At 40.3% G+C, this 67300-nt stretch overlaps 2 long non-coding RNA genes across 2 annotated transcripts in view; both read left to right on the top strand.

Annotated features, from left to right (window-relative positions):
- Positions 1-15575: 15575 nt before the first annotated feature.
- On the top strand, positions 15576-52773 carry LOC116507868. Its single transcript, XR_004255244.1, has 2 exons — positions 15576-15852; positions 50449-52773. It is a non-coding gene; the product is annotated as an uncharacterized LOC116507868 (long non-coding RNA).
- A 14349-nt stretch (positions 52774-67122) lies between these two features.
- Positions 67123-67300, top strand: part of LOC116507869 — a 3127-nt gene continuing 2949 nt past the window's right edge. Inside the window, exon 1 of the long non-coding RNA XR_004255245.1 lies at positions 67123-67300. This exon is cut by the window's right edge and continues 346 nt beyond it. This is a non-coding gene — a long non-coding RNA (uncharacterized LOC116507869).

The raw sequence follows: 67300 nt of genomic DNA, 5'->3' as shown, positions 1-67300 counted from the left end.
CCTATCTGGGGTTGAAAAGCTCAATGAATTGTGTGCCAGAGGGTGTCACACATTGACGGTTGTGACACATATTTTGAACGACACGGAGCCACAGCAGAGAGATGAAATAGCCACATGCGGCTCCAGAGGGGTTGCTGTCCCCTTCTATACTGTAAGAAAAGTATGAAAAGACAATGTACTTATTTTTGGAAGGAGACCCTTTGGGAGTTTGTTTTTGCATAGGATCTTATTTTAACTTATCTGAACCTTCTTTTTTCTTTGAAAACACAAAGCCTGAAGTTAATAAAATAAATGCTTTTCACCAACAAAAAATCATTGTCATTTTTTTTGTTTTTAAATTATAGTCCATGGCTTGTTTGCCTTTGCTGCATCTATCTGTGATAATGTATGATTCAACTTCTCTTTAAATATCTTTAAGTCTGCTACCGGCAGAAACTTTCTGAATCATTTGGCTAGGCTGAAAGACAATAACTATTTGCCAGCTGAGAGAAGTCTTGTGAGGTCGATGCCAATGGCAGTAACCCCTGGAAAAATCCATAAAGGACCTGTCAGTACTCAGCAATCTCTCTTGAAAAATGGCTCCAATGTTTCAAACTTGAAGCATACGACAATCAGAATTCAGATTTTATTATATGCCCAGGATAGCAAATGAGAAAATTTAAAGCTGCAGCTGGTAATTCTTTCTAGCATGCATTCAAAAAGCAAGCTGTTTCGTAATTCTCTTAGATTTGCTTAGATAACAACAGGAAATGAGCTCATACCCCAAAATATTGAAATGGGGATAGTCCAGGATTGCTATCTTGCATCTTAAATTTTTGTTTGTGTTATCTTTATAAAATATAGTATCTCTATGTTATCAGATAAATAACTAATCAAATTTCTAAAAGTATTTTCATTTTAGATGTCTATAATATCAGTGATTAACAAATCATATTCTGAAGTTACAGAATTAAGTACCTGTATGGCAAGAAAGCATATCTAGAAGGCATATCCTGTAATAGGAATTCTTCAAGGCTGGGCAATTTTTTGCCTCCCAAGATTAGCCAATAGATAGCTCTGTGACTTGCTGGCTAAATGATGACTTGAACCAGGAATACTGGTAGTCCTCAACGTATGACCACAATCGAGCCCAAAATTTCTGTTGTTAAGTGAGACAATTGTTAAGTGAGTTTTGCCCCATTTTATGGCACAGTTGTTAAATTATTCTTGGCCCAGTTGTTAAATTATTCACTGCAGTTGTTAAGTTAGTAACAAGGGGTTGTTAAGTGACTCTGGCTTCCCCATTGACTTTGCTTATCAGAAGATCACAGAAGGTGACCCCGGGACACTGCAACTGTCATAAATATGAACCAGTAGCCAATCACATAACTATGGGGATGATGCAACGGTCATAAGTGTGAAAAATGATTGTATCACTTTTTTCAGTGCCATTGTAACTTTGAATGATCACTGAGCTGTTGTAAATTGAAGACTTGCCTGTACATATAGCTCTTTCACATGGGAGTTGTGTGCCACATGATGCTCCACATGATGTCATGTATGTTATGTCATCCCATAAAGTTATCTATCTCAGTATCTCAGAGGATTTATTTCTTTTTTTTCCTGCTGTTTGGCAGGTTACACCCTGAATTTAGCTTTCTAGTAGAAGTGATGGAACTTCCTAGCTCCTAAATTCTCTGTCTATTCCCTAGGGGGCAAACCTGCAGTTGTGGACAGAGAAGGCTGTGGGAGGCTAGAGGTTCCTAATCTCCAATCAATCAGAATAGAGCTGGAAGGGATCTTGGAGGTCTTCTAGTCCAACCCCCTGCTCAAGCAGGAGATCAATTTCAGACAAGTCTTGTCCTGAAAACCTCCAGTGATGAAACACCCACAATTTCTGAAGGCAAGGTAGTTAGTTGTTCTCACAGTTAGGAAGTTTCTCCTTAATTCCAGATTGCTTCTCTCCCAAAAACTTTCTAGTGCAGCTATACCCTAGCTTGGTTTCTTACTTTCGAATAATGACTTGGTAGTTCCTGTTGCTGCCACCTATCTTCTCTCCTGATGTCCATCCACTAATTTTGGGGTGTGAAAGAGATGGGGCTCTTGTACCCTGTGATTAGATTGAAATACAAAAAGTGAACACAATTCTGTAATGCAGGTACACTGGATCTATAGTCTAAAACATGATGTCAACTTCATTTGTAGGAGGAAATATTGTTCCTTGTTGCTCAACTTGTTGCTCAAAAGGGCAGAACCAGAATGAATGGGCTGAAACTAGAAGGAAGTAGATTGGGGGCTAGACATTATGAAGTATTTCCTGATGCCAAGAGCTGTTGACCAGTGGAAAAAGTTGCCTTATGAAGAGGCACATTCTTCTTCACTGGAGATTTTCAAACTGTGCATGACCTCTGAAATACCTTCTGACTATGAGTTTATGAAACAGACCATGGGGGAGGGGAAGGCACTGGTTAAATGCTCTTTGTTCCTTTGTGTCTTCCTTTTGTTCAGCTGGAGAATATAGTGATGGTCTCATGTCATGTTTTCTGTATTTAAAGGTTGGCTCCACTAAAGACAATCATGGTCTGGTTTGAATATTTCTGCATTTTAGAAGTGGACAGGACCACATTTACTGTTTAATTAATTCCTCTTTAATTTAATCAATGGAGTAAGTTTATGGGTTGTTATGCAGTGACCAGCCCAAGTATTCTTTTTATTACTGGCAGTGTTAAAAAAAATCTGACTATGCTGCCTCTTCTAGAATAAAATGACATTGAGCCAAGGTAGCAAGGCAATGTCAACAGAAATACAAAGCACAATTTCACATCAGCTGAGAGCCAGCATGTCTGAGTTTCTCTCCAATAATATCTACCATGCTGTAGTGTAATTGCATATCAAATGCTTCCTTTTGAAGTCTGCGGAAAGACCAGATGTAGAGATTATTACGGTATCATAGGCATAACTCTTGATATGTGGATGCATGAAGAATAAGAAAAGTTAGGCCTTTAGTTACATTAGAGGAAATATCTGAGATGGTAAATATTATTTGAAGATGTAGATGTTAAAACAACTGTAATCAAACGACATGCTGCATGTGATGATGGTTTTTTTTTCTTCCCCTTTTTGGACTTTTTTTTGTCCTTTTTGGTCTCCCCCCCTCCCCCCACCCTTTTTTTTCCTTGTTCTATTTTGTTTTTTTTTTTTTTTTGTTTTTTAAACCCTAGCTTATTGTGGTGCTTATTAAATATACAACAGAGAGATATGGGATGTATAAACTTAGTAGGGATGCACCTGTGATCAAACGACATATTGTATGTGAAGATGGGTTTCCCCTACCCCCCCTTTTTTTTCTTTTTTTTCCCACCTCCTCCCTTTCCCATTGTTGTTTGTGTAATGAAAAATTAAAAAAAAAGAATAAGAAAAGTTGTCAGAAAGTAGAATCATAATTCTATTTAATATTAATATATGCTACAATTTATCTTCACGATTACTGGGACAACAAGTCAACCTCCCATTGAGAGGCTGTTGTTGTGGGATATGGTACACAACATGTTTTCCCCCCTAAAGTTTTTATATTTGTATGTGGATATTCAGCACTTGCACGAAATCCAAATAAATGTTCTAATGTTGGTAGCTATTTTGGTTTCATTGGATTTTGTTTTGTTTCTTTCATTGGATTTTGTATTGCAACTCAGATCCACTTTTATGTCAAAAGCAAAAGGTTTGAGATTGTCCTTTACCATTTTGTTTGATCATTAAAGTTTAAAGTTGAAACAACTGCCCGCTTGTCTCTAAGGAGCTTCAAAACAAAAACAAGAACCAAACAAAGCAGAACAATTATATGAAAAAAAGGGGATGGAGAGCAAAAGAAGAAAAACACGGCAATTGGGATTTTTTTTTTAAAGGGATAACATCTTTATATTAATGGGTCAGCATCAGAAGTCAGATACGTTGTTCTGCTAACACAGATATGTATTTGCTGGGACTAGTCTAAGATTGAAGGGAAAGTGGTCTGGGCCAAATCTTCCATTTTATTCTTCGTTACTCTAGTACAGTGGTTCCCAAACTTGGCAATTTTAAGACTTGTGGACTTCAACTCCCAGAATTCTCGGAGTTGAAGTCCACAAGTCTTAAAGTTGCCAAGTTTGGGAACCACTGCTCTAGTATAGTGTTGAGCTTTCAGTTTACAAGGCGAGATTTCCACTCCAGTTCTTTTGCTTGGCATAAACTTCAGACACAGTGGCTACAATGAAGCATTCCTGCTGTAGATTATAGCCAAACAAGGTTTGGAGTATTTATAAAATCCTTTGTTGCAGATATCTGGCTTGTTTCAGTCCCCCCCCTTCCACTTTCTTTTTCTGAGTTGTAAACTCAGGAGTTTCAGAGTCCTCCTTTCCCATGTCAACAAAAAGTTCTTCTCCTTTCTAAGTAACTGTTGGCCAACAATTGTCTGCAAAAGAGAAAGTTTCCAGTATTCTGACCTCCCTCCCCTAGAGGTGGCAACTTCCACCCTGTCTCCCATTAACACATTGACGACAGTCTCTTGCCTTTTCCTCTCACTGCACTGGGTTTGCTCCCTTTATATTTTTTTAAGCAGCACGCTTCTTTGTATTCAAGGAAATCCTAAGTTACTAGGGAAAACAAAAGATATTTTTGCTGCAAACCAGACAAATAGTTCTTAGGCACGTAATTCAGGACTCGCAGATGTGTTACAGGCCATAATTAGAATGGGATGTGGTATGTGGGTTGGGTGGTGGGTGGAAGGAGGGGAGTGCCATTTGAACATACTTGAAAACTTTTGGCCTCTGGGTTTTTTATATGCAACACATGCCCACACTTCCTGCTGTTGTGAGGGGCGGGAGGGGGCATGCACAGAATTCAAGTCACTAACCAGAGAGGTTCCCCCTCCTTTCCTTTCTTCTTCTTAAAAAAAAAACCTGTTGATCAGACGTAGCCAGGATCAAAGCTTACTCTGTTTCAGATGTTATTTTGCTTTTCTCCCCAGTGTTAGCTACACATTGCTTATAATAGTGGAATGCTTAATCCAACTGTTTGCTTTTAGGATGGAAAGTGAAGGACAAATTAATTCATCTTCTCAAAGTAAAAACAAAACAGCCTCTTTCCCAAGTACAAGTGGCATGATTGAATTTCCAAAGCTTTGTTTCTGAAACGTTTAATTATACTTTAACTGAAGCCAAACTGTCAAAACATAGTAGCCAACCATTTCTTTTGAAAATGCATTACCTTTCTTATATGGAAGTCTGTAATTGAGATTGGAAATGAAACTACAGCTTTGAACAAAGGGAACCAAGATGGATTTTGCAGCTGAAAAGGCAAACAAAACAAAGCTTTATGTTCACATTTTTGAACTGAAGCTGCTTAACAGAAAATAAAATGGGCACGAGAGAATGATTGCATTGCTAAAATTTATTAGTAATTGAAGAGATCAAAGTCTGGAGGAGTGCAGTGCGGTTGTCATTCTATCGTTGTCCACACAGCAGTAGTTAGAAAAGCTGTTTATTATGGAAAATTCCTGTGTGTGATACATAAGGTCCCTTACTCAGTCTGCTTCCTCTAAAATATAACTCAGATGGTGGTACGGTAACAGGGAATGTCTGCTTGAGAACTTAGAGCAGTGGTTCTCAGCCTGTAGATGGGACCCCTTTGGGGGTCGAACAACCCTTTCACAGGAGTCACCTAAGACCATCAGAAAACACATATTTTCGATGGTCTTAGGAACTGAGACACCAATTTTATGGTTGGGGGTCACCACAACATGCGGAACTGTATTAAAGGGTCGCGGCATTAGGAAGGTTGAGAACCACTGATTTAGAGCAGTTAGGGCCATTCCAAGCATTATGGGGAGGTCAATCCAGAGTTGTTGCTAGCAGGAACAGTGTCATACAGGTGTTCCCAATTATAATGGATAGATGATCATAGTGTGTTCCGGTACAGTATCAAGAGCCATAGAACCAAGAGAACGCACCCACCTACAAATAGCAGTTTTGTAAGATAAACCCTATCCAAGTGTTGGGCAATGGAAAAACTTGTTACAAAAATGATGACAATTAACACGTCAACACCCCCTTCCCCATTTATAACAGGAACCTTCATGAATAGGGTTTGGACTTGACAGGAAGCCATGAACTGTTTAGTAATACATGTTCAATTGTACGTGTGAAGGTCATTGCATCAGTCAATGGCATGTGTGCACTGCCTTGGAAGGCCTTTTTTATCACTCTTTGCATAGTGGGTTTAAGTTTATTTTTAAAGTATAGCATCTAGTTGGCCTTAGCTGGCCTCAGAAAGTAAGCAGGGTCAATCCTCACTTCTACTTAGTAAATGAGAGACCCCTAGAAAAATGGTCCTGTAGATTTGGCTGGGAAAGTGAAAAACTGTCGTAGAAGAAAACGGTGTCAGAGAAAAGCAAGAATGGCAATGGTATTTGTGTATGGTTGCCCACAATTACAAAGAAAAAGAAGAGGAAAAGGAAGAAGAGGAGGAGGAGGAAGAAGATGCTCCTGGATACAATACAATACAATACAATAGCAGAGTTGGAAGGCACCTTGGAGGTCTTCTAGTCCAACCCCTTGCCTACGCAGGAAACCCTATACCGTTCCAGGCAAATGGCTATCCATCATCTTCTTAAAGACTTCAGTGTTGGGGCATTCACAACTTCTGGAGGCAAGCTGTTCCACTGATTAGTTCTAAGTTGCTTCTCTCCTTGATTAGTTTCCACCCATTGCTTCTTGCTCTACCATCAGGTGCCTTGGAGAATAGTTTGACTCCCTCTTCTTTGTGGCAATCCCTGAGATATTGGAACACTGCTATCATGTCTCCCCTAGTCCTTCTTTTCATTAAACTAGACATACCCAGTTCCTGCAACCGTTCCTCATATGTTTTAGTCTCCAGTCCCCAATCATCTTTGTTGCTCTTCTCTGCACTCTTTCTAGAGTCTCCACATCTTTTCTACATTGTGGTGACCAAAACTGAATGCAGTATTTCAAGTGTGGCCTTACCAAGGGATTATAAAGTGGTATTAACACTTCACGTGATCTTGATTCAATCCCTCTGTTTATGTAGCCTAGAACTGTGTTGGCTTTTTTGGCAGCTGCTGCACACTGCTGGCTCATATTTAAATGCTTGTCCACTAGAACTGCAAGATCCCTCTCACAGTTACTATTATTGAGGAAGGTACCACCTATACTGTACCTGTGCATTTTGTTTTTCTTGCCTAAATGTAGAACTTACTCTTTTCACCATTGAATGTCATTTTATTAGATAGTGCCCATGTTCAAGTTTGTCAAGATCCCTCTTAAATCTGTCTTCTGGAATGTTGGCTATTCCTGCCAGCTTGGTGTCATCTGCAAATTTGATGAGTTCCCCATTTATTCCCTCATCCAAATCATTGATGAAGATGTTGAAGAGTACTGGGCCTAAAACAGAGCCTTGGGGTACCCCACTGCATACTTCCCTCTATGTAGATGCAGTTCTGTTGAGGACTACACGTTAAGTGCTGTTGGTCAGCCAGTTATGAATCCATCTGGTGGTGATGCTGTCCAACCCACATTCTTCTACTTTATCTAGTAGTAGGTTATGGTCTACCTTATCAAATGCCTTACTGAAGTCCAAGTAAACTATATTGACGGCATTTCTCTGGTCCACTAATTTTGTCACTTTGTCAAAGAATGCAATATGATTAGTCTGGTATGATCTGTTTTTGACAAACCCATGTTGGCTTTTGGCTATTACTTTGTTTACTTCTAGGTGTTCAGTAATTTGTTGCTTGATTATCTTTTCCGGAATCTTTCCTGGTATTGAGGTCAGACTGATAGGTCTATAGTTTCCTGAATCTGTTTTTTCCCCTTTTTTGAAGATGGGAACCACATCAGTTCTTTTCCAGTCCTCTGGCAGTTCCCTGGTGCTCCAGGATCTCTGAAAGATATAGTTCAGTGGTTCTGAGATCTCATCAGCCATTTCCTTCAGAACCATGGGGTGTAATCCATCTGGTCCTGGTGATTTGAACTTATCTAGGGTAGACAGGTGCTCACTTACCATTTTCTTCCCTATTTCAATTTGTGTTCCTAATCTGATTTTTGTGGTGCTGTTTTTGATAGGTTGGACTGTTTTATCCCTTTGTGTAAAGACAGATGCAAAAAAATGAGTTAAATAGTTCTGCTTTCTCCCTGTTGTTTGTCACCTTCTTGCCACTTTCTCCCAGCAATGGACCAATTGTTTCCTTAACCGTTTTTAACATGTTGGAAGAAGCTTTTTTTGTTATTTTTTAATTTTTGTGGCAAGCCTTTCTTCATTGTGAGTCTTAGCTTTCCTTACTTCATCTTTACAGGCTCGGGCTATTTGCTGATATTCTGCCTTAGTTATGTCCCCCTCTTTCCACTTTTTATACTTAACTTTTGGTGTCAGGGTAGTTAAAATACCCCACTACTATTGTGGTGTGCTTCCTACATATCTTAGTTAGCTAACTAGCAAAAAGTTCATCTACTTCCTCTGCTTGGTTGAGTAGTATAGACCTATAGCAATGTCGTTTCTCCCCCAACCTTTAATATTGACCCAAATGCATTCAAGATAGTTCTCATCATTGTTGTGCTCTATTTCTGTAGAGATGTAGTTATTTCTTATATATAGTGCAACTCCACCTCCACCTCCTCTTTTATTTGGTCTATTTCTTTTAAATAATTTAAATCCTTCTATCTGTATGTTCCATTTGTGGGTTTCATCCCACCAAGTTTCTGTAATGGCAACAATATCATAGCTGCCCTCATTTACTTGAATTTCTAATTCACCCTGTTTATTCCTCATACTCTGTGCATTGGTGTATAGACATCTGAGTCCATTTTGATTGACCCTGTGTTTACTGTCTACATAACCTGTGTTATGCCTGACTGCCCCTATTTTCTTGCCACTTGCATGATTCATGCACATGGTATGCCACTCACTATTAAATGCTTGGTTTTGCTTGACAGCAGGAGTGATCATCTTACCCGCACAAACATTATTTTACATGCACGATAACCCTATGAGTTTTAGATTGCTGGGGACAGAAATGTTCTTTATCAATTAATTGCCTGTCCCCGCTGTTCAGTTTAAATGTTTATCCAGAAAATCTGTGAATTTAATGCCAAGTAATTCAGTCCCTTTCTTGGATGGGTGCAAATGATCTCTTTTGTACAGTTTTTCATTGGACCAGCTGCAGGCATCATGATTAATAAAACCGAAGCCTTCCCTTTTACACCACTCCTTTAGCCACACATTAAACTCTGCTACATGCTGGCCCTTCCCTTTTTGTTTTTTATATACTGGTAAACCTCTGAAAAGATAAGCCTACAACCTACACTACTAAGTTCATACCTCAAGCTCTGGAAATCATTCTTCACAGAAAGTACATCTAATGTATCTGTGAGTTGAGCCTCAGCCCAATGGAGCGTTTGTTTTTTAACATCTGACTAGATGATAGATTCTGTACTTTTTTTTGTAAAAGTATGGTTAAATAACATACATTCATTATAAATATACAGTTGTGTCCACACATTACATATTAAATAGTATTTATAGAGAATGATCTGTTCTTTGATGAAGTCATCTATCTGAAGAGCTAGATTAACATATCAAGTTGATAAACAATTGATTTATAGCCCACAGATCACTGATGCACGTTGTTTTTTCCAGGATGGATAAGATGTCATGCATTCATTTAAATTACAAGAATGATTTCTAAGTGTTTGTGTGTGTGGTCACATGCACATGTTATACAAATCTGGGTCATCTCTCTCTCTCTTTTCTAATAGTACTCCAATAACCACTCTAGTTATAAAGAATAGAGAATACCAAAGTTGGAAGGGACCTTGGAGGTCTTCTAGTCCAACCCCCTGCCCAAGCAGGAAACCTTACCATTTCAGACAAATGGTTGTCCATTCTCTTCTTAAAACTTCCAGTATTAGAGCAGTCACAAGTTCTGGATGCAGGTTGTTTCATTGACTAATTGTTCTAACTGCCAGGAAATTTATCCTCAGTTCTAAGTTGCTTCTCTCCTTGATTAGTTTCCACCCATTGCTTCTTGCTCTACCATCAGGTGCCTTGGAGAATAGTTTGACTCCCTCTTCTTTGTGGCAACCCCTGAGATATTAGAACACTGCTATCATGTCTCCCCTAGTCCTTCTTTTCATTAAACTAGGCATACGCAGTTCCTGCAACCGTTCCTCATATGTTTTAGTCTCTAGTCCCCTAATCATCTTTGTTGCTCTTCTCTACACTCTTTCTAGAGTCTTTCTTAGGGGAGTTTGGGAAGATTCTCCAGTAAATGTAATATGTGAAAAAGTTTTGGAGGAAATATAGGTTGGACTTAGCAGTAAACTAAATTGGTATATATATGTCAATGATCATGACATATATATATGGTTTTTGATCTGTAGAAAGTTAAAAACCCACTCGTCTTCTAGAAAAATGAAATGTCCTGGGGAATATTGAAAAGGCAGAATATTATATTTCCTTGGATCAGAAGCGGAGAAATATGTTTTAGGCAGGAAGCAGACTCACTCTTTGTCAATGGGCCATTAAAAAGCCTGGGCTAGTCTATTCTACATAACAAAGATCTCCCCCTTCAACTCCAGGGTGATAGGATTAAGGCATGAAAGTATTAGCCCTTAACCCATCTCACCGCAGGGCATCTGGGAAGAAGCAATGCTCAACCAAACGTGGACTCACAGCCTACAGAGTTGCCCCTGCATGGCCCCATGGGAGTCCGACAACCAATCAGACTACAAGATCAAGATCAAAGCCCAGAGAGGGCATAACACCAGGGACTTTCAGCATCTCAGGCTCTTTCTTCTTCATCCAACATCTGGAAGCATGTGATCCCCCTTTTCTGTTCAGGAACTCAGCCATGTGATCCTGTCCACCATTAAATCATCTTTCCAAGCAGCCTCCATGTTTCCAGTGGCTTTTTCCCCACCTGGAACTGAACCCAGGACATTTCTTCCAACAGATCCTCATGTGATCATGTTGAACAGAACCAAAAAATACATTTAAAATTTATTTTATAGAGGCAGGAGCAGCCTATCTTGGTTATAAAGGTCTGACTCTCCAAAGGTCTGACTCTGTTGCATAACTTCATTTCCTATTATTTTTAATTTTGCCTACTCATTAATGTGATGAAGAAATTGTGAAGTTTCAAATGAAATCAGATTAAATCTGTGTTAAGGTCATAGACCAGTGAAGTTTATTTTAGTAAACTAAATCCAGAACTCAACACATATAAAACAATCCCAATTACTACAATTAACAAAAATCCAAATAATGACATTTTTGCCTTTCTACCTCAAATTACGCCACTTAGCATGAATGATTTGGCAATTTCTGACGATGAAGTTTGGAAATTATGTTCATTAGATATAACAGTCATCAAAAATATCCTTTCAAATGTTACGGTACTTGTAGGCCATCTGGAAAGCTGAATTTCAGTACGTACATTGTCAAAACATACTTGAAATTATAAAATGTTTGAAAAAGTGGGATGTTTTCTTACTTAGCACTCAGAGCCTGTGCTGTATTAACCATTAAGCAGACTAAGCACGTGCTTAGGGAACCAGGCCCAAAAGGACACCACAAAGTTGAGAAAGTAAAGAAAAAACCAATGACGATTTGCACAATATGTACAAAGGAGGGGCTCCAAGATTTGTCAGTGCTTAGGATACCAGTGAGCCATAATCCGCCACTGCTCAGAACTTGGGACATGTCATAGAATCATCACAGAGACTTCCATTCCAGTGCAAAGCAAGGCAAACATCAGATAAGACAGAATGTGGGGCTGTGGAAGTTCCCTTGTCTTCACATTTTCAGACTTGATGACTGGAGAGAAAGGGGATTTCTAGAATCAAAAGACTGCAATATCCGCATATAGGCAAGCACTGACTGGCTATTTTAAGCCAGTCCTTTGTGCATGCTTATTCATCTTTTTTAAAAAAAAAAAAAAATAATGAAAGCTACATGTTATAACCACAACTGGACTATTTGCAAACACCTAGCTATCTCCAGGGACAAGAAATATCTACCGTGTTTCCACGAAAATACAACAGGGTCTTATTTTCTTTTTACCTACAAAATATGGCTTGGGCTTTATTATGGGGGAGGGTTTATTGTTTTGGGGTTGCTGGGCAGCTGCTCTCTTATGAGTGGGCTCCCAAAGAGCCAGGCACAGCCTCATAGGCGAATGGCTGTGTTGCGCTGTCGCAGCCACCCGGCAAACCCCCTTTGCAGCCGGGTACAGCGCCATTCACTGACCTAGGGGTATCACCAAGCCGCGTGAGCGCCTGTTCACTGCCGCCCGGCTCCCGCGGCTTGGCACCTTCCAAATGCCAGTGAATGGCGCTCTGCATGGCTGGAGAGGGGGATTGCACGAGCAGCTGTTCTGCTATTGCTCACCTGCCTTCCAGCCTCACGATGCATGGCCCAGCTCTCATTATGGAGCCAGGGCACCTCCGCCGCCACTGCCATCTCAGCGTACAACCATAAAGCGTGCACCCAGAGCGGCCACTGCCGAAAGACTCTGATTGGAATCCGCGGAAAAAGCCAGGCTGGGATAGCAGAGAGCAGCTGCCCGGCAACCCCCCTCTTCATCTGGGCACAGCACTCCTCACCAACCTAGCAGTATCCCAAAGGTGCCAAGCAATGTGATCACCTTTGCCTCCCCCCAGGTTCCCGCAGCTTGGCACCTTCAGGATACTGCTAGGTTGGTGAGCGGCGCTCTACCTGGCTGGAGGTGGGGGGTTGTCCAGGGGGCTTATATGTGGGGGGCTTATATTTTTGCTCACCAGAAAAATGTGACATGGCTGTATTATGAGGACATGTCGTATTTTCGGGGAAACACGATTTCCAATTTTTTTTATAATGTAAGGAATAACAAAGCATCATGGTAAATCATATAAATGTATAAGTTATTACATCTTAGAAAAAGAAGATACTTTAGTACTATTTAATCTCACTAAACTATTTCTATTTTCCATAATCATGTTAGTTATGTCAAGATAACTGGAGATATCTGGAAACCCCGAGATTGCCTCTTTCTCTTGAAAGGCATCAGAAAAAGCAATGATGAAAACATTTTTATGTTATTGACATGAAAACTACATGGATACAGCCTTGAAATCACCAAAAGTTGAGCTTACATCAAAAAAAGACTTACTTCTATAGAACCCAATTCCAATTATTATCTGCATTACAAACTATTAACCACGATAATGAGAAATAGAATATTTGAATGAGACCTAGTTCAGCCTATTTAAACCAACACTCTAATCCCCAAATGTTGTCATACTTTTCCAAAATAACAAAGATCAAAACATTAAGTGAGAAAAATGTAGCAGAGTTACCTCATAGCAGTGCTTAATTGAGAAATCACTCTGAAATAAACTTATCATGAGTAAGCCTCAGTAAGCCTAGAGTAACATGAACATGATACAGATTGCACTTTAATTAGCAGACTGGCATATGAGAAAGAAAGTAAAACACAATTAATGAAATAAACAGCGAATTATTGCTTCCATATAATGCAGAGGGTAAATCTCTCATTTATTTGGGGAGTTTTGAGGTCATCTGACTCCCAGTAACTCTGGACAGCTTACAGTTTAGAAAAATGGCAAAAACAAACAGACAAACAAACATCTTGCCTGTTTACGACTTCTTCAGCTTCAACCTCAATAATACAAGGGCAAACAATCGATACAAACTCAAGGTAAACCATTCCAAACTCGATTGCAGAAAATATGATTTCAGCAACAGAATGGTCAACGCGTGGAATGCTCTACCTGACTCCGTTGTCACATTCTCAAACCATCACAGCTTCAACCTTAAACTGTTTTCCGTGGACCTCAACCCATTCCTAAGAGGTCCATAAAGGGGGCATGCATAAACGCACCAGCCTGCCTAGCATCTCTGTCTTATTGTCCCCATTTATTTTTATTCATTTCTTTTGTTCATGTCCATTTTCATATATACATATATATATATATACCTGCACTCTTGTACATGTTTGACAAATTAATAAATGCAAATACAAACAAACAAAGAAAGAAATAGTTCACAAGCAGCTTAAACACTGATATCTAAGCAAAATGTCCATCCAACAGAGATGCAAGCATCACCCTGCCCAAAATCTGGGAAACTTGCCAAATCTTTAATAACTCCCTGAACATCAGCAAGATGGGAGACATCTGGAATTTTTGCAGGGGGGGGGAGGATAATATCTATGATATTGATATTGATTACTATGGAGTTACAAGAAGATGGTAGAAAAGTGTGGTGCAGAATCCAGTTGATTTATACTGAAATACACAACATTAAGAGTCTCCAGAACTGAATTAAGACTGGCAGATTTTTCTGATGATCCAAAATAGAGTTTAATGCAATCAGAGAAGATAGAACAATAAACTGGGTTGTGTTCATATTTAAAACCATAGTCTAAAACATTTTAAAAGGTATCCGAAAATAAAAAAATGTTTTTAGCAAAACACACAAATACACAAACCCGGACTCCCACAAGGTGTATATCTTGGTCATCAGAGAATGTTACACAGACAATGTTACACCACAGAGCCTTGGTGACAAGGTGTTTAGAATGCAGTATTGCAGGCTAACTCTGCTGACTGCCAGCAGTTCGATCCTAACCAACTCCAGGTTGATTCAGCCTGCTGCCATTCCAAGGTCGGTAAAATGAGGGCCCAGATTGTTGGGGGCAATACACTGACTCTGTAAACAGCTTAGAGAGTGCTATAAAGCACTATGAAGTGGCATATATCTAAGTCCTATTGCTATTGCAATTAATATGCCCTGCATAAACACAGGTACAATGTGAGCACCTTTTATAAGTACATCAAGCTTTGAGTCATTGATTGGAAAGAACAGTGATCTATGTGAACCAATAATCTGGATTTCATGTGCAAATAACTTCTGTTGAGGCAGGTCATTTTTATAATATCCATTCCATTGTGAACAGATTTCCAAATCTGTGAGCAGTGAGCAGCTTAATATATTATTTACCTAGGAAAGAGTGGGATTACTTGATTACTTTGTTTCTGATTTATAATTTTTTAGAACCAGTTTAGTGTAGTGGTTAAGGCACCAAGCTAGAAGCCAGGAGCCTGTCAGTTCTAGTCCTACCTTAGTCATGAAAGCTGGCTGAGTGACTTTGGGCCAGTCACTCTAATTCCAGCACCACCTCATTCGGTTCTTGTCTTGGGGTAAATAGGAGGATGAAGGAATATTAGGTATATTCACTGCCTTGAGCTATTTATAAAAAGGTAGGATAGAAATTATTTATTTATTTATTTATTTATTTTAATTTAATTTATAGGCCGCCCAATCCCGGAGGACTCCAGGCGGCTTACAAAGAAAGAAGAAAAAGAAAAGCAAAATAAAAGAATAGTTTAAAATTCACAACAGAATTATGCAAATGCACTCTTTTGCTGTGGGAGCAAGAGATTTCACTCCATGAAAAAGGTATTGTTTCTTTGATTCTTCTGCCTAAGACCAAAGGGTATATTTACAAAGCAGTATTTTGTGATTGTTTAAACACAGTGGCTTTTCTTTCAAAATCCCCTAACAGAGGTTTCTCTGCCTGTTACCAAAACATCCATCTTTTGCGGGAGAGAAAATGACATTTCAGGTTTGCCTGCTCCTCTCTGGCAGATTGATTGTTAATTACCAGCTTCCCTACATGTCCTTCTAGGGGGATACTTTTCCTGCTGTGAGTTTTCTGAAAATGACTGCTGGGAAAGCTGTTGGAGAAGCTGGCAGGAAATTACAGAAGAGAAGGAAATGGCATTTTGCCATGAGAAGACCTTCCCTCCAGAGTCATCTACAGGGGTAGGTAAAAAAAAATACAATGATGGGTGTGACTGTATGTAAAAGAGTTCATATGCTTGTGACTTCCATCTAAACTCTATGGTTGTCCCTGTTCTCGTCCCAGGCATGGTTGGCATTAGACTGGGATTTTCAGCACACAGATTACATTGGGATTTTTCATGTATGATTGCATTGGCTTTTCTATGTTTTTGTTACATAGATACTCCTTGAGTTTGAACCACATCTGGGCCCAGAACTTCTATTACTAAGCAATGTGGTAATTAAATGAGGTGCAATGGATATTGTTCTGCGCATGCGCAGAAGCAAAAATCAAGATGGCGTCGCCGAGAATAGAACCGGTTTGGGTGCCTGGGCGTCCAAGTTACTACCTACTCGGCCGAACTGGTCTGAACCGGTAGGAACCCACCTCTGAGTTGTGCCCAATTTTATGACTTTTTTTTGCTGTGATTGTTAAGTAAATCACATACTTGTTAAGCGAATCACACAGTGAATAAGCAAATCATGCAGTCCTTAAGTCAATCAGGCTTCCTCCCTTGACTTTGCTTTTTGGAAGCTGAGTGAGAAGGTCACAAATGGTGATCCCATGAACCAGGGTTGCTGCAACTGTCATAAATACATGCCAGTTGCCAAGCACCCAAATTTTGATCACATGACTGCAAAGACATTGTGATGGTCATAAGTGGAGGACAGATTGCAAGTCACTTTTTTTCAGCAGTTGTATCTTCGAACATTTGCTAAACAAATGGTTGTAAGTTGATAGCAATAGCAATAGCAGTAGACTTATATACCGCTTCATAGGGCTTTCAGCCCTCTCTAAGCGGTTTACAGAGAGTCAGCATATTGCCCCCAACAATCCGGGTCCTCATTTTACCCACCTCGGAAGGATGGAAGGCTGAGTCAACCCTGAGCCGGTGAGATTTGAACCGCTGAACTGCTGATCTAGCAGTAGCCTGCAGTGCTGCATTTAACCACTGCGCCACCTCGGCTCTTGATGGCTACCAATATACTTTAAAGGTGATGATCAAGATTCTTAGTTGCGTTTGTTACTTATTGTTTACTGTTTCAAATGAGTCCTTCTGATTTTTGATTGGTATAGACTAACACAGCTGTTTCTCACAGTGTTTTCAATGCTGGAATGTTGTAATCTGCTCAGACTTTGTGGATTAGAAATCAACAGTAACCCAACACATCAACACATCAACACTTCAAGCTGTAATAGAGGCATGGCTTATGGACTTATCCATCAAAGTTTACATTATACTGGATTTGACATCCTGTTAGTGCCTAGTGAAATCTTTCATTCTTTCCAGAATTCTTCATTTTTATTTCTTTTCTGTGTAAGACTGTTTGTATGCTAGGCTGCTGATTATAATAGTTTTATAAAACTAATGTTTCAGTGATATTGTTCATTAATATTTTGATTTTTGGTGCCCTTCTGCCAGTTTGGCCAGCAATATTGGCCAAATCCTCCTCCTTGGAGCTCTTAGTATAGTACCAAGAATTTCCAGAAAGTGATGCTTTGTCGTTTGAGGTGGAGTGATTCGTGGAAACCCATACAGGAGCTTCTGCAAGTATAACATAGTTATCTTAGGGTGTGGTAGGACTACAACAACAACAACAAAATGTGCAGCATACAGGATATGGCTCTGTTTTTCCCACAGCATTAAGAGAGAAGGCTGCAAGCTGGGATTGATTCTGAAACAGACTGGGAACCATGGAAGCAGAGGAAGAGAGGTTGCAGAAGGTCAATTCCTTCCTTATCTTACCAGTAAAAATGCTCCACTGGGTCAGAAAAGACAGAAAGACCAGCTATAGGTTCATGAATGTCATACTCTGAACTACCCCAGTGTATTTTTATATGTATTGGCATATCAGTTTATCTAATTTTTATATAGGGCTGGTCTTATGAACAATAAACATGTTAACAGATTTTTAATAGTTTAAACTTGTGTAATTTAGGACTTTGGCTCCACGAAGTCACATTACCCACCTCATCTCAGCGCTTCTTCAAGTTTTCAGACAGGAATATTTTGTAGCCTATCTGGAAATGCCAAGGATTAATCTCAGAGCCTTTTGTGTACAAAGCATACACTCAACTACTAAACTATGATCTCTGAAGATCAGTGGTGGGATTCAATTTTTTTTATTACTGGTTCTGTGGGCGTGGCTTGGTGGGTGTGGCAGGGGAAGGATACTGTAAAATCTCCATTCCCTCCCACTCCAGGGGAAGGATACTGCAAAATCCCCATTTCCTCCCGATCAGCTGGGACTTGGGAGGCAGAGAATAGATGGGAGTGAGGCCAATCAGAGGTGATATTTACCAGTTGTCTGAACTACTCAAAATTTCTGCTACCGGTTCTCCAGAACTGGTCAGAATCTGCTGAATACCACCTCTGCTGCAGATGTTTTTCCAGTTGTGGCTCAGGACATGGATTGGGAAGCTCTTCATGGGAAGAAAGAGAGTTTGACACTGGTTATTGCTTCTTTGACACTGTTATTGCCTGAAAAAGAATGGGAAAGAATGGGAAAGAATCTATTGGAGTCTGGCTGAAGTGAGAGTTGAACAACCCCCCCTCCACCACTTTCTGCAACCTTTCATCTCCTTCTTTAGCCACAGAGTGGGGAAAATAAAAATAATCAGAGAGACCTCCCTGGGGAAGCCATTTCTGCAAGATCAGTCTTAACATACATTTCTATGCCAGCAGTGGAAGAGAAGCACAGAATGTTCTGTGTTGGGATATTCTTATCAGTGAATCATCTTGGGCTGCTTGAGGTTAAAAGTACTGTAATCTTTTCAAACTCGTTTGTGACTAGGACCGTGATGGTGAACCTATGGCACGCGTGCTTGAAGTGGCACATGGAGTCACTGGCTGGCAAGCTGATTGGCGTGTGCGCATGCATGGCAGTAACTGGAAGACTTGCTGGCCAGTCTTGGAAGGACACTTTCTAGTGCACGCATGCCCCCTGAAAAGCTCTTCTTTCTAGTCACGGCCCAGACGAGTACACACCCAAAGTGCTCCCTTTTTGGTACTCAGTGCCAGGTGCATGCACACACTCCCTTTTCGGCACTCAGTGCCGAAAAGGTTCGCCATCACTGGACTAGGGTATTTGCGTGAAACACTACTTACCCCCTTAATCCACTTTTGCATGTTATGTGAATATGGGCCGTACGTAAAATGTGTTATTTCAACACAGTGGATACACACAAGCTTCTGTTTTAGGAGGTATAGAATTAGCCTAAAAGGGAAAAAATGGAAGAAGAATTCACCAGATTATGGAATTCAAGTGTTCTCCTTTTCTGAAAGAATGACATATTTTACCAACATAAAATTAACCCAGCATTCCTGCAAAAGATCAAACCTCAACAAAGATTTTCAAGCTGTATTGCTCAAGCTACAGCTCAGCTAAGCAAAGACTTGGCTAAAATCTTGACAGCCCACCCACACAGAAGTTTTTATGCCCTAGGGGTGGCTCATCCTGACCCACACTGTAAGACTCATGTGCTTACAAAAAAAATTTCCATAAACAAAAGTAAAATGACTGTTTTGCAATACTTATGATTCACTTTGGAGAAGCACTGTTTACAAAAAGTAGGCCTTAATCACACCTAAGGCCAGCCCAAACATGTACAAAGAAAGTGTTGCTAGTTTGGAAGTAATCTATCAGGCATTCCAAGCTAGCTTTCATTACAAAATTATTATATCTCCCATAAGATTATAAAGTATGGCTTCTATGCTTTTGCTTTTCTTTTTTTATTAGCTTTCATTTTTTCATACTTATCTTGGCACAAGGACCTTTGAACTTATTTTGACTACTTCTGAATAGGATTGCAGTGTTAATAACTAACTTCAAAATATAAATTTGTTTTGTTTACATACATACACAAACACAAACACACACACACTTTTCAGGATGTAATATATTCTCTTTAACCCTTTTCCACTGAAGCATCACAACTGAATTGTGTGATCATTGATAAATATGTCTGCTCCAATGTTCGTATTACCAAGTAAATACTTTCCTTTATTAGTATTTAGCATTCATATTAGCTAAAAGCCTCACGAGATCAGATCCCTGTATTAGACTATACTTCCTGGACAACCTACCAGTATGAGAATATTTAAACCTGCTATTCATTCATTACATTCATCATGTAATGAATAGCTTTTGCTAAGTGGGGGAAATGGGTGGTGGTGGAATCCAACTGAAGAAAAATAATAATTCCAGGTGGCCAGACCTGAAGCCAAAACCACTACAAAGCGGTTTTTTTTACTTCCACCTTTCTTCCTCATTCTTCTGTTTTGTCTGTCATCAGCTGAAGCGGAAACGACAAAAGAAAATTGAAATCATAATGACCAACACATTTTACAAACTAAGGATGATACAGGAAGCTGGACAGTCACTCTTATATAATTAGGATTGCCAGCCTTTCTTTTCCTCTGCTTTTGACTTTCTGAATCAGAATATGAGGTCATATCAATTGAGAGGAACCACTCTCATTGTCTTTGTACACAATCTGCTTTCAGAAGAGACACTACTATTGGATTTGATTAAATGACTTGAAGCAAGAGTTGGGGGGAGAGTAGGGGAGTGTGTGTGTGTGTGTGTGTGTGTGTTTGTGTTTGTGTGTGCATGGATGCTAGAGTCCATAAACATCCTTGTAGAATTGGAAATATCTAAATCTGAGGGGGGGGGTGTTTGTTCCATAAGGCAGGTGTTGTGATGAAGAAGCCAAGCTTCCTAGGTCCCACTATGGAGATCTGGAGCATAACCATTCTGCCAGATCTGGTGGGATTGACATGCCATTTACAACAACAACCAGCACCTGGAATTGTATCTGAAAGTGGGGAATCCTTTGCAGCTGGTGCAATGCAGTAGTGCAGCTGGTGTCCAACTGGGAACCAGTGCAGTTGGTACAGGTAGTTCTCGACTTACGGCCACAATTGAGTCTAACATTTTTGTTGCTAAGCAAGGCAGTTGTTAAATGAGTTTTGCCCCATTTTAGAACCTTTCTTGCCACAATTGTTCTGTGGATCATTGCAGTTGTTAAGTTAGTAAGATGTTTGTTAAGCGAAACTGGCTTCTCCTTTGATTTTGCTTGTCAGAAGGTCACAAAAGGTGATCATGTGACCACAGGACACTGCAACCATCATAAAAATGAGTCAGCCAAGCATCTGAATTTTGACCATGAGGAGGCTACAACAATCATGTACAAATGGTCATGAGTCACTTTTTTCAGTGCTGTTGTAACTTTGAATGGTGACTAAATGAACTGCTATAAGTTGAGGATTACCTGTACAACAGTGTTTCATGGTCATACTTTGAACCCTCCCAGATGCAGATGGGGTGAGAGAATAAATAGTAAAATCCATATGTTCAATGAATGTCCAACATCCCTGCCCCGTTCTTTCCCTGAACGATATCTGCTAATGTTTTGGAGGAACTTTCTGAGTTACATAGCTCCTACAGATAGGGGATGTTCTGCTCAATCAGGATTCCTTATGAAATGTTGCAAATCTCCACAAATACATATGTAGATGTGAAGAATGGCTTCTAAGGATGGCCACTGACATCCATCAGAGAAATGGCTGGATGCTATCTCGTTCTAGTGGTGGAGAAACAGTTCTGCAGAACAATTTTAAAAAATGTGTGGAGAAATCTAATGCATGATGGCATTAACTACGGCACAGATGGCTCCAGATTAGCAGCTTGCCTTTAGTAATACTGCCATTATGACATCATTATTCTCATCCTTACAGTCCAGAAAGCACTGAAGTGTAAAAAAATTGGCTCAAGTGATTCACTAGAAATTAGGGGGGTGGGGACAGTTTCCACTTGTTCGCCTTATTTTTCGGGCATCATAGCACTTACATCAATCACTTTTTGAACTCATTTGCCACACGAAATTGACACAAGCTTTAAAAAAAAAAAGACCTTGCTTTTCAATTTTTTTTAAAAAATATTTTTAAAAAGGCAGCCCCCAAATTTGACCCAAGAGGCTCTAAAAAATTAAAATGAAACAAAATGTTGGTCGCAGTGAAGCAGTTTTGAGTTAGATTAAATAGGTTGTCAGCAATTGGGTGCTCATTTACCTGGAGTAAGTCTTTACTGAGCTCCTTGGCACTTATTTCTGAATAGCTATGCCAAGGTCTGCATTGGGGTGGAAAAAGTTTTCTCAAGAGCAAAAACAGACTCTTACTAGCCTTTAACCACTGAAGGTTAAAGTGCCATAATAGATTTGTAGGATTATATTTTTTTAACCAAAGTAACTTCTAAGAGATATGTATTGTTTTCACAAGCTCCTTTTCCAAATTTACAGGTTGTAAGATAACCTGGCATTTGTCAGGGAGCCAGGAAGCTCCACAAAATGTTGATCCATCTTTCTCTCTGCAGCAGACAGGCACCTCCTGAGGATTCCCGCTGCTCGGCAGTGTCACAGAGCATGTGTGGCATACCAGATGAGGCTAACCTTGTGAACATTTCACATCCAGAGGGAGAAAGAGACAGAGAGAGAGAGGGAGGGAGGGAGAGAAACAGAGAGAGAAGCTCAGTCTCGGCCCATCTCATTTGCACTTTAGAAAGCCAGCTTCTTGCCTTTGAAATTTTTAACGCTCCCGGCCCACAATGGGCTTAACCACAGGAAAGCAAACATGCTTCAGCAAAGCAAGGGACAAAGGGCACCTCCTTATTTTTGTTGAGGAGCAACGAGGATTGCACAATGCTCTCTCTCACCTGCTTCTGGGATTAGCCAGATCTGTTACATCCTTGTGTACTCTTGCTTCCAATAATCAAAAGGAGTCACAGAACCACGAGGGTTTATAGCTGCCTTGATCAAACGGTGATGAAAGGCAGAGAGCCGAAAGCTGCCTTTGTTCTGCCCACTACCAGTCTCTGGGTAGGCCATAGTCATAAATATCAGCACTTGATGTGCTCCCTGATTGTGACCCAGGAAATGAATGGCAGCTCCGGGCTGGCGGGGGGGGGGGGGGATGGCTGCTCATGCAGTTAGGAGGGCAACCAGTGGATCTTTTTACCACAATACCATTTTTGTGGGGCATACAGTCATGAAAAACACGTGGAAGGAAAGCCGAATAATAAATATTTTTAATATATTTGTTAACAGTAATGATTTTAGATATTTATTGTTTTGCTGTAGGCCACCCAAATGGTATGGGCAGCTCTATAATTGAGATAAATAACTGAAAATAGAAAAAATAAACCGCACATTATCGTTAACAAATACCGGTATATCAAAAATATTTATTTGTCTGTCTGTCTGTCTGTTTGTTTGTTTATAATAGAGCAGCCCATCTCACAAAGAAGTTTGCTTCCAAGTTGAACTATGGACACTGGCCTTTCTTGCTTCACAGGAGGAAAGTACAAGATTGTAGCCTTGAAATGATCTGTTTTTTGTCTTCTGTTTCTATCATCAAAGAACACAGTTTGTCCATAGATTGAACATGCCCTGCCTTGGAAGCGGTTATTTTACGACATCTTCTCAGTTTATTACCTCCAGCTCACAAGAGTCACTTTTAGCTGTTGCAGTTTCAAGTTAGTTTTTCCCTTCTTCTCCAGACTCTTTTTTCTTTTTTTCTTTTTTTCTTTTGCCACAGGCATGGTCCTGGGACCTTCAACAATATGGTTGATGAGGTACTCAGAGTCTAGGATCAGCCTACCTCCCAGTGTCTAATTTAATTTAATTTAATTTAATTTAAGGCTGCTGTGGGGCAGGCTCCATTCACTCAGCAGTGCCTTCCAGTGCAGGATAGGGGTGGGTTCCGGCAGGCAGTACTGCGGGTTCGCTCGTGGAAAACTGATTTAGGGGTGTGGCAGGCCTGGATTGCTGCCGGTTCCAGCGACCCAGGCCACCAAACTACTACCGGTTCGGTTAAACCAGTCCGAACCAGTAGGAAACCACCACTGGTGCAGGAGAAGAAAGCATTGTGGCATCTACTAATACAATGCCCAATTAGTGGTTTGTTTTCTCCTTATACATGCAGTTTAATGCTGTTTTGATATAGCATTAGACCTGTGCTAAAGAACAGAAACTTCAGAGAACTTCATCTCTTCAGCTAGTTCTACTGACTGTTGGTTGATAATGGCAACACCAGTAAATACAAAATAATAGAGTTGGAAGGCACCTTGGAGGTCTTCTAGTCCAACCACCTGCTCAAGTAGGAAACCCTACACCATTTCAGACAAATGGATGTCCAATCTCTTCTTAAAATCCTCCACCTTTTGGGGGCAAATTGTTCCACTGATTGATTGTTCTCACTGTCAGGAATTTTTTCCTTAGTTGGTTGGTTAGTTTTCTCCTTCATTAGTTTCCATCCATGGCTTCTTGTCTTGCCTTCAGGTGCTTTGGGGAATAAGTTGACGTCCTTTTCTTTGTGACAGCCCCTTAGGTATTGGAACACTGCTATTGTGTCATACATTGCAGGTTTTCCTCTGCTGCTGCTAATAGCCATACTTTTTAGTAACTTCTTGTGGACATACTTTATTATTATTATTATTACTATTACAAAGGGAAAGGGGTATATGTCATCTTACTTACTTCTATGCCATTTTGTCTTCTCTACAGGGCCCATCTATTCTCTTGCAAGAGCACAAGTCCACAATAAAGCTGGCTCACTATTGATTGCTCCTTCCCACTTCACCCCTTGCTCCTATTGCTCTCATATATCACAGCTTGGAGGACAGATGTAGGGTGAGGTGGGAGGCAACACCCTTGATGCTCCTCATTTTCCTCTTTGTTGTTTCTTGTTTAATTAGGGCAACCAAACAGGTGATTCAAATTTCCATTCAAATACCACCCACACTTCTATGGTTCCAGCCTATCACATTTGTTTATTTATTATTTGCAACATTTGTAAACCACTGCAGTCAGTCAGACTGAACAACAACAATATATGATTGAATTTAAAAGAAAGCACAGCAATGAACAAATAAGGCATAATTATGATGAGCTCCCACAATCAATTTTGTCCTCCAGTATGATAATTTAGACTGTTTTTTCTGCCTTAGAAAATGAAATGTGGTAAATATAACTTGGGTATAACATGGGATGCCATACAGAAAAGGTCGTCACATAGCTTCCATCCATGTCCCTAACTCAGGTTAGGGTCACCTGGGAGGCTGTCAGATTAAGATCTTCGGACTTGAATGGGCAGATTGAGTTTAAGTTGGAACCTCTTATTAAAGAGAGTCATTGGTGGAATCTACCTGTTATCTTCTTTATCATGCCCCATATCTAACTTTATATTTTATAAACCATTTTCTTTTGGTTTTTACTGAAACACATACCATATTTTTCTGACTATAAGATGCACCGGAATATAAGATGCACCACAATTTTGAAGAGCTAAATTTAAAAAGAAAAGTTTTGCACTCTGCAGGTCTCCCAAAATCTCTGCATGGCTCATTTTTTTTTCCTGAAAAACAGGGCATGCAGTGAGTTTGAGAGGCCTGCAAAGTGCTCCTGGGGTTGGGGCAAAAACAAGCAAAAAAATGGCCCATTTTTCATGAAAAAGAGCATGCATAGGCTTTTGGAGACTTGTAAAGTGCTCCTGGGATGGGGGGAGCAAAAACAGGCCCACTTTTTGCAAAATATAGGGCATGCATAGGCTTTGGGATGCTTGTAGAGTGCTCCTGGGGACTAGGGGGCAAAAACGAGCAAAACACAGCCCATTTTCTGCTTGTTTCTGCCCTCCCCAGCACCCAGGAGCATTTTTCAGGCCTCCCAAATCCTCTGCACCAGTGGTGGATTGCAGATGCTATGCCCCAGTACAGGCGTACCAGAGCCTGCCCGGAGCACCGTGTACCGTTCTGGTACGGTGCTCCGGAGGGCCAACCCACCTGCCCGCACTTCTTACCATGTTTTAAATCTGTTGGCACTTCCGCACATGCGCATGGTGCGTACAGCGCCTGCATAACGCTCCACTGAGCAGCTGGAACATTTTTGTGAAAAACAGGATGTGCGGGGGGCGAGGTTTCGGGAGGCCCAAATTGCTTATTCAGTGTATAAGACGCACCAGATTTTCACCCTCTTTTTTTGGGGGGGGGGGAAAGGTGTGTCTTATACTCCGAAAAATACGGTACATTGAAATTCAACTCTCAAAGGCACTACCAAAACCTGAATGTTTACATTGTTTCATTTTCATTTTATGTTCTCTGTTTTTTTCCCAATACTCATTAGCTTTGTTAATCCCTATTCCTTCCCTTTCCAACTTCCATTAAGTATGGGACTCCCTAATAATGGCTCTTACATTGATGAGGAAGCTCACTTCAGGCTCTGAACAGGACTTCCAGCAGGAGGTTGAGAATTTTTTCTGAATTAAGAAAAGTAAACAGAATAACTTTCTTGTTTTTCCATTCAGATTTTTAAATTTGTTGGTAGTTCTCCTGTTCAGAAACATTGGCATGCTGTTAATCACAGTAAATGCAGTTTTTACCTTGTGCACTGAGAAGCATAAATTACTGCTGCTTAATTAGTTGTTTCATGGTTTCCGGACATGCAGCTATGTATCTTCCCATCACCGTGTCTTCTCTGCCTCAAGGCCTCTAGGCAAGGAAACTCAAAGGGAGGGGGAAATTAATTCTTGGATTCTATTTCAGACTAAGATGGTGGCCAAAGTTGCACATGGCTGTAAACCTTTCACTAAATGTCTTTCATGTGTAAAAAGCTAGCAATTTAGGAAAGGGGATATATTACAGAGAGCATTCTAGGATATCCATGAAGGTGACACATATAAGAAAGAGGCATGGTTTTAATCATGTGGCTGCTACTGCCATCTTGACTTCTTTGATCCTCCAGCTGTTAGATCGGGTAAAGGAGGCACAAAAGGCTTCAGTAAACAACAGCTCTTTATTGCGAGTCAAGTAAACATCTGGCTGGAGAATGGTCGGGCAGCATCCCCTTTTAAAGGGATCTGTCAGACCTCTTGACCAATGGGATTCAATCTCTGTTCCTGCTGGAACAGAGGACCTTGGTGGAAACCTCTTGCAGCCTGTGGGGGGGGGAGAGGGATATCTAACACCAGCAGCCACCCCACCATGCTCTGATAGCCTCACTGAAGCCCAGAAATAATTTTATTCTCTACAGCAGTGGTAGTCAACCTTTTTCTACCTACCGCCCACTAATGGATCTTTCTTGATGGAAAAATTTCCTTACCGCCCACCAGTTTTTGCGCAAGTGCGGAACATGAGCATATTTCTTTTTTTCAGACATGGGTTCTAAATTTGTTTCACAATTTAACAACTGCTTTTACTCTTACGTTTTGATTTGCACTCCACACAGTGCTTTTTTCCCTCCTCTTTTCCCTTTTATTACAAACATCAAAAACAATGCTGTATTAGGTGCCAATTTTTATTAAGTGTCACCATCAAAACAAAATTCCTTTTCCTGCCTTCTTCTTCTTTACCTTTCTTATAGTATTTCACTATATCAAGGATCTCTTTTTCCTTTTTTATTTTCTCCTTCTTCTTCCTTTACTTCTTTCTTTTATTTTATAAGATAACAAAACTTAATTTATGAGCCAGACTAAACACTGCTTACTCTCCTCTTTTAATTTAATCCCCTTTTCTCTATTTTTCTTCCCTTTTTGTTAATTTTTTTAATCTTTTCCTTTTTATCTCCTTTTTTTTTAACCTTCCTTAGGGCAATGTACAAAAGTAAGGCTGAGCTAGTTAGCCCACTTATTATTAGCCAACAACAATTCTCTCCTGCCTATAACTTTTCTTTCTCCTATTTTGCAACTGCTCTGCTCCACTTTATTTTATAAGATAATAAAACTTATCTGCCTGTCCCTGCTATCAGTTTCCACTCCTCCCCTTCCTCTTCCCACGTGTTTGCTTGTTTGCGTGCACGCGCACGTTGGTTTATTGATGTGTATTTGGTTTAGTGGTTAAGTTACCCGGCTAGAAAGCAGGGGACCGTTAGGCATGAAGGCCAGATGGGTGACCTTGGGCCAATCATTCTCTTTCAGTCCAACCTCCTCACAGGGCTGTTGTGGGGAAAATAGGAGGAGGAAAGTCTATTGGATATGTTCGCCACTGTGGGTTATTTGTAAAAACAACAAAGCTGGGATATATAAACACAAATATAAATACAATATATTGAAAAACATAAAAGCAGGGGTGGGCTGCTATGGGTTCGCCCGTGTTTGGGAGAACCTGTAGCTAACGTTATGGACGGTTCGGAGAACCTCCAAATCCCACCCCTGGCTGGCCTTCCTCACCCCAGCCCACCAGGGGTGGGTTCTGGACGCCATTACTATTGGTTCGGTAGTAAAAAAAAAAAGCGCTCTATGCGCATTTTTGTTTAAAACAATCTGCACATGCGCACAACATTTAAAAATGAATAAAAATTACATTTTAAAAATGAAGATTGTCCTGCGCATGTGAGAACAGAAAATCAAGATGGCGCTGTCAATCATAGAACCAGTAGGGTCACGTGTCCACTGGAGTAACTACCTATTCGGCCTCACCGGACTGAATAAGTAGAAACCCACCTCTGCACCATGCCCCTCCAAGGAATCTCCACACAGCCTGTTTGGATGCGAGGTAAGTGTAGGGCCCATGCGGAGGCTTGGTGAGAGGGAAAATGGGCCTCCTGGAAGTTCCAGAGGGCCTCCAGAACCCAGAGGAGGCAGTTTTCACTTTCCCAGAGGTGGAGACTTGAGGAAAGCCTCCAGAGCCTGGGAAAGTGAAAGCACCCCCCTCTGCCCGCTGTGGTGCATGAGGCTGACTAGGCCACGCCCACCATGGCTACACCCACCCAGCAACTTGGCAGAGAACCCATTGCTGAAATTTTTGAAGCCCACCCCTGATTAAAAGTGGATTAAATATGATTCTTTTTTAAAAAATAAAAAAGTTTTTTTTATTTTATAGGATAAAAATTCCATATTTAGTTAAACGGTGTGATTCCTATGATGACTTCCTATCTAATTCATTTTCTCCTTCCATCATGTTCAACAACTACCATTCAGTGACAAATTTTGGAAAGGTTCTGAGGGCTATAAAAGGCGTTAGGGCAGTTTTTCTCAACCTTGGCTATTTTAAGATATGTGGATTTCTACTCCCAGAATTCCCTAATCAGTTTTGCTGGCTGGGGAATTCTGGGAGTTGAAGTCCACACATCTTAAAGTTGCCAAGATTGAGAAACACTACTATAGGAAGGGAGTTGTTTCTCTGGGTCTCAGTCTGCTTAGCTCTGGGGTTTCAGGAAGTTCTAATATCTGAGGATGTATGGAAGAAGAATGATTCTGGAAAATCACCATAAACATTGTGATAAGAGATAAGAAATCTGGATTCCACCAGGGAGTTGAAGGAGTTAATATCTTTTTAACAGTATGAAAAGAGGGTGTTTTAAAAATAGGAAATTGACCTTTGAGCGATGGGAACCACTGGAGAAAAACAGCTGGGCTGCCTTAGTAACCCTCCTCCTCCACTCTCATTTGAGAAAAACTTATGTAAACAGACCTCTTAATGCTGGTTAGCTCAAAAATGCCTCTTGTCTGGACAGGCTTTCAAGGCATCATACAATAACTCAATTATTTACTGCAGAGAGGCAGAGTAAAACAGTTACTCAGCTTTCAAAAACATAGCATTATATGCATATCAACTCTTGTTTTCTAATAAGAAAGCAGAGAAAATCTAATCAGAATAATTACTTGGTGCAGCGTGCAAAACAGGGGAAGTTGTATCATAGAATGATGGATGCCATGAGGTTTTGTGACCTTCAATTGAATCATGACAGACAGACTAAATAGGCTGCCATGCCACCTTTTCTGACCCCATTCTTCATCAATCAGAGTCCACTTTTCAAAGCTTTTCACATACACAGTGTTGTACTCTAAATGTTTCTGGTGTGTGCATTCCACCTTTGACCTCTCTCTCTGGTTATCATATTTTACAGTATGCTCTAGCGAATTTCCATCCAGTTTCATTTGAGCAGCTAAACATGTGTTCTCCACCTCCCCTAGGGCTACTTTAAATTGAAATGAAACTTTTCTAACTCCTCTTAGATTTCTCCATTTTCATTTTAGAAGCTGCTTTGCCACCTTGTTGCTTTTAAGGACCAACAACTCGGTTACAATTTAGTTCTAATGATCTGCTGTGAATCATAGCTCAGTGTATTCCAAATAGAACGAACTATGTAAATGCAGTTATGCTGGATTGTAATCACAATATTGAAAAAATCCCGTGGAACACAAGGCAAGATAATATACCGTAACCTTTGGAATCCGGGGAGTGGGGGTGGGGGGTGGGACATGTTGTGGATGCTTTTACAAAATGGCAACCATGAGGGAAGCTTGTTTATTTACAAAAACTCTATCCAAAGCATTTATTTTCCAAAAGTCAATGGTGAGGTTATTACACATCACGCCCTCTAACCTCCGAAAATGCTTTGGTCCCAGATCAACTTATGCTAACACTGCAACAATTGAAATTTTGAGAGGGTACAATAAATGGGCTTCAACATGGCTGCTGTGAGAGAGTCTTACTTCTTCATAAAGTAATGCTGTGATGGCTACGACCCGTCACACATCAACCACTTACCAATAGGCAAATTAGCAGTCCCACCAGCTTTCAAAAAAGGCCCTTTGCCATCCATCAACTCTTGTCTTTTTGACGGGTAAATGGATGCACTCAAAACATCATATGAGGCTATTCATTACACATTTCAATTTTCTAATAATGCGTATAGGATTAGGTAGGCCCCATAAAGACAAAAACCCCAAAGTCTGAGTATTGATTCCAGAATGCCTTCAAAGTTGTTTCTGAAATGTAGTTTATGACTGACCAAATTGGAAAGCTATAAAGATTATGTTAGAAAGGTAGGCAGTTTGAATGGCACACATATTGTTATTTTAAAAACTATTCTGTTTTTCCATACCCTAGTTCAAAAAGGGCCTGAACAAGATAATCCTAAAGTTTCTGGACATTTTCCCAGAGCATTCAGAATGCGTATAATTTGAGGATACAGCATAGTGATGGGATTCAGTTTTTTTTACTACCGGTTCTGTGGGTGTGACGTGACTTGGTGGGTATGGCTTAGTGGGGGTAGCAGAGGAAGGATACTGTAAAATCTCTATTCCCACCCCACTCCAGGGGAAGGTTACTGCAAAATCCCCATTCTTTCCTGATCAGCTGGGAGGCAGAGAATAGATGGGGGTGGGGCCAGTCAGAGGTGGTATTTACCGATCAGTGGTGGGTTTCAAAATTTTTTAGAACCTCTTCTGTAGGTGTGGCCTGCTTTGTGGGAGTGGCTTGCTGGCCATGTGACCAGGTGGGAGTGGCTTGCCGGCCATGTGACCGGATGGGCATGGCCAACTTGTAAAAAGTGGTGAAACTCACTTAACAACACTCTTGCTTAGCAACCAAAATGTTGGCTCAGAAACTCTGGCATTTGAAGCACGCAAGCCTTAAAGCTGTCAAATTACAAGACCCTTGCTCCCTTAACCCTTTAGGAAAAAAAACCCAGGGTGTTCAAAGTTGACAGCTTTAAGACTTGTGGACTTCAACTCCCAGAATTCCTCCTCCAGTCATGATGGCTCAGGAACTCTGGAATTGAAGTGTGCAAGTCTTAAAGCTGTCAAGTTACAAGACCCTTGCACCCCTAACCCTTTAGAAAAAAAACCCCAGGGGTGTTCAAACTTGACAGCTTTAAGACTTGTGGACTTCAACTCCCAGAATTCGTCCTCTCACTCTTCATCTTGATGATGTCCTGATGGGCGGGGGGAGGGAGCTGGAACTGGTTCTAAACGGCATGGTAGATTTGTGGAACCTCTTCTATAGAAGATGTTAGAACTGGCAGGAACCCACCCCTGTTATGGATTCTCTGAACTACTCAAATTTTCTGCTCCAGTTCTCCAGAAATGGTTAGAACCTGCTGAATATCACCTCAGATACAGCATCTCTATAGGTACCGCACTCATGCAACAGGGAGTGAGGCGAAGGGCACATGATACATGTGACTTAGCTTCAACAAAATGTGGTCATCACCCTGATTTATTTATTGCCTTGGTGCTTAAAATTGTACTTCTGCCTCTTATCTCCATCTGTGGTTTTCTTTGCAGGATTTCCAGTTCTTTTTTAAAATTAAAATCTTAAAATCAAAACAAAACACAGTCAAATCAGGTGGGACAGAGAATCTAGTGGCACTGAAGAAGAATGCCTGGTCAATTTCAAAAGGAATTATCTCAAGGGCACATAAGGATTAAAATGCAAGTAAAGGAGATTCTCCCTACAGTCTTGGAAGTTAAGATAAGCTTATGCTTCCCTTCTGCAGAGCTGCTTTCTTCTCTACATAGGATTTATCATCCTTCTATTCAGGAACAGAATATATTCTCATGAATGAAGGCAAATATACGTGTCCCAGGATAATGTTACAGATCTAATCTGAGTCAGTCATTGGGACCAGAGGTTTTGTCTTCCAAGCTTTTGCACTTGTGCTGGAGCTCATCTTCAGGGAACTTCTCTCTAGCTTCTGGCTCCAGCACAAGTCTGAGAATTTGGAAGACAAGGCCTCTGCTCCTAGTGACCAACCCTGATTAGAATATATTCTATTGGGTACAAATGTTAGAATAAAAATGTTTTTTCAACCATTTGAAATTCTTACAGGTACTTATCTACTTGAAACCATTCACTTACTGATCATTCAAAGTTACAACAGCACTGAAAAAAAGTGGCATGACCATTTTTCACACTTACAACTGTTTGCAGCATCTCCACGGTCACATGATCAGAATTGGGACCCTTGACAACTGGCTCATATCTGTGATGGTTACAGTGTCCAGCAGGCTATATGATCACCCGTTGGTGACCTTCTGAGAAACAAAGTCAATGGAGAGGCCTGATTCACTTAACAACCCATGTTGCTATCTTAAGAACAGCAGTGATTCACTTAACAACTGTGGCAAGAAAGGTTGTGAAATGGGGAAAAACTCACTTGACAACTGTCTTAACAACAGAAATGTTGGGCTCAATTGTGGTTGTAAGTCAAGGACTATCTGTATTCATTCCAATGATTATTGAAATATCATTTTCCATTCGGTGTGAGGTGGTGAAGTATAAAGAAATGTAGCATCTCACATTTACTGCTAAATTGTTCTCAAGTCTCAGAAAATAGATTTTGGGGCAGTTTGAAGAGGATTCTCCTCTGCATTGGATAAATGCCTGTGGCATCTACTCCTTTTCTCTCCCACTACAATGATGACATCATTCTAAATTTTCCATTCTGCACGAAGAGAGTCCATTATAGTGCTTTTTGATTACCATGTGCATGCACAAGTACAAATAAAAGGGAAAAAAGATAACAAGTCATGTAAAATTACCCGAGGCCTCTTTTGAACATTGACAGGAAGCTTGGTAAACCTGTTTGAAGAACTGAGTTGTTTTATTTCTCTCAACCTGAAAGCATCTCTCCATGTGCTTGGGCATGTTTCACCCCTTGCTCTGAATTAAAGAATAAAGAATGGTTATTCATTTGCACAGGCAGTGAAAGTGAAGCATTTCTTCCTTCTTTCAGTATGAGAAGTGACTTTGGGAACCACCCTTCATGCTATTCTAGTGCTTCGGTTACATCTGAGTATAAAAAGCAAACCACCTTAGTAAACAGGAACTTGGAGCTTCGATGATGAGAAAAGTTCAGACCCCACCCACATGTTGCCAGCAGTGCAGAGCTCTGAAACTCTTCTCAGAAGATTATGATTAATGTCAGGCTCACTTCCTTTGAAAAAAAACCACAGAAACCTTGTGTGCTATTTACTTAAGTCCGTCACTGAGCTGCTTTGTTATGCAACTGCTCCCACACCACCAATTTAAAAAGCAAGAACACATCACCCAACCACCTGATCAGCACACCTCCGGATGGCTTTAATTGAGTGAGCTGCCAAGAATTGAATGAACATGAATGACAAACTCATTGCAAGATGTGGCAGCTCTCTGGTAGGCACAGAGGCAGGAAGTGATATAGGAACTGCAGATGAGGTTGGTAATGGTTTGCTTGGGCTAGACCTTCTCACTGAATAGCTGAGAAACTTCTGCCCTAATAAGGCTTTATACCCCATCCATTCACAAGCACTCTGTTCACCCACCTATTTTTAGACTATCCATGGGGGATATTATTACACACTCAGAGAGTGCACTGGAGTTCTAAAGTGGCACAGAACAATACGATAGTGTTTTTCTCCTTTTTGCCTGTGTGCCTAGAGGGGGCAGGGAGCTGGAAGGTGGAAGGGTGGGAGTGCACAAACAAAAAGTTAAGAAAATAAATCTGAACAGTTTGTTCATAAGGATTTAATTACTTCAAACAAAAGATGGGGGAAACAGAGTAGAGAGGCCCACTGTGCCATGAATCTTTTCACTCCAGCCGTGTTGGACTGCTCCTTTACTGAAGTAGCAAAGTGCCAAAGAGCCAGTTCCTTCTGAAGTAACCCTTTGTGATATAATCCAAGGTAGCGTAATGTAAGTATCACATCGCTACTTTCCCACGGAAAAGCCAATGTGATATAGACAATATTTGGTTTAGATGGGGGTGGGGAAATCTAAGCACAAAGCTCTTCTTGGCTTAGCAAATGGATAAATCCTAGCTGATGGACAACCCAGGCCTCTGAACAAGCTCAAGCAGCTGTATAAAGCAGGGCTGAGCAACTTCCTTCATTTTGTGGACTGCATCAAACTTTGCGTGGAATATTAAGGTTGGCATTCCAAAAGTTGAAACGGCCAATGTTCTGTTTGGAAGAGAAGTTCAGGAGTCTGGATACATTGAGCCTGTGTAAAAGGAAACAAACAAATAAAAAAGGCCCATATTTTAGGTCTCATATACTTCTTGAGGGGAAAGCTGTCACAAGCAGGCTATCAAGATGCTAACAAAGCTAAAGGCAATCTCTATTTTTTAAAAGATTTTAAATTTAAATAAACAATACAATATAAGATGGAATGAAGAAAACACAGTAAAACACAGAAGAGCAAAATATTAAAGAAAAGTGACATTATTGGATATAAAATATATTTGTAATCTTAAGCAGAGATATTCTTTGTTATATTCTATTTTCGTTCGGCATTCAGTTGCTTCCAAATCTTTCTGACTCAAAGGATATCATTTCACCAAATCTATCTCCAGCTTCTTTGAATTCTTCTAAGCTTATGCTTGTGTCATCAGCGATATGGATTCCTGTCCCAAAATCATTTGTGGAGTTGATATATTAGAAAATATCTTGCCATCAAAGTATAAAAATTGTCACTAACTGTTCAAAGCAGGTAAAGGCATCAGTCTGGAGGCCAGTGTCTGGTATGTTTTTGTCAAGCCCAGAGCATGATTTCTCATTGACATAGTCACTTTTCACAATAATGACCTTCACTGGAAAAATTGCTGTGTGTAACTCTAAAAGCTATCCTTTCTTAATTAAGAAAAAGCATGTTTAGGTTTATGTCCAGATGTTTTAAATCAACTTTCAATAGTCTTCTAGATATATTGGATTACAATTCCATCATCCACACTGAGCATGTACAATACATCAAGAAAGTCTCAAGTTGGAAAGGGCTGCTTTGATATAAATAATGCTAACTTGAGACAAAATATTCAGACAAACAAACCAAGGCAGTAACTGCAGTTGGTATCACAGAACAACGGCTGACGGCTTGGCTCCTCTGAAGGGCCCATTGTCAAATGCGTTGTCACTGTTTCTGATTATCTGCTAATCCTTGAGATGTGTCAAAAATATCCAAATGAATGTGAGTGCCCACTTGTTTTAATTTGTACTGCAATTCTGCCTATGGACAGTTACTAATCTGACACCAGTGTGCATGGAAAACCAGCTAACCCATTGACCCAACCAACCTAACCAACCAGTTTCTATATTGCTTAAGCACATGCAAAACCACTGAGAAGATCCGATGTGGCCTGAAAAGCATAGTCACATAAGTTTGAATATAAATCTCAGATATGAATAATACTTATTCAGGGATATATAATAAATGATGCTGGATGGTTTAATTATTTCCCTGATTTATTCCCCCCGCTCTCTCCCTCCTCCCTCCCTCCCTCTCCCCTAGCTACAGTATGTGTATATATAACAGTGGTGGGATTCAAAAAATTTTACTACCGATTCTGTGGGTGTGGTATGGCTTGGTGGGCATGGCAGGGGAAGGATACTGTAAAATCTCCATTCCCACCCCGCTCTAGGAGAAGGATACTGTAAACTCTCCATCCCCTCCCTACTCCAGGGGAAGGTTACTGCCCCCCCCTTTTGAATTGTGAGCCGCCCTGAGTCCCCCCAGGGAAAAGGGCGGCATACAAATAAAGGAAACTAAAAATAAAGGAAACTAAAATCCCCATTTCCTCCCGATCAGCTGGGGCTCAGGAGGCAGAGAATAGATGGGGGAAGGGGACCGTCAGAGGTAGTATTTACCGGTTCTCCAAACTACTCAAAATTTCCACTACTGATTCTCCAGAACTGGTCAGAACCTGCTGAATACCACCTCTGATGTATACACATGCATACACACACAGTTTGGTAAATAAAGTTGTGCTTCAACCAAACTTGAATATATTTAGGGCCTGTTGATTTCAATGAGACAGACAAGTTAATACCTTCCCAGTGAATTCCCAGTGAATTTTAACATGTCAAATGGTTCCTTTATTATTTTTAACAAAAGGACTTTCATACTACAGTATTCACCATCAAGCTTAAAATGAATGGTATTCAGTTCCATTATATGCCAAACTAGATCGTTTCTTAAGAGAATAATGAGATTTGGAGAAAAGGACATGTTGAATGGGTCTGTCAGATTTATCAGCAGCCCAGATGGTACCTTCACAACTCTTAATGTAATGAGAAAAGAGGTGACACAAACTGTTAACAAAAAGATCTGTCAAAGAGAATGACATAGTTCAGACACATGCTTTACTGGGGTAGGATCTCATATATCAGCAGTAACCTGACTGGCCATTTCTAATGAACAGAAGGATCAAAGTGATCAGGATCAAGGTAATGTTACAGAATATGAGCAAAACTTGTTTCCACATATGGTACAGACAAGCTCTTCTAGGTGTTAGGTGACAAAGAGCTTGGTGAGAAAATAAGCAGCACGGCATGTTCCTCAAACAAGACAGAAAGCTGCTAATCACACCCAACATCATTGGGTTATATTTCAACCATTAGTGCTAAATACTTGGTTACAAAGATCTTTTTAAAAATCTCTTGTAACCACTCTTCCTATTCCTTTTGCTTGAAATGGGGTCTGGAAGATAAATTGACCTCAGATCAACAGTAATGTCTCTTACAGAGGTGAGGAAGAGCCAATTTTGGAGATGACTAAGAGCCTCTTTGCAGATTTTCATTGGTAAATTGTATTCTTTCTTCTCAAGGGTCCCTGAGGTTCTACGCAATTGTGAATTACACCATAGTTCTTAGCATTGTAATCATACTACAATTCCTAGAATTCTTTGGGATAGCTGAGGTTGCTAAGTCAGTTATAATTTTTTTTTAAAGAAATTTAAAGAATTGTAAAGAAATTATGCCCTCTAGGATTGATTTCAATCTTAGTGAATGGAAATAAACACAGACCCATAATATAATAGCCACTTTGGTATAGTGGTTAAGGCATCAGGCTAGAAACTGGGTGACTGTGAGTTCTAGTCCTACCTTGGACATGAAGCCAGTCACTTTCTTTCACCCCTAGGAAGACGGCAAGGGCAAACCACTTCTGAAAAACTGTGCCAAGAAAACTGCAGGGATTTGTCCAGACTCCAGGCTGTCTCCAAGATTTTTAACACACCTGCATGGAAGAAACATAATGACCAAAGCTAATCATTATGTATTTGCATACATGGCTTCCAGATATATTTAGTTATGTAATAAGTTTGTATGAGTTTAAACCATAATCTTACTGATTTCATAGATATCCTCAAGAAACGTTCCATACTATTAATGGATACTTTTTGGTATTGCCATCCATTTCTTATGTTTTGCATGTTCTTTTTTATAGAAAGTACTGTATATACTGCTAGTCATCATTTTAAAACAGAAAGTCTACCTTCTGATTTCAGAAATATTTAGATCCTATGTGGACAGGACCTAAAGTTCAGGCAGAAAGAACCAATGCAAAACAGGACCTCCTAGACAGAATTAGTGCAGCATCCAGTAAGTACTGGAAAACCCCAAAATTCTGGGAAACAAGTCCTGAGGGAAATCAAAGCATGACATTTCTTTGCAGTGAGCATTTTTGGGATTGACTAGAGAGGCTAAGCAAAAGTGTTGCTTATCTTATCTTATAGAAGTTGTGGCCTCATCTTGTGGAAGATAGCAATGAGGAACAAGTTATGATAGATTCCAGGATGTAGATGGATCAACTATAGCACAACTAAAGAGCTAATTGCAGAGTGTTAATGTAGACATATACAGTATTTACTGTATGTTCTTAAACCTTGAAAAGTTTCCAATGTGGCTAATAATTAAAGATAGTCATTTAAAAGCAATCAAAAGTTAACACTATTGTAAACTATTAAAATGGAACACAATAGAGACATGTGAGCATCATACCCAGGTATAGATATTAAGGTCATCGCTACTTAGCAACATACCAGCATTATTACTTCAATTATTATTTATTATACCTTACTACCCCTCCTGGCCTTCCGTAAAGCTACTAAGTTCTGGCTGTTCTGGCAGGCCTGGGGCTGTTGAAGTATCCAGCCCCACTTTAATTGTGAATGTTGTGTATTTTAAATTTTGTATTGTCTTATTTATCCTCCTTCCCTTTTTATTGTACGCTGCCCGGAGTCCTTCAGGAGTGGACACATACAAAACCAATAACTCAAACTCACTCACACTATTTCTGGGAAGGTATTGGGAAAATGCCCATATTCTATCCAAACTGGTGGGACGGGCAGACACACTCAGGTCCCGCAACTAACATAACTCTGTGCCAGGTAGGGATTTAATTTAAATAATAGAGAGAACTGCCATATATGTTTGTTTATTGGATTAATTTCTTACAAACTGAAGTTTGTAAAGGTAGCACTGCCTCCTATTTTCTCTCACAAAATTATCCTTGTCAGGATACCAACAGATCTTTATGAGGCTAATTGGGCTGAGAGAGAATGATCAATGAATATTTGTAGCTGAGGATGGACTTGAATTTGGCCATCCTTTATCTTAACCACTATGCTATACTGGACATCATATCGCCATCGGGATGGCAGTGGTGGCTGTTTGAGCTAATTCGCTCCCCCCACCCCAATACGTGCAAATATGTGTAATAGATCTGTTGATATCCTAACAAGAATAATTTTCATTTAATTTCTTTTCTCATCACACTTGCAGAGATATATCACTAGAACTGTTGGACTGTTCTGCTAAATTTCCTCTACTTCTTTCTTTTGTTCTTCTTAAGTTATTTTCTGTTTCATTCATGAAGAGATAAAAATCTTTTGAAACTTTTAAAAATAATCTGAGCAACCTGAAAAAGGGTGGTAGGAATTAATTCAACAGTATATCTACAGTATAGTCTTATATAAGTAGGACCATCTACCAGATCAGAGGACAAACTCTGATCTAAATCAGGCTATTTTATAGGATTCTGCTTGTTGACATGTTTTTTTTTTTTTTTAAATGCAACCTTTACTGTGCAGCAGTAATGTGCGGTGAGGTTTATGGCTGGTGAGGCAGCATTTTTTTTAGACTTGTGGACTTCAACTCCCAGAATTCCACAGCCAGGCATGCTCAGTTCCAATTTAAAGCGACAGCATTTGTTTTTCTAAACTTATTTGCTAAATAAATTTCCTTCTTTCTTTTTCTTCTCCCTTCCCCTCTTCTTCCCTCTCTCCCTCCCCCCCCTCTCTCAAACACACACACACACACACACACACACACACACACACACACACACAAAGTTGCACCAGGATTCAGAAAATTTAGGTTTTCCTCCTCAGCCCATGTTAGCAATACCACTAGCAGCATTTTGGCTGGCAGGTGTAAGTAGAAGTGGAAATTCATTCTAATGAAAACCTTGTTTTGCTTATGATTGGATAATTAAAATTTCAGAAGACCCAAAGACATAGTATTAGAGTGTTACATAGTGCATAAACTAAAGAACTGTCTCAATATGCTCCCTCCCCTCTCTCAAACACACAGACACACAAAGTTGCACCAGGAGGATGAAGTTTGAATTCATCCCCATCCCTCCACCGGCAACTTCAGCTAGTCCAGAATGCGGTCCCGCGCGAGTGATTGTGGGTGCACCTCGGTTCGCCCACATAACACCTATCCTCCGCGAGCTGCGCTGGCTACCTGTTGATCTCCGGGTGCGCTTCAAGGTGTACTCTACCACCTACAAAGCCCTTCATGGTAGTGGATCTAGGTACTTGAGAGACCGCCTCCTGCCAATTACCTCCTCACGACCCATTAGATCGCATAGATTGGGCCTCCTCCGAGTTCCATCTGCCAGTCAGTGTCGACTGGCAACTACGCGGAGGAGAGCCTTTTCAGTTGCAGCTCCGACCCTTTGGAACGATCTCCCGTGGAGATTCGTACCCTCACCACCCTCCAGACCTTCCGCACAGCCCTCAAGACCTGGCTATCCCGTCAGGCCTGGGGTTTAAAGATATATTCCATCCCCGCCCGAATGTTGAATGAATGTGCTTACTCTTTTAATTATGTATTGTCCTATATGTCTTTGTATGTTTCCCCTCCTATATAAGTTGTAAGCTGCCCTGAGTCCCCTCAGGGAAAAGGGCGGCCTATAAATAAACTTAACCTAACCTAACCTAACGTACCTTTTCCAGCTGTTTCAGAGAGGATTTCAACTCTGCTCTTGCCTGCCATCATGAAAGAAAAAAAATGTAAAAGGAAAAAGGCAAGAGCTGAGGTCAGGCTGAGCTAGTTGCTGCCAGAATCACCGTGGATGACTCTGCTTAACTGTTTAAAAAGCCTCTAAAAAACATCCTCTACAGGAGGCAGGGAGAACAACGTGCCTCATTTATGTCAGGAATTTTTCGGCTTTTAACCCTTGCTTAGCTCTGCTCGAGTGATCATAAAGTCAGACTAGATGAGGCACCTCGTTCTCCTGCCACCTCCTGTAGAGGCACTTTTTTAGGAGGCTTTTTTTAAACAGTTAAGCACTAAGCAGAGTCATCCATGGTGACTCCATTTTTCCTTTTACATTTTTTTTTCTTTTCATGATGACAATGGTGAGGCTCTGCCTCCCCTGCCTCCCCTGACTGCACGTCCCTGCCTGTGCAGACTTCTGTGCTATGTTACTTAAGGTCAGGGGCATTTTCTGGTTAATAAAAGAAAAAACTGATCTTATTTCAACCGTATACCTGGCTCATATTATTGCTCTTGTTTGCCTGTAAGTGGTTCTTTCTCTCAGGGATGAAAAACATTAAGTGATCCTTCTCTCCACCTGCTCAGAACCTGCTTAGAGCTGTAGAATGTTTTTGTTAGGTGCAAATCCCAGATAAAGGCATGTTCTGATTATCAGAACACTGAAAACCCTTCCAAAGAGCCTTTGAGTTATTGTTTTTGGACAGCTAAAACCTTGGGAGTGAGGATTGTCAATGTTACCTTGAAATATATTTTTTCCTCTTGTCAGAAAGTTATCATTCTGAGCGGATTCAATGGGCCTCAGGGTCTGGGCATCAGGCCAGACTATGTCCTTCAGTAATTATACGATGCTCTTTCAGACTCCCGCCTATCTGAAGGACAAGGCAGGCCCACAGATTTTTTTGCGAAGCAACACAGATAACACCACCTGCAAGCCCTCAAAAGTGGAGGCCAGATCAGGCAGAACATCTTTTGGCAGAGCAAAAATGCAGCGGAACAGGCATCCAGCGAACTTTGTGAACTACTAGAAAGTGATACCATCATCCCGTGACCTTTGAAGGAAGGCTTTTGAAACTTTCCCTTCATCACCCCTCTGGAATTTTTAATTCGTGGTTATGTCCTCATTCTAGAAGCATGTTTAGTTTCTCTCTGAATATTTAAATTGGTGGTTACAGTCTTGAAGAAGTTCAGCAACAAGCTTACTCATTTCACAAACTTCTCCCTCATTAACAGGGCCCTGGGTGCAAGTATTTCCAGGCATCTCATTTATCAAGGGGAAAGTTTAGCCCACATAAAAGAAAGCAAATCTGGATCTGCATCTTCCACAGTGATGAATGGATCAGCCCTGGTTGAGGAGGACTCGGATTTTTGTTACCAAATGTCACATACCCAACAGGGGAGGGTTCCTACTGGCATTGCTACCGACTTGGTTTTGTGAGCCCGTGTGCCAGATGTGTGCTGTGCGCACATGCACAGTTAACTGTAAATTGTCTGCGCATCGCGAAGAACATGAAAATTACTAAAAAACATGGAAATAGCGACTGGGGAACCAGTTCGGGGGCATGGTCAGCCTGGGCGCTTGCCGGGTTTTGCAATCCAGGCCAAATTACCATTACCGGTTGTCCTGAACAGTGTGAATCGATAGAAACCCACCTCTGATACCCAACTATATGCACAGATAGACACATACTGAAGTCACTTTCTTAATGAACCAAAAAGCATTCCAAAACATGAATGCAAGCAAAATAGAAGGACATTGCATAGATACTCATTTTTTTCTGTTGTTCTATTCACCCTTTTAATAGCTGCACCAGAGGTAGTTCAGCAGTACAGCTTTTCCAGCTGTTGAATTGCTTTCTTTTATCTTGTGGCTTTAAGCAAGGATAGACAATCATTTGATCTTATAGTTAAGTGAAGGCTGTATGTGTATAGGCATCCCTTATATGTACTGTATATACATAAACATACATCACATACTTTTTATGCCTCTCATACAGATAGCTGGTTTTCTGCTACTCCTAGCAGCCGGATAACAATGGCATGGTAACCAGCTGCTGGAAGCAGCCAGACTGCTTGCTTATTTGATAATAGTGGCAGCTGGAAATCTAGTAACCAACCAATCAAGATACTGGAAAAATGAGTAAGATTCACTGGAATGCCAATCGGCTGCTCTTTGGAGCTTAAGAAAAAACATGCCATAAAATATATAGTTAATGTTACTGGGTGTCCTAGATATCACTCTCTACATTTTTTCCTGTTGGATTGTTGTCCCGGGTGAACATATTTGCCTGGTCAGATATGAAACAATGAAAGGAAATAAAGGAAATTTATGTAGTCCTCACATATCATGCCTTATATTAGTAAAACGGCTTTTCTGAAAGCCATGTGGGCAGATGAAATTAAGAATACCAGATGTATTTTTAATCATTCTATATTATTGGCAAACGTACTGATAGAAAACAGTTTTTATTTCTAATACTTTCCTAATATGGCTGAGTCTATTCCCCCTCACTTTCCCAAGGATTGCAATGCTTCTTCCAATCTTGAAAAGAAAGAAAGGAGAAAAAGAGGGAGAGAGAGAACCATGTTGCATTGTTAAAGCAAACAGGCTTCAGTATCTGGTGGAACAAATACACAATTGCACACCCGACCTCAATCACCTAAACCCAGCTGGACAAAGACAGAGTGAAAATGCACACAACAGCAAGAGAGAAAACAACTGTTATCTCATCTCAAAAGGGCTCCATTAAGAACAATTCTATGGCCAAGCTTTCTCTGTTTTTTGTAGCATACCATTTCAAAAAGCTGAAAATAGCATTTATTTTCTATGATTTGTGTCTTCCTATTGACTTTCATTTCCCAGGTGTTTTTGAAAAAAAACCAACAGCTGAAATTAAAGTTTCCTTTAAACTTGTTTAAACACCTGCATACCAGCACATCAACTGTGCTTATATTTCAAAAACTCTTACTCAAGTGTTCCTGCAAAACAGCAGAGGGCCCTCAAGTGATCTGCTGAAACAAAAAGGGGGCACTCAAGGGTAGACCAAAAGGCCAGAAGTGTTGGCATAACCTTGGACCAATTAGTCAAAACCCAAGAGTGGTAATCAACACATAATTAGAGTTTACAGATCTGAATTTTTACCATGGGAAGATATAGGAATGATAAGTACATATGGGAGAGATAGAAAACGCCAATAAAAACATCTTCTATTTTTCACTGCATGAAAAAAAAACCTAGATGTAGACTTGGTTGCTGTGTGGGACTCTGAAGATAACTAATGCGGTGAGGACAGGGAAGGTGCACCATGTTGGGAAGTGAAGGCTGGTGTGGATACAAGCTCTCATTAATGTAGATTTGGTCTCTTCCCAAGTCCTATCAAATTCCAGCATCTCAAATAATAGAAAGGAAGTTTCATAATTTGAGCTGAGCTGAAGTGCAGCCAAGCCAGAAGAAAATTACATTTGGAATCCAAAAAGAATGGGACCATGTGATCAATGGGCTGAGGCAGTGATCCAGGAAAAGAGCTAAAGCTCTGTGGATTTTTAACCCAATCTTTGGTTTCCGTGAATTGCTGTTAAGATTAGGGAGTAACATAGCCAGTTTGAAATAATGGGTGTGCTTTTATGGGTGCATTTGCGGGACTAGTGGAGTAACCCTAAGTGGCAACGATAGCATTGACCCAGACTTGTGCACATTATTAAATTATATATTACAACTTTTTTTTAAGTATATGAATGCTGTTAAATCTAATAGACTTAACTGAGGCCAATCATAGTTCAGGGCAGGAGAATGCGTTGGATAGAAAATTATATGACCCAGTGTGGCTTTTTATACATTATTATAAATCATCTAATTAATGAAAATGTTCTAAAGAATTCACTTTCTCCATCCTGAAATAAATTCCTGAGGGAATTAGTCTGAGAAAGAAGGCCTGGATCCAATATATAATTCTCCAAACATACCATATTTTTACATATTTACAGAGACATAAGTGAGACTTTCACTGGGCCTCTGCTATTTTACTAAGTCATTAAACAGGAAAGATTCCAAAAGGAAATTGCTCAGCAGTAAGTACTACTGGAAAATGTTACAGAGGCTGACTCTTTTTAATGAGATTTAGGGGGTGGAGCAGTGGTGGGATTCAAATAATTTAACAACCGGTTCTATGCCCTAATGACCAGCTGGATAGGCGGGCTTGGTGGTCATGTGACCCAGTGGGCATGGCCAAATCAACACCACTCACATTGATGGGCGCTTTGCCTTAGCTGTTACAATGTAATAAGGGTTAACTGGAGAGGTAGTTTCTGTAAGCAGGGCAATAAAGATAAGGCTAGAAACAACACCAGAATGTTTTCTTCCTGCCTTCCTTACAGGATTAGCCCCGTAAAGTGGGAAAAAAATAAATTGAGATTTCTTCCAACAAGCGGTTCTCCGAACTGCTTAGAAAGTTAACAACTGGTTCTCCTGAATAGGTGCGAACTGGCTAAATCCCACCACTGGGGTGGAGGGACAAAAAGCTACACCCTAAAGGATCCTATTCTAAGTGAGTCAAGAGTGCCAAGGCAAAGAGAAATATTATTTGGGGAAAAACAAGATTAACAGAGAAGCACATGCACACACTTTACTTTTTTTTTTTAAATCCTCTGACAAGTTTTCTATAAGCAAGGCCAACAACAACAATTTCAAAATACTTTCATAGGGAAAGAGGAAGAGAGGGAAAATTTCCTGATCAAATATTACGTTTATTCATGATCTCGCTGTATTACGTTGAAGTTCTGGCTTATGTTTTCATTCTTTATCTTGCCAAAGTGCCAAGTTGTTGATGTACAAAGCCTAGGAGACCCCTCTAAATTGTTCTTGTATTCAGGGATGGCTTAACTAATATGTAGACAAAAATACTAAGGGTCTAATGCAGTGGTTCTCAACCTGTGGGTCGGGACCCCTTTGGGGGGTCGAACAACCCTTTCACAGGGGTTGCCTAAGACCGTCGGAAAACACATATTTTAGAAAAAATATGGAAAACATATAATAATGTTATGGTTGGGGGTTACCACAACATGAGGAACTGTATTAAAGGGTTGCGGCATTAAGAAGGTTGAGACCCACTGGTCTAATGTAATATAATCCCTCCTAAAATAATCTATAATAATATACATTGCAAGTTACATAATTATCTCTTCATGCAAAGGATGTTTATCTCATTTTATTCATTTATATGATTTTGAAAGTCCTCTTCCAAGGCACTGCAGCAAAGACAGAAACTATTATAACAACAAATACAATTCAGTTTGAAGAAACAGCAGAACTGTAGAAACTGTAAGTCAAAAAAGTGTAACAGAAAAGGGGATAACTCAGCAATTTTAAGCCTAACATGTTCTTTCTTGATAAAGACTGTAATGTTGAGTCAATTAAACTGGGAGGGAGGGTGTTTCAAAGTTGGGATTCCACGAGAAAAAAACTTTTTTCAGATAGATAGATAAGACTACATACATACATACATACATACATACATACATACATACATACATACCAGGGGTGGGTTTCTCGCCCCGTTCCAACCGGTTCAGTTGGAACGGGGCCGGCGGCGTCCTCGTGCACGCGTGCAGTGCACGCATGTGTACTAGCGTCTGTGAGATGCTCCAGCTGCTCCTGGAGGATCGTGCAGGCGCTGTATGCGTCCTGCGCATGCATAAAGCTCAGAACTCGTCAAAACCGGGTAAGAAACGTGGGCAGGTGGGTGGACCCTTCGGTGTTCCCGGAAGTTACTTATTTCCGGGTTCGCCGACCAACCGGTTTGCAGGGACCGCCACGAACCGCCTGAAACCCACCCCTGATACATACATACATACATCATTTACCAAAAGGATTTGGACAATGACCTTATTTCAAAATAAGGAATTGCTTCTCAGCTGTTCAGGATTTTTAAACTACCAGCACTCTAAATTAGACTTAGAAGCAAATAGATCTATCTTCCCCAACCTGCAGCCTCCCCAGTCATGTTGAAATTCAGTTGCTATGGCTAAAGAAAATGCTGGGTGGTGTAAGGTACTGGGTTCCCAGAATCCATGCCAGATTTCAATTTAGTCAAGCCATTCTCTTCGGACGCTGAAAGAGGGGCAGGAACTAGTGTAGGAATTCAAGACAGTAAACAGACCACAACTTACTTGCAGGAAGTTCTTGGAGTGATTCAGTAAATATAGTTTAAGTCATCATTACCATACATTGATTACTGCTGAAGCCAAAATTACCACAGCTGATAATTCTGGGGAGTTGAAGTCAGGGGTGGGTTCCTGCCAGTTCTAACCTCTACTATAGAAGAGGTTCCACAAATCTACAGTGCTGTTTAGAACCGGTTCCAGCTCCCCACCCCTGCCCGTCCACACATCATCAAGATGAAGAGCGAGAGGAGGAATTCTGGGAGTTGAAGTCCACAAGTCTTAAAGCTGTCAAGTTTGAACACCCCTGGGTTTTTTTCCTAAAGGGTTAGGGGTGCAAGGGTCTTGTAACTTGACAGCTTTAAGACTTGCACACTTCAATGCCAGAGTTCCTGAGCTCACATGACTGGATGAGGAATTCTGGGAGTTGAAGTCCACAAGTCTTACAGCTGTCAAGTTTGAACATCCCTGGGGTTTCTTCCTAAAGGGTTAGGGATGCAAGGGTCTTGTAACTTGACAGCTTTAAAGCTTGCATGCTTCAAATGCCAGAGTTTCTGAGCCAACATTTTGGTTGCTAAGCAAGAGCGTTGTTAAGTGAGTTTCATCACATTTTCAAGTTGGCCACATCTACCCAGTCACATGGCTGGCAAGCCACTCCCACCCAGTCACGTGGCCGGCAAGCCATTCCCACAAAGCAGGCCACATCTACAGAAGAGATTCTAAATTTTTTTGAAACCCACTACTGGTTGAAGTCTACATCACCTAGAGCAGGGTCTTCAAACCTGACAACTTTAAGATTTGCTGTCTGGGGAATTCTGAGAGTTGAAGTCCACAGGTGTTAAAGTTGCCAAGTTTGGAGACCCTGACCTAGAGTGAAGAATGCAGTAGGTAACCTGTGCAATTCTTTTGGAATTGGAATGAAATGGCTTTCCCAGACTAAACCAAAATGCTAAGATCTTACTTTGCTTGAATGTTCACTTATGATGAGTGCTGTTAAAATTCTTCATATCTTGGAGTAAAATTTCTCCTTGCCATAGTCAAATGCATAACCTTAAATATAATCAAAATTACAGTAGGTTAAAGCTAAGCTCTTATATTCTTAAATCCCATCAGCCTATATGTGCATTTAGGATTTGGGGAGTCATTTGTTTATCACCTGACCAGGCATTCCATTTGCTATTTTAAGGATAGTTTCCCCAGCATGCCATTTTTCAGCACTTCACTTTTCCACTGTTTGAGTGAACTCTATATCTAAATTGGTATCATCATTACACATTCATGGAATTTGGGACATGACAGCATTTTTGATGAAGAACATTTCTCCTCCCCCCAAAAGAGTACTGTATGTCATAAGTAGGGCTAGGCCAGCAGTATTTCCATTTTCAAACATAAAGACAAAAGATTTGCATGTTTCATCCTTAGGGCTGTAAGATTAGGTTGAAAATGAACATGCTTAAGGGAAAGAAAATAGACACATATCCAGCTCTTGTAGTTTTGCTGGCTTAGCAAGAAGAACTAGAGGGTTGCATCAGACAGGTTATTCTTAAGAAGATCAGAAGAATACTTTGAGGAACAGATAAGAATCAACACCTTGCTGTAATTCATATTCTGTCATCTGGCATGAAAGTTAACCCTTAACCTTGGCTGATGTTGGTCTTGCTTTTAACACTGTGCAGTTCAATTAGAATGCACATCAAAACTGACCAGCTGTTTCAGCATCTCCTGCACAATAAGCTGATTTCATTAACTGCTGCTGGTGGGTTTCAGATTTTCTATTGAAAATCTATTGATTTTCTATTTTCTGTTGAAGTAGCTGTGCTGACCTTCTGCCCTCCATAAAATATGTATGTCTGTATAAGCATTGAATGTCCAGCAATACAGTTTTACATAGTCATAAAAATATGTCCCCAATTAGAGTTAAGTATATTCAAAGCCAGATCTATCTGTCTGTCTGTCTCTCTGTCTGTCTGTCTCTCTGTCTGTCTGTCTGTCTGTCTGTCTGTCTGTCTCTATATCTATCTATCTATCTATCTATCTATCTATCTATCTATCTATCTACCTACCTACCTACCTACCTACCTACCTACCTACCTACCTACCTATCTACACACACACACACACACTTTTATTAAGTAGAAGTTGGATTTCAGTTTACAGTTATGCCAAAACATTGGCCTAAGAAAGTAAAAAATGTTTAGCTATGGGTTTTCCCCCACAATATTTGTTTCTTTATTTGTAAAGTATTTACAACCTCCCCAAATTCATGATGCACAGTAGTATTGAGGCTTTCAACTGCACTATAGCTTATTTAGTGATTTATAGCATTTTAAGTATGCTAACTAATGTTGTGTCAAAATAACAGTAATGAGGGTAGGTTTTATTTTATTTACTTCTAATTATTTAAATTTAGATGCTGCTCATCTCACTGATGAGGGATTCTGGGTGACTTTTTCAATTCATTAATTGTTGTACCTTAACTTGTCCTGCAGCAAACTGTTAAGGCAGCACCTCTCATTTGTCTCGTTCTCTTTCCCAAAGTGGGATACAATCCATCTGGTTGGACCTCTGAAAAGCTTTCACCTGCTGTACTACAGTATGAGCAGTAAGCTTGTGAACAAATTGAAGACATGCCAATTTCATTAGAAAGTCCATCCTTATCTTGGTGACTATAAGCTATTTGGAAAAATGGTTTTTTACAGCTCTCCTTTTCCAATTTCCAATAAAATAAATTCTTGTCTTGCGCCATGGAGAATAATTTTTATGACACTCAAACTAAGAAACCATTTAACACAAAAAACTAAAATTCTAAATACATTTCTTATTATTATAAATCTTATTGATTTTTGCGAGCCAAGGTGGCGCAGTGGTTAAATGCAGCACTGCAGGCTACTGCTAGATCAGCAGTTCAGCGGTTCAAATCTCACCGGCTCAGGGTTGACTCAGCCTTCCATCCTTCCGAGGTGGGTAAAATGAGGACCCAGATTGTTGGGGGCAATATGCTGACTCTCTGTAAACCACTTAGAGAGGGCTGAAAGCCCTATGAAGCGGTATATAAGTCTACTGCTATTGCTATTGTCTAAGAGAGTAAACAAACTTAGAAGCAGTCAGTAAGAGGGTTGCATATGCATGACTGTGCTCCCAGATTAGGAAGTGAAGGTTCTCTAATTCAGAATCGGGCTGAAATCTGAATAAGCAATTAAGTGTCACATTTTCACATTTTTATTTGAGTGGAAGCAGTTTAACCTATGAACACCTGCACATCAAAACCTGTGAAAAGGATTGTATTAGCAAAGTCATTTTTGATCTGTTTACTCTGCATTCAATAATATTTGCATCTTCTTTTGTTCTTATATTCCAAGGTACATGACAACTGGAAGCAAACAATATATTAAAAAGCAGTAAGCATGGCTTTAGGTGAAACCATTGAACCTAAAATCAAAGCCAAGTTAAATAAAGCCATATACATTTGAACTCCAAGCCAAAAGTTTTGCTCTTGGTTGAATATGGGCTGAATCTGAGACACAGCCAATATTCTGGTTGCATCTTTAAATGGAATAGGCCATACTTTCCTGCTTTTATGAATTAATAACAAATGCATATATTATTACAGGATCCAGATGTTACTTGAAGAATGTTTTCCTTTGATGGATCAACACTGAGTGGCTTGGAGGAGGAAGTCTGCATTTGCCAGTTGCTCTGAAGTTCATGTTCTACAATTCCTCAGAGCAATGCTTCATCCTGTCAAAATTTTAGGGACAGAATATGTTTTCCATTGGCTTAAATGTGAAAGTAAATGAAGCAATCTCAACAATGTTCTTCAAACGTACTGGTTGGATGCATGCAGGGGCAATAGGATTGTTATTTTAATTGCAGTTCTAATCACAGTTTAGGGTTTAACTGCCTGGCATCATTTCTTGGGTGTCAAGAAGCTAAGCTAAATGAGGTTGGACAACTAGACATTTCCAAAGCTATATGTTGGAAGAAGAAGAAGACGACTCTGGCAAATCACTTTCATATGAAACATAATAACTTGCCATTGTCATGCAATCATTAGGAGTCAAATTCAACTCAACAAAAATGTTACCTTTTAATCTATTTTGGACATACAAGGAAAAATTAGCCTGGACAACTGCAAAGACTTGAGACAAATTCCTTCCTTCCCAAGCTGATGGGCTGATGCTATTTTCGCAGCCTTTAGTAACTTTCCTTTGAGGATCTTCCTCATGTCCCCAAATAGCATGGAATTTTCAGTGCTCAGTTAGACTTGTGTTTTTTTTTTCAGCATGAAAAGTTGGCTCAGGAGAATATGATTTGGAATGGAGAAAAAAAAATAGGGAGGAGAACTGAACTTTTTCCTTGCTCATTATTTCAGTGCTCTTAACTGCTGTTTTCAAGGCTTTTATCTCCATGAAATCATTTGAGAGCAAGGGAGACAAAGTCCTTAGGGCAGTCTGGAGAAGGAAGATGACACACACAGTGAAATAATTAAGTCCCCTGTTCTATCATTTCTTTGCTCACCCTTTCAGACTTTTCATGCAAATAATCAGAGTTACAGATAATCTTCACTTTAAACCTGCAATTGGGATAGGCAATTTCATTGCCGAGCAACATGGTTGTTAAGTGAAACATCATGTGACAATGCCAGACTTATGGCATCTGTTCCATTGCAGTCACAAAATGCAGCATCACATACGCATGACTTGGAACATACTACCAGCTTGTCCAGTGACTTTGCTTTTGGGAAGCTATTTGTGAAGTGCCCAAATGGCAACCACATAATTGCAGGGACACACAACAGCTGTAAGTTTGAGAACTAGTTCATAAAGTTACTTTGTTACTCCCATTGTAAGTTTGAACAGTCATTAAGCAGTCAGAGCAGTCCTTAACCTGCATTTGGCCCCAAAATAGCCTCAGACTGCACCATTTGTACAGAGCATTCCTCAAAACTGTAAGGACTACAAAAGCTACAACTGCCCTTTGGGTGCAATGGAGTTCTGACATCATCTTGTGAACATAAATCAGTGCAACCCAAAATCTGATAACTGTTGACAAGTCAACTGGAATCATTAATTTGCAAATGCAGAACATAAACCTAGTCAGAGAGACATATTAATTTATTTTCACCAAAAAAAGGAAAAAAGTTACATCTTTTGTGATTTCAGTCAAGGTTTAGTATGCTGAATTCTAACCCTGGACTTGCTTTTTAAACCACTAAAGCACTACTGACATACTTTCAGTTTTCACTGTAACATAGTCATAAGAAGCTGCCTTATAGTCATGCAGACTTGTTTGCTTGTTATTCACTGGTAGTAATTTTGTACATGTCAGGAACAATCTTTTCAACCCTGACAATCTCTAAGATGGGTATATCAGAAATTAAATTTGACACATGTACTAGAACAAACAGTAATTCTTCTGTAATTACAACTCCTTTTATCAGAAATATAGCTTGATCACACTAGCAATAGCAATAGCACTTAGCCTTACCGGTATATACTGATTCACAGTGCTTTACAGCCCTCTCTAAGCTGTTTACAGAGTCAGCGTATTGCCCCCAACAATCTGAGTTTTCATTTAATGACGTTGCAAGGAGGGAAGATTGAGTCAACCTTCAGCTAGTGAGACTTGAACTGCCGAACTGCTGGCAGCCAGTCAGCAGAAGTAGCCTGCAGTACTGCATTCTAACCACCATGCCGCCATTTTACCACCAGATAGATATTGTTGGTAAATCAACTCTCATTACTTATTTATTTATTAAATTTATATGCCACCCGTCTCCACAATAAGGTAACTATGAGAGGCTTACTTGGATCACAAACAGATTTTGTTTTGTTTCTGAGCAATAATAAAACTGAGTATAAATAGAAGAATCTTATTCATTTAACTCACAATACAAATAATAAACATGTAAAAGAACAGAAAGGTGATTCATTTTAATGCTAAGTATATGACTCAAAAAGAATCTAGGTTTTGCAACTACTGTACATTAAGGTGACCAATATATTAGTACAATTTATACTGTTTAATACAATTTATACTGTTTAATACAATTTATACTGTTTAATACGATTTATACTGTTCTCCTGGCTCTCATCTATTGCAATCTTGATATCGTTTATCATGGTGATGGCTACCTGTTCATAGCTAATGCATATTAAAAGGATGTATTCCTGCCTAAAATCATCTGATTTTGAAAAGCTAAGCATGCTCAAACCCGCTCAGTATTTGGATGACATGAAGAATTCCCAGGCTTTAGTAAATTAAATGGAAAAGGCCCATCCCAGAAGATGACAATGGTAAAGCATATTGATGTCAGTGCCAAGAAAATTACATGGATTTGTCCATTTAGTCCTCAGAAACTGGGCTTTACGTTAGGATGTTTTTATTGCTTTATCTTACATATTCTCCAAATCATGCATGAGAAATTTCACCATTTTCCTGGTAGCTGGTGCCTTAAGCTGTTATGCTTAGGGCTCAGAAGTAGGATTCCATAAATAGCTTATTGTGATAGCACAAATCACAAAAGCACTGCTACATGATGTCTGCATTGTTCCTTCTCACAAAAGAAGCTCCTCTGTGATTGATACCTACCTATCAGCTTGATGCTTTCTTCAGATTTGCCCGGAGGCATACATGAGGCTGGGACTGTCACAAATAAACCCTAAAATGGAGCAAATTTATCAAAGCAATTGCTGCAGACAAAAATGGAAGAGCCAGCTCATTGTGATATGTCCTTGGAGAAATTCTGTAATCATCAATGCATGACTGCCATGTATTGGCTGAACTTCCAGTGATTGGGGCAATAAAGATATTTCTACGTATGCTGTAGATTAAGACAGAATGCAAAGGAGACCTTCATCTCATCTATGTAATAATCCATTAGGTCTTGGAGAACACAATTGCAAATATGTCCCATAGATTCCCCTGTAATGGCTACAACAATGTCTGTTGGAATAATCAATCCCTCTTTAGCAACGTATTATCGTTTGCTGAATTTAGGGTGTAACGATAAACAGGGTTGCAGAAAGAGGGAGGGAGCTCATGCCATAAATTTCAGCTTTGGGGGATTTTCCTCCCCAAAGATTGACTTGTTTGTGACTCCACTCAAGCAATATGCTACCAAAAATACACTCTGTGTGTGTTTGTGGTTTTTGGGGACCTTTTCACACCTCAGAGCTAATGGCTAGGCTGTGAATATTCCCATGGCAACAGAATCATGAACATTCAACCCAGCACTGTTTGAAGATATCTATCAACCCCGGTATCTCATTGAATGGAGCAGCTTCTGTCTGCAAATGATACTACATTAATGCCATGACGGTGTGCGAATACCAGGTAAAATTTCATCAGGGTTGTGTTTTCCACTCTCCTTCTTGTGTCGCGGGATCAATTTTGTAGCGGGGGGGGGGGGTTTCTCATGAAAGATACAGGAAACCTGTGGTACCAGGGGCTAGCAACTGCGATTTTTCAGGATGTTGCTGCATATGCTTCCTTCATTTTCTTTTTTAATTAAAAAGTTAAACACGGCCCAAATATCATAAGATCTTATGCAAGAAGGCATAAGAGATCTTGAGAACTTGGCCTATCTTGCGGAATTTCAGCCATTAAAAAAAAGAGAGAGAGAGACAATGGATACCGACAGTTTCTGTTTTTCCACCCCTCACTAAGGAAAGTGAAGCTGTTACTTGTTTGGAAACAGTCTATTGTCAGATTCCTGCTAAAGGGCAGCCCAGCTCTCATAGGAATCTTTGTTTTGAAATGTTCACGTCCTTCTAGTCTAGTACTGTCATTTTGATTGGCAATGGCTTTCCAGTCTAAGGGGCTTCCATGTCACCATTGTTTTCAAGCTTCAATCCTTCAAAAGTAGTTTGAAAGCAGTCTGTGCCCCCCTCCCCTTTCATTTCCTCCAGTTCAGAAACCCGCAAAACCAGGAATAAAAATCAAATTCCTGTCTTAAGCTTCGGGCCTTAACAGTAACAGGCATCCACTCGACCTGCCTTCCACGTAAGAGGAAAAGAAAGGAAACAATTAAAAAAAATAATTAAGCAGTCTGGTGGTTTTCTCATTCTGTTCATCTCCGGGGAAACAGTGAATTTTCTCCGACTCACCCTTTGTTGCTTGCCTAGGCTACTGAAGTGGACAGGGGATGCTGGCAGCATTAGCAGTAGCAGGAGGGTGTCAGAAAGGCTGGGAGTGAGCCTGAGGTGAAGCAAAAATTCTCCCCTTCAGAAAAATGCTCTGCCTCCCCCCTCCAGCTCCAAAGAGCTGCAGCATTCCAGCTCAAAACCAGCTCCAGAAGGCTCACTTCCTGATCCGCTCAAATGTGGCATGAACTTCATCTCTTGCCTGACCCACAGCTAAGGCTGCTTAAAATCCTCTTTAGCTGTTCCACTTATAAAGTAGCATTTTCCTCCCCCCACTCCCGCCCCTTGATCTGATTTTCACGATGGAACTCGACTAGCACGTTTCACTGATAATGTGGATTACTAACACAGCCAAGACTAGTATCTGCTCTGCTCCTACTGGCCCATTTAGAATGCCACAGGCATGCCATATGCCTTTCTGCTGGCTAGGGGCTCTCTGGCTGTTTTGGCTTGGTCTGCAGGAGAGATGGACACCTGGCTTGTGCAGAGGCATCTGCCCAGGTAATGCATGACTAGTGCTTTCTGAAGCACATGCAATGCGCCTCTTTACGAACATGGATCTAGTGCTCTTTTGAAAAGAGAGGTAGACTCGTAATTACAAAACAGTCCTAGTGCTCTCTCAAGCACAAAAAATTGATTTAAACGGAGAAAGAGGGCGATGGTTTGCCACTTCTGTGTTGCAAGTTCAGTCACTATTGCATGGATTTCATGTTTTTTCCTCTGCTTGGAGTAAAAAGAGAATTTGCAAGGCCATACATGCATTTTGCTGTTCTGATTTGTTTTTAATTACTTGGCAAGCTGCAGGGGAGGATTACTCCATTGCAGCTTCATGCAATTCACAGGCTATTTATTTCTGGGAGCTGCTGGCCATGATATCAGAATTGAATTCACTGCCATCTCTGCCATTCCTTTTCAATACCTTTCAATAGCAGAGCTTGGCAGTACATCCCATGCTTCTCTGCTCTTTGTACCAGTCAACCAGCTTTTTGGGGGGGTGCAGATGTTGAACCTATTTTCAGAAATGTACCATCTTGACATGGAACTAGATGTTACCACCTCTTTCCATTCTCTTCTTCATGACTAGGATTGCTTCCTGGAAATACTGTTCCATGTTTTCTACAGAAATGCTGCAAGGATGGGATGAAATATTATTGTCAGGTTCAGACAATATTGCACTGAAAAAAGAAAAAAAAAATACTGCCTCTCCCATCATGGCGCCCTCCAGATGTGTTAGATTACATCATCCCAGCTGTTTGTGCTGGTTGGGAGCGATGGAAATTATAGAGCAAGGGTTGAAACATCTCACTTCTGTCAAAGCAAACCGTGACCTTGTTTCCCCGTGACTCTCTCAGAATTGTTTTTCTTTATCCCTTTAATGCCTTTTTTTCCTCTCGGCACATTCAAGAGTTCTTTTGTTGCTAGGTAACCTTCTGATTTAGCAGCACAGGATGAATGTCCCTGCTGGGAAATGGAAGGATACAATTAGTTATGAGAAGCCTTACAGCCTGGGGATGTCTCAAAAGCAGGCAAGACTGAAGAGTGCCAACTAGGCATCACATACATTCCCTCTCAAGGAAGGAGGTCTCTGGGCACCAATGACTAGACTACCGGGCGTCATCATATTACATGTAGGCAGATTTGTTCCTGAGGATTAGATTTTCAGCTCAACAACTGGGGCCAAAGCCAGAGGTTTGCTATACATTTCATACTCAACTCTGCTGATTACACCCTGATAAGAGAATTGGTTTTCCAGACGTGCAGCTGGCAGCCGCGTGGTCTTTTCAGGCAATTCCTGGTCAGCAGCTCTGAGAGTTTCATCTTTGTTCTTTATGATCATGTTTGCTAGCTAGAAAATTCTGTACATTAACTCTCCGGAAATTTATAACCAGCTTCCTCTGGCTGCCAAGATGAGCTGTAGGCTTTTGGCAGCTACAGAGCCTGACCCCAGCCACCACCTCCTTTTTCTGTTCAGTCTGGGCACTTCACAGCTTGCACATCCCTAATTTGTTTAAGAATTTTACTAGGCCAAGAGACTGATGCCAAGCATCGGACAGTAGGAGTTTCTTCCATTTATTTAAGGGCCCTTGGTTTGGAGTTTTATAATCTTACATTGCTTCAAAAACACAGAAAGTACAGAACTGACAGCCTTTAGTTTTCATAGATTATTCAAGCTGGTTCACTATTCGTAGAAATTGCATGGAAATTGCTCTTCTAGAACATCTAAAGAGGCATCCTCTCCTTTTACAGACAAATGAGAGTAGCAACAAAATATAAGATAGTGAACAGTTTTAACAAATCAGTCTCTCTGTAATATGAAAGAACACTGTTCTTTTAGAAATGCAACTATTGGACATCTCCTTTTATAGCATAACAACAGCTAATATAATGTTTGAAGTTAACAGAAGTTAACTAGTTGCAAACAGACATTCCAGAGATATGATCTCAAAACAAAGGCAGTATTTTCTATTAATCAATCAGCTTGCACATAAATATTATTATGGCAGAGATTTTGTGATATCTTAGAATAATATTTTGTATTGTTGATATTATAGTAGTGAATTCATTAGTAAGGTAATGACTATGATAAGTAAATTAGTAGATGCAGCAGATTTTTTCTTTGTATATGTATTTTGTAATTTTTCTTGTCCTTTAAGACTAAAGATTGTTATACATGTCTAAACTAAATAAATAAGTACTTTTTTAAAAAGAAAAAGGCAAAGCCTAAGCAGTTTTACAGTGAAAACATTTCTAATGCCTGAAACTGTGAGTACTGTTTACATTTTAAAGACTTCAGTTTGCCTTAAGCAGTGGAAATATAATTAGCACCATGAACTAGGTACATCCATTCTGTGTCAGGATTTACTCTTTATAAATTAAAATCTTAAAGAATTGAACAAAATAAAATATTCAGTTTAATTTATCTCTGCAAAATTATGCCAACCAGTCTTTCTTTCTATCTTTCTTTTTCTTTCTTTCTTTTTCTTCCTTCCTTCTTCTCTCTCTTCCTTCCCCTCTCTCTCTCCCCCTCTCCCTCTCTCTTTTTACAGTTTTAAAAACAGGTACATAGTATTAAATGTTAAATTTAGATAAGGTTTGTTGTAATATGAAAATTGACTTATAGCAAGGCAGATGATAACCGCTTAGAGTCCCCCACTTAATTTGAGGCAGTGGATAGTATACACAAGTGCAAGTTACCTAAATGATTTCAGCTGTTTAGTTTGAGTTAAAGTGACTTAACTGACTCTGGCAAGGGGATCCTTCCTATTCCCAAGAACGGATCCTTTTAACTGAAAGGTTAGCAAAGTTTCGTTGAAGGGACTCTGGAAACATACAACCAGTCTAGAAATCAGAGGTTGATGAGGTTTGAGAGCAACAGTTTTATATTACTGTATATTGAAAAGCTAACAGTAAGTTTCTGTTCACAGAAACATTCAAAGATCTGATGTTAATCTTTAAGTTCCTAAATGGCTTGTGATGGGTTAGTTGAAGGATTATTTTTGATTTATACATTCTTGGCCTTACCTTAAGATCTCTTTCAGGAGTTCAGTGCTGATGGTATTTCGTAGATATTTGTAGATATTATCTAGATATTTTGGGATTGCACACAAGGAGCCTATTATTATTGGTATTATCTTTCCTTTTGTCACAGTTGCTCTACTTCTATTTGCAGGTCTTTATATATTGTTATTTTCTCCAATTTCTCCTCTTCTATTCAACTGTCTCCAGGTACTGCCATGTCCACTACCCATTTTTTTTTTTTTTTTTTTGCCTTTCTTGTTCACAATAGTTAAGTCTGGATAGTTATGTGGCAGCTGCTTGTCTGTTTGAATTCTAAAGTGCCAGAGCATTTTTTGCTTCTTCATTTTCTACTATACTTTTGGTCTCTTTTGTAGTCCCACCAGTGCTTGCTTGCAGGCAAGTGGCATTTCTTGCAGATATTTCAGTCCACCATTGTTGCTACTTTGTCATGCCGTCATTTGTAACCAGTCTCTGCGATCTTCTTGCAGCAGCTAACTAGAGGCAGTCTACTGTATCTTTAGCTTCTTTGCAGAGATGACATTTGCTATCTGTTGCTGTCTTCTCAATTCTGGCTTTATATGTGTTTTTTCTTAAGGCTTTTGTCTTGTGCAGCCAGAATTAGCCTCTCTGTCTCTTTCTTCAACTTTCTCGTTCTTGGCCATTGTTGTTGTTTTTCCTTCTTGCAACTCTTCCATCAGCACAATATAAAATCTTGGTTGATCTTTCTGGTTCCCATGACAGATTATTGAAAGGATAATGAAATTGTCTACTTTCCCCATGTTATAACACATTCTCCTCTAACACTAATGTGCGGCTAAGTGCTTACTCCATAATATACCACCCATGCTAATTTTCCCGTGCCGTAATAGCCCCTTTATAACATATGAAATGCTTGGCTCCTGAAAAGATGATTATAAAGAAGGACGCTGTAATTTAGTGGCTCATTTAATAAGCACCAAGAGAAATATGAGGCCCGCCAATGTAGCGTCACAGTTCTATTTATATCCATTTTGGAGTATAACAAGATTTTATAATGAGATACATTTTTAGGTGGTATTCAGGTAGTAATGGGGCTTTTGGGTCTGAAGTGAGGAAATATCTTATTAAATTACCTTTTGTTAATAGAAGATTCCCCCTCCCCTGGCTTGAAGTGCACCCAGGGGTGGGTTGTTGCTGGCATTACTGCCGATTCAGTGGGCAAAAAAATCAGAACCAAAAATCAAGATGGTGCCGCCAATAGAACTGGTTCAGAGGCATGGCAGGCTGAGTTACTACCTACTCGGCCGAACCAGTCTGAACTGAGTGTGCCTCTTCAAGAAGAGTGTGCCTCTTCTTGAAAATGAATAATGCATATTTTTAGTAAAGGTCTCAGGTTTTATTACAAAAATAAAAGGGAAATAGTTTTTGTCACCTTTAACTGAATAACAAGTGAAACAATCTATCTTTTGAAACACAACCTAACACCACAACAGTTATTAAAAAAAGGGGAAAAAAGATAACCACAATGACTGTAAGAAAAAACAATAGCACTTTATTAAAATAATCCCTTTATTGGGTCAGCTCAAGGTCAGAAAGGAATATATCCCTTTTCCAGTTCTCAGTAACTCTGTATCAAGTAAAACAGAAAATGAAGCAAAAAAAGGGGACACGGAAGAAATCTGAAATATCAGCACTTAAGAGTCTAATTTGAATATTATTCACTTTCATGCCTTGGTAACTAGTCACTTCCTCCCTTCCCGACTTGTTATTATACAACCGCAATGACAGCCTGGCTTTTTCCTGCCTCTTAAAGTGCAGAACATTATATGCCATAGTGGGCGATTAACACATTTGTCAATCATAAACAGGCACATCATGACAAAACCTGTTAAAACCACTTTTGAATAATCAAGATATCCTCATGACTCTGCATGCCTAAATGGGAGATCCCCTTTGTTTCCCAGGGAAACTGCCTTGATTTTCCTGATGGAAGAAATGAGGAAAATCTAAATTAGATAGTGGCTGAACATCAACTTCTTTTCAAAGGCAAAATCCAGAGCATTATAACATTAGCTGGAAGCTCTGATTTCAACCAAGAGCAGATCTGCATTTTCTTCTCGTAATGGACAACCCTCCATTCTTAAATGCAGAAATAGATGGTTTTATCCTCCACCCACTCTAAGTCCCTTGCAAATGCAACCATCTCTGTTTTGAAACTTTGCTCAACTTCAAAACTAAGGGTAGTTCTTGAGTTACAATCAACCGTTGAACAATGGTTATAACAATGCTGGAAAAAGGTGGCTTACAACCACTTACGATATACGACTGTTGCAACATCCTGAATGGTTCACATGATCAAAATTTGGGCATTTGGCAACCAGCATATATTTACGGTGATTGCAGCATCCTGTATTCATGTGATCACATTTTGTGACCTTCCCAAGTGGCTTCCAACAAGCAAAGTCAATGGGGGAAACAACTTGTTTAACAACTGCATGACTCATTTAACAACTGCAGCAAAAAAGGTCATATAATGGGATGCGACCAGAGGTGGGGTCCTACCGGTTTGGCCTGGTTTGGCTGAACTGATAGTAACTTGGCGCCATAGGCACCACTATCTTGTTTTTTGCTTCTGCGCATGCGCAGAGCAATTTTAATGATACAGTGCATGCATACAAAACACACATCAAGCATGCAAGTGGCACACCCCTGAGCGAACCAGCAGCAGCGGCTGCCAGAACCCACCCCTGCCTGGATGCAATTCACTTAATGATCACTTTGCCTAGTGACTAAGTTCCAGTCCCATCTGTGGTCATAAGTTGAGGACCACCTATACTGCTTTCTGACATTTTTAGGAGTCAGCTTCAACTCTTCTAGGTCGGGAGTCTGAAGTGCTTCCTTTCATTTAGTGTCTTTGGCTACAATGCCAGGCATATTCTCTTCCCTCCCCTGGATAGTCACTACTCTGTGCAGTCACTTCTTCTTGGGCTGCTGGATTCCTGTTTTCTGATGCATAGCAGCTCCCATTTTTCACTCTTTTGAGCCCGATCCAATGATGGCCCATTAACTTTTCTTGCCAAGGGTTGATCCATAGCTGCTATGGAGGTGCATCAAAAAGGTACAGACAGTAGCCACAACCAAAGCCCGACCCCTTTTTTAACATGTGTGGCAATGCGTGTACAGAAATGGTGGGGCTCTAATTACATGGCTTTGGCTGCCATGTTGATTTTTTTTACTCCTCTCTCTGCAGACATCCATGGACAGATACATCTTTACTGTTTTTGACTCCCCCAACATTTCATAAGCATCCCTGTCACTCACCCTTTATCTTTCTGTGCCCATTTCCCATGTTTCCATTGCTTTTTTCATCCCCTAATAGGCATTATTTCAGTTTTGGCCCAGACTGGATGAAGCATGCTCCTCTTCTTCCCCCTCTCCTGCTCCACAGAAATTCAAAGATTCTCTTGTCTCTCTTATCCTCAACTCAAAGTTGAAACAGGCACTGCAACTAAATCTGCAAACTGCAACGCAAATACAAAGTTTAACAAAAGGCTCTTTGCTTCTGTAAGCTTGAAGCTCGCTACAAAGTGTCCACAGACCCTCTGGAACAAAAGAACAAAGCAGCAACCTGTTCCCTTCTCTTTAATCATTACAACATCAAAGCAACGATAGTACAATAAAAGGAAGGAGGGAACAAAAAAGGGATTGCATTATTGTCAATGTAAGAAGAGGGTGGGAAGGCATCCATGTGTACACACTTCTGGGAAAGCAAAGGAAAAGGATGGGGACAAGGGAGGATGGAACAATCCTTAAAAGGAAAAAGCAAGCACAGAGGCCAGCCAGCAGGACTCATGTTCCCTGCACAGATGGGGAGGGCAAGAAGCAGGGGAATGTGCAGTCGAAATCTTTGGTGGCCATAGTCCATGCAAGTCCCAACCAGCTGCCAAAGCATGGAATTGGATTTTTAAAGTCAGCTTCAGAAAAGCCAGGAGCAGCCTAGGAAGGAAACGATGTGGCCCTAGGAACCTGGAAGACTGCAACTCCTTTCCTGCTATGGGCAAGGGTCTATTGCGTAACTTCGCCCACTTTCCACAAGAGGAAATGGAGCTCAAATGTCCTTCAGTGATTGTGCCAGAATAGTTAAGATGGTGACCTAGTGCAAAAAATAAATAAAAAAGATTCCTGTGTTTAACAGTCAGAGACAAGAGGAGATTATGGCAGGTGCAGGTTTTCTTACTCTTGCAATATTAGGACATGACAAATAACACCTGCCAATGTTTGCTTCTTCTGCATAAACATTAAGGGCACCAAACTGCCATTTTTCTTTACATCTGCCTATTTTTTGTTCAGTAGAGTTCAGGGTAAAAAACATATTTTGGAATTCCACTTTAATGCTCTTCCATCCTTTGTCTTCTCTCTCCCCACCCCTCGCCATAATACCCAGTAGAATCTAAAACACCGGATCATAGGGACCTGCAGATCTTCTTGTCCAAGGGTCCCCAACCCCCAGGCCGCGGCCCACTACTGGGCTGCGGCCCATTCACAATGGGCCCACGTGAGTGTGCATGTATGCACAGCTCTACTTGCACTTGCGCAAATGGAGCTGTGCACGCAGACACGCACACACCTGCCGTTCTGAGGGAACTAACCCCCCTCCTTCCCCAATGCCAGGCTGCCAAGCCAGAAAGGTTGGGAACTGCTGTTTTAGTCCAACTCCCTGCCCAAAGCAGGACACCTTTATACCATCATGAACGAACAGTTATATAGCCTATTTTGATGGTGTGATGCAGCACCCAAAACTCTGAGATGCAAGCTGTTCCATGATATTGTTCTCACTGTCAGGAAATTTCTCCTTAGTTCCAGATTGGATCTCTCTTTAATCAATTTCCACCCATTGCTTCTTGTACTCGGGTGCTTTGGAAAAGTCGATCCCCTTTTCAATCTCACATGGCAGGGAGTTTGTTTGAAATCTGGTAACCACTGTAATTAGATTATTATTAGCAATATTACCAGTTCGCCTTATTTGATCGATCCCTCTTGAGCATTTCTGCTGCTTCATCGCTAAGGCCACATTCCTATTTGCATTTTAGCATAGCATGTTGGTAGCACAGAATTTCCACCTTGTTTTCACAGCATTGTTTTAAATACCTGGGCTTAAGTTGTTATTATCTATACCAATGAAGAAGCAGTTTCCATCACTCTGACCCTGTCCATAAGATGTGCAAAATCTGTTACAGTTTGCTACATATTATTTTGGGAAATGAAGTCAAATGACCTGTTGTGGGTGTGTGGGATCAGGACTGTGTTTTACAGAAAAGAGAACTGAAATCTATCTAAATCTTCCCAGTATTTTCATCTTTGTTGTGCTCTGGTTTCTTTAAAAATGGCTGGCTGTTCATTAGAATAAATGTTTTCTATTTAATTGCCTCTGCACTTTTGGGAAGAACAATAGTATGGAGTCCAGGTAAGGCTTTCAGCAAGAAACTAGTCCACAATTCTATTCTCGACCAAGTATTCATTTGAGGCTGAAGCTCTGCAAAAGAACTTATTCCTCCTCTTTTTAATTTTTTAAAAAGGAGGGTGAAATCACTGCAAATCACTGTAATATGATTTCTAAATAGATACTGTAAAATTGATTTAGGTTTAGGTTTTAGGTTTAGGTTGGACTTACATGCTGCCCTTCTCCCAAAGGACTCATGGCGGTGTACAACATAAAAACATATGACAAAAGTAAAAAAGTTTAAATAGGAAATCTAATAACCTTCAATTGACAATTTACATCAAATTTAGGATTAAATTAAAATTGATAATTTAAAATTAATAATTTGTTTTATTCTATTCAGGCCAGGCTGGCTTGCTGAAAGCCAGGCCAGGCCATCTTACATTTACAAATGTATGCGTTAAAAGTTATTTTATTCTAGTTTTTGCAATTTCAAGAGTGTGGTTCTTCAGAGACCTGTCTGAGTCCTGTTATCTGAGAAGAGTTTGTTCATTGTGAAGAAGTGGGTAGAGTCCTCATGGTTGTGAACTCAGCCACCTGTGTGCTTGACCCATGCCTCTCCTGGTTAGTCAAGGCCTCTCAGGAGATATCATGTGGTTGGAGCTGAGTGGCGAAACGAATACCTCGCTGTGGGAGGGGATGGTACCATTCATTTTGAAGGAGCAGTGCTGTGTCGCCTACTCAAGAGGTTATCTTTGGACCCAGACACACTGGATAATTTTCGTCCAGAAAGGGAAGGCGGTTCCTGAGTGAAGTGTATTATCCAACATGTATCAGGCCAGGTGCAGGCAAGCCAATAGCAGTTAGCCCACATTGGTTATGCTTCCTGATAACCTTTGGAGGGCTTTGGAAGGAGGTGGATCTCTCGATCGATTTCAATACCATTGACCATAGTATCTTTCTCGACCAGCCCAAGCAGTCGGGAGTGGGAAGAATTTATTACATCATTATTATACCCTGCCCAATGCATCTTCATGCTTCCCATCAATGTTGCGAGACAAGATACACACTTAAATTTTCTATTGAAAATCAAGAGGATTTAATGTCTCATTTGAAATGCATCCTCATGGCCATTATTATTATGGACCACATCTTTCCCTTCCCCAGCAATAGTTCCTTGCATACTTTATATCTGAGATGTGCATATACAGTGTATGGAGAAATAATGCTATGCAATTAATACCCATATTGAAAGGCAAGGCAGAAAGAGGGCAGGGATTCCATTGGGCTGGTATTCAATTTCAAGAAAATTGGATTTTGCAAGAGGCAAAAATGATCCAAATAACCTTGACTGCAGAAACATGCTGATTGAATGCACTTTGAGAAATGTTTTTTCGAGATTTCTACTGCCTCCCAGATGATCTACTTTCTAAACTGGTGAAAAATATAGCTGGTTAAAAATAGCTGCAGGCTCAATTTGAAATCCCTGAGCAAAGAACTTTTCTTATTCAAAAATTAAAACTATGGTATGTTTTTTTTTCTGGTTAAGAGAAAGGAAGGAAGCAGAAGTGGACCACACCTCTCCCTATTATGTGAGAAATAAAATTGGCCATTCAGGTTCTGGCAGCCCTTTCCTAGTTAATCAAACTGTTTGTTATGAATGTGTCAATCCTATCCCCCTCATAAATCATATGGCAATGTTGTTGCTTTATGCAAGTTCACAGGCATATAGTATTATTTCGCAATCATATCTCTCTGCTCCCTTTCCTAAACAACCTTCCATGGCAATTTTAGAAATAACCCTTTCACCTCTTAACTTTCAGAAAAGCTAGACGTTAGCTTTTAACTAGAGACCCCCATTGTTTCAAATTAATTTAGCTGAAAAGGAAGCTGTTTGTTGCAGCAACCCTTTGATATGTGCGTGTGTGTGTGTGTGTAGTGAGAACATACACGTGCATACACGCACACATACACGCATATCTCTTCTCCCTTTTTCTGCTCAAATGCCATGGATGTGTTTTGGGATAAATCTGTAAATTGTGCAGCTGACAAGGAAAAAGAGCATGTCTGTATAAAACCACCCCAGTGTACGCAAACTCTCTGGCTTCCCGAATGTGTGTGGTGTGTGTGTGTGGTGTGTATGTTTGTGTGTGTAGACATACATACATACATACATACATACATAATACATACATAAACATACATGCTGGTCTTGTTGTATTTGGGTCTTTTCCCATATAAGATTGAGATTGTCTTGGCAATGTTTCGGCGAGGTCCCACTCGCCATCTTCAGGCTGGTGTTTTCAGCTTTGTGCTTGTGCGAGTAAGGCATGGTCAGAGTGTTGTCTTTCTATAAATCTTGGTGGGGTGTGTGTGGCTTTGTTGCTATGTGGGTTGATTGGCTGTGTGGTTGTATCATGATTGGTAGATGGAGCTGATGTTTGTAGATTGGTCGGCTGTTTTGTATCATCCTGTGCGGCTGAGGTGCTGGCTGTGTGTCCGTTATTATTTTGTGTTGTAATGACCTGGGTGGTGGTTGGGGTTCATTTGTTGACTAGGGCTGTTTTCCAGATGTCTGGTAGGTGGGAGGTGTCGTCACACTTATTCATGTTGTGGGGGTTCTGGTTTTGGCATATGCCACAACATGAATAAACGTGACGACACCTCCTACCTACCAGACATCTGGAAACCAGCCCTAGTCAACAAATGAACCCCACCCACCACCCAGGTCCTTATAACACAAGAACAACGGACACACAGCCAGCACCTCAGCCCCACAGGATGATACGAAACAGCCGACCAATCTACCAAAATCAACTCCATCTATCAATCAGGATGCAACTACACAGCCAATCAATCCACTTACAGTAACAAAGGCAGCACTCCACACACACACACCAAGATTTATAGAAAGACGACAGCTCCGACCACGCCTTACTCGCAGAAGCACGAAGCCAAAAACACCAGCCTGAAGATGGCGAATGAGATCTCGCTGAAACGTTGCCAAGAGAATCTCAATCTTACACGGGAAAAGACCTGAATACAACAAGGCCAGCATACCTACACTTGTGAAAATCTACGAATATATATATATATATATATATATATATATATATATATATATATATATATATATATATATGTGTGTGTGTGTGTGTGTGTGTGTGTGTGTGTGTGTGTGTGTGTGTGTGTGTGTGTGTGTTAGGTATAATTTTAAACTTTCCTTCCCAGTGCCATGGTAACTGCCGCATGTTTGGCAAAAAGCTCCCGAAGAAGAAAAGGAACTCAGAGCACTCAGCTGGCAGGCATCCAGTGTAATCAGGCTGCAGAGCTGAAATGAGGCCTCTGGCCGCCAGCCAAGTTACAAAGAACAAAGATGT

This window comes from Thamnophis elegans, chromosome 4 (assembly GCF_009769535.1).
Source record: "Thamnophis elegans isolate rThaEle1 chromosome 4, rThaEle1.pri, whole genome shotgun sequence".
NCBI classification, from domain to species: domain Eukaryota; kingdom Metazoa; phylum Chordata; class Lepidosauria; order Squamata; family Colubridae; genus Thamnophis; species Thamnophis elegans.
The sequence above is the reverse complement of the archived record's forward strand: the minus strand, read 5'-3'. Positions and strand labels throughout refer to the sequence as shown.